We start from the raw sequence: 70,884 nt of genomic DNA on the forward strand, positions 1-70,884 counted from the left end.
AAACACTTGATGCCATTGTACGTTAAAGCTCTAGTTAACGGCATACCTGTGGCAAAAGTGCTTGTCGATAATAGAGCAGCTATAAACACCATTCCATCTAGGATGATGAGGAAATTCACAAAGACAGAAGGTGATATCATCCCAACAGAAGTCATCCTGACAAGTTTCAATGGAGGAGCAACTTCAGTTAAAGGAGTTATGCCATTGGACATAACTATAGGAACAACTACTAGGACCACGGTCTTCTTTGTAATAGATGGTCCCACTAGTTACAATGTGTTATTAGGAAGAGATTGGATACACGGAAGCCGCTGCATACCCTCATTGCTCCATCAATACCTGGTTTTTTGGAATGACAAAGGCGAAGCAGAAGTGGTGCAGGCCGATCATAGACCTTTTATCGCAAAAGCAAACTCAGTAGAAAGGTTCATATACGAAGGAAATTATGGACCTGTCAGAGTAGTCCAAGATGGAGAAGAAACTCAGATTGTCGCGCAGAGTGAAGAGCCATTTTCGGTGGATGCACTCACTGAAATGTTCGGTCAAATAAGACCAAACATAGTGGCCCTAGAGGAGCCAGTAATTGGCAAAAGAATAATCAAGGAGTTTTAAATGAGTTGTAAGTAACAAAGGCAAATGATCGATATTCAGGTCTTCAAAGCCAAATTAATGGCTTTCAATAAAGAATGCAGTGACAAAACGAAAGAAGAAGCAGCCTTGAAAGCATTGAGAGACAAATTGGCAGTGTTCGAGTTGGAATAAATTATTGGCCGAGAAGTCAACAAGGTGGATTGTTTAGAAGAAGAAGTGCATACAAGGGAACTGGACAACGAAGTGATAAGGATCGCCAAGCCTGGATACGCTCAAGCACAAGACCCCCTGATTAAAGAAAATATTGGCAATGAAGGAGAAGATCGTCCAACGTTCATCAGCCAAATGCTCGATCAAGAGGCTAGTGATAAATTAATCGCTTTATTAAAGGAGTACAAAGATTTTTTTTCTTGGGAATATGAACATATGCCTGGTTTAGATAGAGATTTGGTAGAACATAGATTACCAACCAATCCTAATTTTAAACTCCATAGGCAACCTCCTAGGCGTTTCGCTTCTGATGTACTCCCTGAAATTAAGGAAGAGATAGAGCGATTATTAAAAGCAGACTTTGTTAGAACGGCCAGATATGTTGAATGGTTCTCCAATATCGTGCCGGTATTAAAAAAGAATGGTAAACTAAGGGTGTGCATAGACTTTAGAAATCTAAACATAGCCATACCTAAAGATGAATATCCAATGCCCACGATAGATTCTTTAGTAGACTCAACAGCCAAACATGTAATGTATTCCTTCATGGATGGATATTCAGGATACAATCAAATTTATATAGCTGAGGAAGATATACACAAAACTACCTTTAGATGCCCTAGTTCTCTAGGATGTTTTGAATGGGTAGTTATGCCTTTCGGCCTGAAAAATGCAGGAGCAACTTATCAAACGGCAATGAATTTGATTTTTCATGATATGATAGGCAAGTTTGTTGAAGTGTATGTAGATGATATAGTAGTCAAATCCATTAAAGAAGAGGACCATTTTGAACAATTAAGATGTTCATTTGAGCGAATGAAGCAATATAAATTAAAGTTAAATCCCTTGAAATGTGCATTTGGTGTTAATGCAGCGAATTTCCTTGGTTTCTTAGTACACAAAAGGGGGATTGAACTTGATAAAAATAAAGCGAAAGACATTCTAGAGGCCAAACCACCTAGCAACAAAAAAGAATTGCAAAAGTTTCTAGGTCAAGTAAACTTTTTAAGACGCTTTATTTCTAACTGTGCAGGGGGAAGTAAAGCTTTTTCGCCACTTTTAAAGTTGAAAAATCAGGATGAATTCGTCTGGAAAGAAGAGCATCAAAAGGCTTTTGAAAGTTTAAAGACATATTTATCAAGTCCACCAGTGTTGGTGTCACCAATTCAAGGACGGCCAATGAAAGTGTATGTATCGGTTGAAAAAGAATCAATAGCTGGAATGGTCAAGCAGGAAGACCAATTTGGTGAAAAAAGAGCGATTTATTACTTGAGTAGACGGTTAACAAAATGTGAATGTAATTATTCTGCCATTGAAAAATTATGTCTTGCATTGTATTTCACATGTACAAAATTAAGGGCTTATTTACGGCCCGTAACAATTTATTTAATTTCTAAACTAAATTTGGTTAAGTATATGTTCTCTCGCCTTATTTTGTACCAAAGGGTAGGCCTTTGGACATTAGCTTTATTAGAATTCGAAGTACAATACATACCCCAAAAAGGCAGTCAAAAATCAGGCTTTGGCTAACTTTCTGGCTGATCATCCATGCCTTGATATGCCTGAAGAAATTGAGTTAGAGATCAATTCATTCGAATTAAAACCTTGGGTTTTATATTTCGATGGATCGAAAACCTCTAAAGGTGCAGGAGTAGGAGTAGCATTGATAAATCCTTTAGGGATTTGTTACAAGTTCGCATTCACTTTGAACAGGATGTGCACCAACAATCAGGCCGAATACAAAGCCTTAATCGTGGGCCTAGAATTAATGATAGATATGGGGGTAAAGAATGTGATCGTTAGAGGCGATTCTCAATTGGTAATTTACCAATTGATTGGTGATTTTAAATGCCAAAGTGATTCCATTATAAGTCAGTATGAATCGCCCAAGAGTTGTTGAAAGAATTCGACCAAATAGAGCTTCAATGTGTTAATAGGATATATAATGACGTAGCAAACGAATTGGCTCAGATGGCCTCAGGGTACTCAAAGGTTTTAAATTGGAAGTCTACTTATGAGTATGAGACAATATTGCCCATGGTCCAAAGAAGAGCGAAAACGATTAAAATTCATTGCATACAAGATGGAGATGCAATAGATTGGAGGGCAGAGATTAAAAGGTTCCTTAAAGAACCTAATATAGGAAATAGTAAAAAAATGAAGTTACGTTTGCTAAACTATACACTGATAGATGAAGAGTTGTTTAAGAAACACTCTGATGGTATATTGCTAAAATGTGTAAGTTTGTAAGAAGTCAGGACGATCATGGCTAAAGTGCACGAAGGGATATGTGGAGCTCATCAAGCTGGCCAAAGGATGAGATGGTTAATTATCAGGAATGAATATTTTTGGCCAAAGATGGGAGAATCATGCGTTCAGTATGCAAAGAATTGTCTAATATGCCAAAAGTATGGTCCAATACAAAGGGCGCCAGCACGAGAGATGACACCTATTATCAAACCTTGGCCGTTTAAGAGTTGGACGATAGACCTGATAGGGAAGATTCATCTCCCATCGTCCAAGCAACATACCTTTGTTATAGTTACAACTGACTATTTCACTAAGTGGGTAGAAGCAATACCTTTAAAGGAGATCACCCAAAGAATGTCATAGAATTTATCCGTGGTCACATTATTTATAGATTTGAAATTCCACAAACTTTAATGGTAGATCACAGAACATCTTTAAATGGGGATCAAGTGAATAAATTTTTGAGTGAGTTTGGAGTTAAATTAGTGAACTCCACACCATATTACGCTCAATCCAACGGACAAGCAGAATCTTCTAATAAGATTCTAAAAAATATCATAAAGAAAATGATAGATGAAATGCCAGAAATTGGTACGAATGTCTAAACAAGGCCTTATGGGCTTATAGGACGTCGCCTCGGTCAAGTACCAAAATTACTCCTTTCCAACTTACTTATGGACAGGAGGCCGTTTTGCCTATGAAAATTAACGTGCAATCGATCAGAGTGTGTCTGCAACATAAGTTAAGTGGTGATGAGTATACCGAATCACCAGTTCCAAACTTATTGGAGTTGGACGAGTTAAAGTTGAACGTCCTAGATAGATTGCAAGTTCAAAAACGAAGAATGGCTAAATTTTATAATAAAAAAGTTATAGCCAAGTCGTTCAGCCTGGGCGAATTGGTTTGGAAAACAATACTCCCTTTGGATAGCAAAGATCCAAAGTATGGCAAGTGGTCGCCCAATTGGGAAGGACCATATAAAGTAAATAATGTGTTGCCTAATGGAACCTATCATTTGGAAGATTTAGACGGTACCAAGCACATGAGATTCATTAATGGCAAATATTTAAAAAAATATGTTCCTTCCTTATGGGAAAGTGAACAAATAAAAACGTAATCAAATCGCGTTGAACGATCGTAGATAAAAAAAGGTCAGAGCGAAATACGTCCAAATAAATTCCTTTATTATCAAACGTTCATTACAAAGTTGCAAAATACAAAATACTAAATGCTCTATAGGCTACAATTAAGAGTAATCTAATCTCCTGGTCGATCGTCGAGTAAGAGGGTGAACTGGCTTGGATTGTCATCCTGATCGCACTGCTGCAAATGCAAGCAGAAAGGTCGAGAAGCACTCTCAGCAAGCAGAAAGGAAGAAGAAGCACCCTCACATCGCCTTTCCTAAATGCATCGCTGCAATAATGGGCAATGAGGCTGAAAAGCACTCTCAGCAAGCAAGGTGGCTTGCAGGCATCCTCAAAAATTGTCTTCCATCATCGAACTCCTTGTAAGGAACATGGAGACGATGGCAAGAACTTTGCTGGCCAAAGAATATTTCCTATATCTCCCACACCAAAGGTAACATCAAATAAGATAGCAAAATGAGCGGATCAAATGATCCATTTCCATGGAAGACGAAGGTTTTTGATCGATTGTCAAAATGCCAAACAATGACAGCAAATTGGTTTTGAAGAAGAGAATGGAAATGAAAATGACAAGTGTGGAATATAAGTGCATTTATAGAGGCATGAAGGTGAAGAGACAGAATATGAACAGCCACATTCGTGCCTAGTAACTAAAATCAAATGGCCTGAAGTCTTGGGAAAAGAGACAGAAATACCAAGAGAAAATGTGCGTGAACCTTAGCATAAAGCAGTTAAATGTTTTGGGGATTGACGATTAAAGACAACGTCAATAAATACACAAGAGGACAAATTAATCGTTCATTAATGATAATGGCTGCTGGTATGTTCAGAATTACCAATGGACATCAGTACGAGGTTACAAGGGCAAAGTTAATACGAAGTTACAAAAAGAAAAGTTAAGGCATTAGATGTCTTAATTATAATTCACCCCAGATTGAACAAATTCTTTCCCTAAGTCTCCCCCAATCCTCGCTCTGCTGAGAAGAAGAGATATTCAATTCAGCCACAAAATCATCATCAACCTCCAGCTTCTTGTATTGCTCGACCAAAGACTTGGTTCGCTCAATTCCTTGGGAGGCATTGCATTTTTTAGCAGCCATTCTCGCATTGCAGTCGTCCATCTTTGCTTGAAGCTCCTTCATCTGTGCAACCAAACTGGTCATCAAAGAGTCTTCAATTATAACTTTAGAAGAGATTTCTTTCAATTCGTCCTCAGCTTTGTTGATCTCCAGAAGCAAAGACTCTCTTTCAGATACAGCGTGAAGATATTGAGTACTTTTGGCCTTCAGTTCAACATTTTTGGCCAACAAGGAGAGAATCTTGGAATGGACAACTTTCAACATCGCTTTAAAATCAGCAGAAAGATTGAGCGACGGAAGTGTTAGTGCTCACGCCAACTTCGCACTCAAATGCTTAAACTTATCCTTATGTTGGGCAGCACTAGCCTGACCGATGTCCATATCCATAAAGGACACATACTCAAATATCGATTGCTTGAGGAACTTCATATCTTCCTCTGAAAAACCAGAAGTACGACTGGTTGAAGCAGGGCGAGACGTCTTGACTTGCCCCCAGGAAGTGAACAAGTCCGGGATGGAACGCACAATCTATCAGCATCCTGCAAAGAAAATTGCCGACATTGAAGGTTTTCATTACAATAAACAAAATGGAAGTAAAAGTGAAGCAAAGATTACCTCATTAGCAATCTTGGGAGGTGGCATATCCCCAGCCAAGTTTACACCTGTGGCTCCACCACTTGTGAGGACTTCCTCTTGTTTGGGCGAGAAGACTTTGCCACAACGGGCAAACCCATGGGAGTATCTGCAGAACTCAAAAAGCAACAAATCAAAAACCAATAGCACAAGCAAAAGTAAAACATCAAAAAATGTATTACCTTTCGGTTCGACGTTTGGGGGGTTGACGCCCTGGGAAGAAGGTGGCTCATCCATTGGTTGTGATGAGGATTCTGGGACTGAAGGTTTCTCTTTAAGCGTAGTCCTTCATCAGTTGGTTTGGATGAAACAGCCTCAGCAGAAGATGATGGAGTAGGAGCTGCCAATACCAAAGCCTTCAAAGGAGAGGCTGAACTTTTCTGAGAAATCTGAATAAGCCATCAACACATAGAAAAGTTTCAAGTATAGAAAGGTATGCTTGTGAGTAAACTAATTTAATTACCTTTCTCCTGACGATGAGAGAAGTGTCATCATCATCATCCTCCAAAATGGGAGATGTTGAGGCTGGTCGTTTACGGTTTGGGGCACTCTTAGCTACAATGGGCTTGGTAGGAAGAGAAGTAGATGGACGAACAGACTGTTTAGCACGAGCAGAAGAGGAAGGACTCCTAATGGACACAGGGGTGACCAAAACAGGAGAAGTAGAAGAAATGTCTGGCTGGTCCAGTGAATGGAAAGCACAATTGGCATCAGTTGCAAACAATCTGCGCTTCACTGATGGCCAGAATTGTTCAAAAAGGGGATGGATGGCATGGTAAGGATTGAAGGTGGTTAATGAAAAGTTACTCGTCAAAAGAATATTGCGAGCATCTATAGCTTCTGCCTCTACTTTATTAATGGTGTGGAAGGGATCTATCAAATTTCTTGAATAACAAGGGGGAACAGGCCAAGTTTGGCCAAAACCAAGTTGACGAGCAAAAAATTGGGGAGCATATATTTCAACCCCAACTTTGGCATTAGTTCCAGTCAAAATATCATGAAACAACTCCCTCCCGGTCAAAAACTGAACCCAAACGAGTAGAGAGGTGCTCGCACAGTCCAGGGTAGATGGGGGTTGTACATAATCAGGAGTTAAAAAGGGAGGAAAAGAAAAGAACGAAGGAATTGAATTCAAAGTATAAAAGAATAAAAAGATGTCCCTTTTGGACATATTTACAGGGCTCAGTGGGTCAATAGTTAGCCTATAGCAGCTAGCAGAATGAAGGGAAAAGGATAGAGCACCGATTGATGGAAAATAGGCTCTCAACCACATTTCAGTGAACCAAAGAGGCCCACTGCCAGTGGGAGATGCACCATTCTTCAATTGAAATTGGAGAGAAGCCATGCCTCTACGGAGAGCGGCCAAAAAGAAAGAACACAAATTCAGAGGCCTATCACGCGTCAATTCGTGCGCTATGGGTAAATAGCTTATAGAAGGCTTCATACTTGGCACTCACAAATTATATTTACAAAGTCAAATCTGAAGAAAGACCACACGCTCAGCATGAGAAGGCTCAGCGCTCGAGTGATTATAACAGCTTTGCAGGCTTGAATAGGACTCGGTGAGTTTTCTGTCAAATTTTGGGACGACGCCAGAAATCAAAATACCAAGGAAAATGGTATCGCCCAAAGGTGGCAGATTTACTAAGGCCCCAACATCCCTTAAAGTAATGGACATGGGACCAAGGGGGGAAAACAAAAGTATTATACTCAGAGGACCAAAAACTTAAAGCAATAGGGAAAAGCGCTGGATCAAAAGTAGGGGATTGAAGAGAGATTTCTAACAAATCAGAAATCCTAGCACTATCAAAAATTACCTTGGTAGGACCATGGTCTACAAGGCGAGCATGCCATCTACGAAAAACAACATCAAATTTAGGCAAAGTGTGAATACCTCTTTCGCGAAGCGGCCTCAGCGGCAAAGAGTTTAGAAACGGAGGGCCTTGAGTACAAGGGAACAGCTGGCCCACGGCCACTTGTTCAATGGCCTCGACGTTATTGAATGAAGGACCTAGATAGAATTCATTGAGTTCGACATTGGCTGGTGCAAGGAAGTTCGGAGTTATATATGGCCGAGTGAGGATTTTCTGGAAGTCTTCGAAATCGAAAGAGTCACCAAATTGGGATTGTGAAGCTTGGCAAAACAAAGTTTTGTTGAAATTTGTTTGAGAAACGTAGCAGAGAAGAAAGAAGATGAACAATAATATTGCTAGAGAGAGACGCGAAACAATGAGGCGTGATTTAGTAGTGTGATGAAATGGCGTGTATTTGGGGGTTATAAGAGTTTGCAACGTGGCCTCAGCGGCAAAGAGTTTAGAAACGGAGGGCCTTGAGTACAAGGGAACAGCTGGCCCACGGCCACTTGTTCGATGGCCTCGACGTTATTGAATGAAGGACCTAGATAGAATTCATTGAGTTCGACATTGGCTGGTGCAAGGAAGTTCGGAGTTATATATGGCCGAGTGAGGATTTTCTGGAAGTCTTCGAAATCAAAAGAGTCACCAAATTGGGATTGTGAAGCTTGGCAAAACAAAGTTTTGTTGAAATTTGTTTGAGAAACGTAGCAGAGAAGAAAGAAGATGAACAATAATATTACTAGAGAGAGACGCGAAACAATGAGGCGTGATTTAGTAGTGTGATGAAATGGCGTGTATTTGGGGGTTATAAGAGTTTGCAACGTCGCGCCTTTTCAGGCTATGGAAGAAAATAATGATTGAAATTCTTGAGAATTTCAAATGTTGCTGGGAAAAACAAAGTGAATATGGCAAAAATTAATAATTGGTATTAATTCTGCCATATTAGGGGGTAATTGTTGACACCCTAAAAGTGCAGCCCAAATCGAATAGCCTAAAGAATGAAATCTAACTGGACAATTCAGGATAAAGGCCCAAATAGGGTTATTAATGAATGCAATGGAAGCCCACGAATGCGGTAACACCATCGTCCAAACTTGCAAGACGCTCAAGATCTGAGCGAATGAAGTGCCTTGCAGTCGCCCAGGGTTATGACCCTGTTCTCGCCCAAACATTCGAATCGCCCAGAATCTTAGCAAACATAAGATGTTATGGTTATCCAAAAGTGCAGTTATCGAAGCAGTTATTAAGGAATCTTATCACGTTCCACGATTCAAGGATGTTCAGTTGAAGACGGTTGAACGACAAAGAGTAGTTACAGCAGTTAGAGACGGCAGTTCCACAATAAGTTGGCCACCATGAAGAAAGTGGGCAGTTATAAAGCAATTAAGAGGTTTCTAAGCGGTTGATCACGAAGAGATTATCAAGGGAATATAAAAGGAAGAAAAGACATAGAGCAAAAGACCCCAAATCAAACACTTTCAAACAGAGAATATGTAATTTCAATTTCTTAGTTTAGACTTAAAACACCCCTTGGAGGCATTCTGTTTAAGTTTCAATTGTAAAATTATCGCCAATAAAACACCCTTTTTGGAACTTTGTCTCAAGAGGTTTGTTCCTTACACAATCGTCTGATCCCTTTTTAATTGTTAGCGACTACCCGCGCGAAACACCTATATAGCCCCAATGTAAATAAACATACAAAAATTAGCTATCTTAAAAAGTAAAGTTATGACCTTAAAATTTACTGACTCTATACGGGACGATGAAGCTAAAGAAGTGTGAAAATAACTTCCACCTTTAAAAAACTCTTGCAGCTAGTTTATGTAAATTCAAAAAAATTAATTTAATCGTAACACACCTTATAAGAAAAAGAGGTTGCCTTTTTCTTCTAAATCTAACAAAAAAAATAGAATTAAATTTCACATTACTTTCAAAAATGACAAGTTTTAAGTATAATCACACGTGCTAAATATTATAATTAACAAAACGATTATAACATATACGATGAAATGACCATGTAACCTCTTCATTTACGAATCAATTACTTTATTATTAATTAATTTTTAATAAGAGGAGATCAAACAAACAACTTTGTTGTGACGCATGCTAGAATTTTTGTTAAAAATAATTGTAAAATTAACTCTAACTGTTGACCTCGAAAATTGGACCTTCCACATGGCCAATCGAGAGCTACTCGACATATTCTTCCCTGCGCACAATCAACGCACAGTCAGACACACACGGCCGGGACCAGCGGGAGTAGTGGCGGCCGTATACGCTCCGACGATCAAATCAGGTTCAGATGGTCGGAATAGTACCCAGGGGTTGTGCAAAATAATAGAGGGAAAAAGAAAATATATATGCCTATTATGGGATGCTATCTAGTAAGAGTTTCATTATCTTTGCCTCTTGCCAACCCTTGGGTATTTATAGGTGGGATGAACCGTTGGATGTGGGGCACGTGTATACATCTGACGGTATGAGGTGTCTGCTCATAGGCGTCAATCAGTCGCGTCTGTAGAGTGGACGGGTAATTGCTTCTCTCGAGTTGAGTTGACATAAAGTTGATAAGTCATATCAACTAGTCTCATGGAGACGTCAAATCAATTTAAACTTTAGGGGCAGAAAGGATCTTGACAAAGATCTCTTTTTGAAATTGGCGCCGAATCTTCTGACAGAGGTCCCCGGAGTGCACTTCGCCTCGGCCTCAGGGCGAGGGCGCTTCGGTCAGTTCAGCAAGATCGCCTATGTCTCACAGCGTGATAGCATGTCGTTGACATTGGGGAGATCACTTCGGAACGACTTCGGATGGGTGTCTATCAGATCGGATTGTGCGGTGGTGACCATTCCGAGGTGGTTCAGATAGGGGAGTAACAGTGGTCCCCCAAGTCCAGGTATGAATATTTATATCACGGGTGGGCTTGCCTTTCTGACCGGATGTATATGCCTTGGTACGTGGACTGCGACTTGTGGTAGATTGTGGGTCGATCTTGTGATTTCGCCGAAGCGACGATTTTAGGGAGATGCTCTAAAGTTTCGCTACTGCGTAAGGAAAACACTTACTTGTGTGGACCGAAGTGCTGCAGAACTGGATGATGTGATCAACGCATCGACCGAGGCGATGACCTGCAGTGGACTCGCGTCGGGTGTGTCTAAGCTTCGTAAAGGTGAGTGAAGAGCTCATTTGCCATCGATGCGCTGACCCATAGGGGACGACGCGTTGGGAGTTTACTAAAACTTTGTAAAGCTTAGGAGGGAACGCGACGACCGAGACGATGACCCATAGGGGACTCTGCGTCAGGTGCGTCTAAGCTTTGTAAAGTTGAGTGAGAAGTTCATCTGCCATCAATGCGCTGGCCCACAGGGGACGACGCATTGAGAGATGGCTAAAACTTTGTAAAGCTTAGGAGGGAACGCAGTGACCGAGGCGATAACCCACGGGGGACTTCATGTCAGGTACGTCTAAGCTTTGTAAAGTTGAGTGAAGAGCTCATCTGCCACTGATGCGCTGACCCACAGGGGACGACTCGTTGGGAGATGGCTAAAACTTTGTAAAGCTTAGGAAGGAACGCAGCGACCGAGGCGATGACCCACAGGGGACTCCGTGTGAGGTGCGTCTAAGCTTTGTAAAGTTGAGTGAGGAGCTCATCTGCCACTGATGCGCTGACCCACAGGGGACGACTCGTTGGGAGATGACTAAAACTTTGTAAAGCTTAGGAGGGAACGCAGTGACCGAGGCGATGACCCACAGGGGACTCCGTGTCAGGTGCGTCTAAGCTTTGTAAAGTTGAGTGAGGAGCTCATCTGCCACCGATGCGCTGACCCACAGGGGATGACGCGTTGGGAGATGGCTAAAACTTTGTAAAGCTTAGGAGGGAACGCAGCGACCGAGGCGATAATCCACAGGGGACTCCACTTCAGGTGCGTCTAAACTTTGTAAAGTTGAGTGAGGAGCTCATCTGCCACCGATGCGTTGACCCACAGGGGACGACACATTGGGAGATGGCTAAAACTTTGTAAAGTTTAGGAGGAAACGCAGCGACCGAGGTGATGACCCACAGGGGACTCCACGTCAAGTACGTCTAAACTTTGTAAAGTTGAGTGAGGAGCTCATCTGCGCTGACCCACAGGGGACGACGCGTTGGGAGATGGCTAAAACTTTGTAAAGCTTAGAAGGGAATGCAGTGACCGAGGCGATGATCCACAGGGGACTCCACGTCAGGTGCGTCTAAACTTTGTAAAGTTGAGTGAGGAGCTCATCTGCCACCAATGCGCTGACCCACAGGGGACAACGCTTTGGGAGATAGCAAAAACTTTGTAAAGCTTAGAAGGAACGCAGCGACCGAGACAATGATCCACAGGGGACTCCGCGTCAGGTGCATCTAAACTTTGTAAAGTTGAGTGAGGAGCTCAACCCCAGGTGGGCATCTGATGTTAAATGATTTGACAGCTGTTGCGTATTTTCAAGGTGACAGTTGGGTGCCATGCCCATTCCCCTAAAAGGTTGCTGCGGCTACTTATTGTCGAAGGTTGGTGGTGACCGAGGTGACGCATTTTATGCAAGTGTGAGGGTCACAGCAAGATCTTAAGCATAGATTAAATCTGGCGTTTCATTTCAACGGCCTAGATTGATGATGCGACGGACGGCCTAGATTGATTACATTTGAATTCAACGGTGGAGATAAGCTAAAACGTTCTATAAAAGGCGAACTTTGAGCGTCTTTGAAGCTTTTCACCTTTGTGCAAACAGAAAACTCATTTTACTCTTATACCTTTCGCGATTTTCGACGTTTTTCGATCGTTTCCGACAAGAAATATCAATTTTCGACGACCTTACATCACTTTCTGTCCATTTCCAGCTGGGAAACCCTCTGAATTCGTAAGTTTCAGTATCTTTTAGGATATTTATTTTCTGGAAAATGGCGTCTGAGGGAAGTTCTGGTTCGGGGAGGGGGTTAGAATTAGTGAGGATGGACGAGCCCACTGTGGCAACCTCCTCTGAGATAACCGAAGCGATTATTGGGGGGAGAACATATAGAGGAGGCCGGATAGCCCGGCTGATACTTCTGTGCACTGGGGGGCGTCGGATTACCCCTCCAAACTAAAGGAGGCCTACCTAGAGAGACTTAGGGTAGAATATAGGATCTCAGATAGCGTAGATCTGATCCTCCCCGAGCCTGAAGAGAGGGCTCTAGGCCGGGGTGCATGGCCATAAGTGAGGAGATTCTTAGAGCCGACCTTAGGCTTCCGATCCACCCTTTCTTTAGGATGGTACTTAGGTCCTATGGGTTAGCTTCGACCCAACTCAATCCAAACTCCTGGAGCCAAATGGTGGGCTCCTGGATGTTGTGAAAAGAGATGACACTTGGGGTTGAGATGTCTTTTTCCGTCTTTCAGACCCTTTATATCCCTAAAGTGAGAGCTGGGGGGTGGGGATAAGACCCGGGGTTGGCATTACCTTAATTCATGGGGTTCCCATACTCCATTCGTGCTCGATATGCCGAGCTCCATCAAAGAGTGGAAGGGCTCGTGATGCTGGGCCGCAGGACTATGAGACATGATAGAGGGGGACCCCCTGGCGCCTCTTACAATCCCCACAAAGTACTCGACACTTAGTGAGTATCACAGTTGTGTTTCTTTATATTTCTCTTCGGTTCGGAACGTAACTAACATTTTCATTTCTTTTGAAGGTACTCTTCCTCGGTGCGAACTGTCTTCTAAAGACTTTGACACAATTTGCATCATTTATCAACTGCCTCAGAAGAAGAGGTCATACCACTGGCTCATCAGAAAAAATCTACAGTTCATTGCACACGACCTGATGGCATCTCAAGATAATTATCCCGAAGCTTTTATCCTTCCAGATTTCTGAAGTCTTTACACTTATACTGATTCATTGTTTGTTCTTTGCAGATAACTTCAAGAAGAAGATGCCTGTGCGCCCTGACTTTAAGACCATCTAGAGGATGATGGCAGAAGCGCGGGCGCTGAAGACCTCCTCCTCTACCTACAAGAAGCAAATAGAGGACCTGGTGGACGCCAGTAAAAGGCTCTAGCCTCCAATGGAGGAGGAGGTGGTAGAGGACCCCGTGGCGGATCTACAGTGGAAGGGCAAGAAGAGTGCCGCCCCTTCCAAACGCCCAACTGTGGCAAGGCCACCCCCTATTCTGAAACAGACCACAATTCCAACCGGGATGGCCATTCTGGAGAAGAGGCCTGCATCCGAAGAGGTTGCAACTGCCCCGACCACTTCGTCACTTGCTGCGATTCCTATTGCCCAAGTGCCGAGGCAGTAGAGGAGGAAAAGGGCCCGTCCTCTAAGGAGGTCGACTTCTTGGGCATCAATCCGGAGGAGCCGATTAAGGAAGTGTTGGAGGCCCTTCCTCCGAAAACGGCTGCAGTAGCGGTGGTCCATAACAAATACTGGACTGAAGAGTGGAAGGACCACACCGCTTCCTACTCGGCTCGCCCATCGAACCGGCCCACTCGGCTTGTGCTCGGGCTCATTTTTTACGAGCCTAAGCCGCCCACGATCTCCGTTTTTGTGAGCCGATGAGCCGTTCGGCCCAATCAATCCGGAGGAGCCGATTAAGGAAGTGTTGGAGGCCCTTCCTCCGAAAACGGCTGCAGTAGCGGTGGTCCATAACAAATACTGGACTGAAGAGTGGAAGGACCACACCGCTTCCTACTCGGCTCGCCCATCGAACCGGCCCGCTCGGCTTGTGCTCGGGCTCATTTTTTACGAGCCTAAGCCGCCCACGATCTCCGTTTTTGTGAGCCGATGAGCCGTTCGGCCCATTTGCCACCCCTAATAATGCAACTGCCATTTTCTTCTTTAAAATATCCTAAAGAATATTATTCGAATGATGAAGATGAATTTGTAAATGTGCATTCCTAACCTTCTGTTGTTTCTCCTCTGCCGTCCAAGTTGTGGACATTATATCAAATCCCAATAACACATCATCTAAATCTATTTGAGCAAATACTGGTCACATATTCACTTACTGTAACGAGAATCTAGTGTTGTAATTCAAAAGCAAAATGTCATATTTTATGGTTGTCATCAAGAACAAGAAACCTCAAGCAAATCAAACCAGAGCTCTGATACGACTTGTTTGGGACGAAACGAGATTATACGGTATGATATGAAGTATTCATCATAATAACAAAATGAACACAAAGATAAGAATTTAATTTGACAAAAGAATTGGAGATTTTATGAAACTATAACAGAGAAAAAAAAACTATAACAATTGTGTTTCTCACGATTGTTATAACTTTTGTAATTAAACGGCTAGTAAAGAATAACCAACTATATATATAAGACATATCAAAATCCTAACAATATTCTTAAAGATAAAAATAGTATTAAAAACATGGAGAATAAAGGAAATAATATTTTTCTAATAAAAAATGCTTGGAATAAAAGAAACAATATTTCTCAAAAAAAAATTCAAAAAATCCAATCGAATTTGGATAACGAACCCAGCAAAGGGAACAATCTACGATTCTACACCTACATTTAGCTTTTACATTAAGGTTGAGATCGTGATTTCAAATCAGTGATAAGGTTTTATGGATCGAATCATTAGATATCATTAATTTATAGTCCCACTAATTATTAACAAAATTGTGATTAAAAAATAAAGTAAAAAATTTTGTTTTCATGTAATATTATTTTATTGAAAAATGTATGATTCAAAAGAAGAGGAAAAAAATATATTTTAGAAATAATGGGAATAAAACAAGGGTTATGAAATTGTTAATTTTGAAATTATATTTGTGTAATTCATATGAGTATCATTTGTCCTTTTCAAACTTCAATTACGCGAGATGCCAAAAGTGAAAATATTCTTGTGAAGTAAATGATTCAGTTTAATGCTCTTTATGTAATTTTGCGTTCTAGAACCATGTCAGGGGCCACCTTCTCATGTCTTGGCAGGCCGGCCCAGTTCATATCAATAACCAAAAAAAAAGGAAAAAATTCATATTTAAGGTGTATTCTTTGAAAAAAGCTCTAGGTACAGGATATTTTTACAGGAAACTCACAGATTTTTTAATTCGGCTTACGTGGCAGAGAGAGAGAGAGAGAAAGAAAAAAAAAAAAAAAGAAAAAAGAACATAAAAGTCTCCATTGTTTTACCGGGAAGTCTCATTTGTTTCCCTCCCAAAATAGAAGACAGCAACCCTTCCCTCCCAAAATAAAAGACAGTCGGAGTCCATCTGAAATTCAATGGCGCCAACGACCATATCCCAGCTAAGAGGGCACCGTACAAACTTGCATTTCGAGCGATTGGTACCCATTTTGTTTTCCTCGACAGTCAATCGGGTGGAGTCGACTTGGCTATGGAGATGAAGATTGTACCATAACCCGTCTTCATTTCCAGCTTTCTCCTGTGGTAATTATTTCTAGCATCTTCTGACCTATTGCGTATTTTGTGCATTTCCTTAGCTTTTCCAGTATGGATTTCATGGGAAAATAATGAAGGATTAACAAAGTGATTTCTCGTAACAAAACAATGAACCAAGCGACTGATTAAAGGCCGTTGAACCATTTGAGCGTTTCACTGCATCAACTTTTTGAAAACAAAATCACGTATTTTTTTAAAATTTCAATAAGTGCTTTTTCTGTAATCTTTTTCTAATGTTATATTTTTTGGATTTAAAAAAATAATAAATTTCTATGTAAAATTGCTTGAAAATGAATTAAAATGTTTCACTATGCCAATCACTATAGTGAGACAGCGATTGATCCCTACTTCTCTGTACGAGTTCATCGTGGCTGCAAGCAATGGTAATAGTGCTAGTTATGGTATACCTCTGAAATTTCCAAACCTTATACAATCACTCACCTGAAAAACATTAAGTTGCTCAAGGAATAGCTGAAAATATGTAGATGCATTGATTGCTTCTTATAATTTGTGTGGCAGGAAACAAAATTATGGAAGATGGGAATCCTAATTTGTTGCTACAATCTGATAACGAGAATGCTATGGAGAATTTGAATATGGTGGACAATGAAAATGTAGAAGAAGATGTGGCGTTAGTGCCTAAGGTGGGTATGACGTTTAGTGATGAGAAGGAAATGTTTGATTTCTACAAAAAATATGCTTACACCGTTGGCTTTTCGGTGCGAAAAAGGAATTCAAAAAAGGGGAAAGATAGAGTTACGAGATATGTGACGTTCACATGTAGTCGTGAAGGTCGAAGAACTTATGCTATAGGCGGTTCCTTGAAACCGCAACCAACATGTCAAACTGATTGTAAAGCAAGAATATCTGCATCTTTAGATAGTCTGGGAATATGGAGGATTAACAAAGTGTACCTTGACCACAATCACAAAACAAGCCCATCAAAGTCTAGGTTGTACCGATGCAACAGAAAATTGAGTGCAAGTGTGAAACGAAAGCTTGAGGTGAATGATATGGCAGGAATTCCCTTGCATAAGAGTTATAATTCTGCAGTTGTTGAGGCTGGTAGATATGAGAACACGACTTTTGTGGAGAAGGATTGTCGGAATTACATTGAACAGGTGAGACGACTACGTCTTGGGGAAGGAGATGCCCTCGCAATACAGGCGTACTTTTCAAAGATGCAGGCACGGTGCTCGGGGTTTTATTTTAGTATGGACTTAGATGATGACTGCAGACTAAAGAATGTTTTTTAGGCAGATAATAGATGTAGGCAATCTTACAGGGAGTTCGGTGATGTTGTCACTTTTGATACTACCTACCTCACTAATAAGTACAACATGCCGTTTGCCCCTTTCGTTGGCGTAAATCACCATGGCCAATCCACACTGCTTGGCTGTGGATTGTTGTCGAACGAGGACACAGGGACGTTTGTGTGGTTGTTTAGAACTTGGCTTGAGTGTATGCACGGTCAAGCTCCTAATGCCATCATTACTGATCAGAATCGGGCAATGCAAAATGACATCCAGATTACTCTTCCAAACACGAAGCATAGATGGTGCCTGTGGCACATTATGAAAAAGTTGCCTGAAAAGTTTGGATACCACGTTGAAAAGAGCTCAATATTTTTTGCTATACATGGACTAGTATATGATGCGGAGAATGTACAAGAATTCGAAAGAGGTTGGAGGTCGATGCTCGATATGTATGACTTGCATGACAATGCTTGGCTATCAGGATTATATGAGAACAAAGGTCGGTGGGTGCCTTATTTTTTGAAAACCACATTTAGTGCAGGCATGTCCACGAGACAACGAAATGAAAGCATGAATGCATTTTTCGATGGATATGTGCATTCGAAAACCTCGTTGAAGCAGTTTGTGGAGCAGTACGAAAGAGCATTAAGAAATAAGGTGGAGAAGGAGTTCCAGGCAGATTTTAGGTCTTATTCCCAGATGGTTCCGTGTGCGACAACATACGAAATGGAAAAGCAATTTCAAGCGGTTTATACCATCGAAAAGTTCAAAGAAATTTAGCAGGAATTCACCGGGAAAGTGTACTGCGACGTTGTATCTGAAAATGCCAATGACTATTATTGGTCGACTTACCAGGTTCGTGAGGATGTTGTTCTTCACGAGCACCGCAAGAAAAAATCTTTTTGCGTATCATTTCGAAGGGATACGTGTGAATTGATTTGTAGCTGCCACCTATTTGAATTTCGGGAAATTATTTGTAAGCATGCTATTGCAATCTTGATTCGTAATGACATAACATCGATGCCTGAGAGGTACATATTAAGGAGGTGGAGACGAGATGTTAGTAGAGCACACTCGAGGATCGCAGTACATTACGATGGATTGGTCAGTAGTCCTGGACAGTTGAGGTACGACGAGATGCGCCGAATTTTTTCAGAGGTGACAGACCTAGCAGCAGATGACGAAGTATGGACACGCACTATAACGGAGTGGATGACATCGCAAATAAAAGAGTTACGGAAGTCTAAGTCAAGTGTTGGAAGCGTTGTCTACTCCCAGCCTAACAGTAGCAGTGGAGACATATTGGATCCAGTAATTTCTAATAGAAAGGACGCACCGAAGAAACTTTGGAGGAAATGACCATTAGAGTGTAGTTCAAAGAGGACGAAGGTATGTTTTACTATTACTATCTTTGTTTATAATGAATTCGTAACAACCACCGCACCGTCGAACAAAGGGAAGAGGCCTAGAGCTACTCAAAGTAATGTGGAAGAGAGATCAATCGATGCCCAAGTGTCTCCACCACCCCAATGTCCTATGCTGACACCATTACAATACTTCGTCCATCCGGCAACCACAAATGTCGTGGTCAACGCAGAAGGTTTGTGTTAGGTATTTATGTACATTTTTTGACGTCACATTGTGTTTTAATGTTTACCATGTAAATCAGGTCATGTTATGCCATTCTTCTATCCAGATTTTCCCCAACAAGGTGCGACGCCCTTCTGATTTTCGGGGGAAAGGTGCGTCACATTGTCTTTTAATGTTTACCATGTAAATTAGGTATTTATGTATATTTTTTGGATCTACATACGTTGCAATCGATTTTTTGATATTGACTATTTTTGTATTAATTTTAGTTAATTTGAACTCATTCTGTGTTTTTTAAGTTGTTGTTGATCGTTGGAGATATTTTATACATAAGTTGAGAATTTGGGTGAATGCTACCATTTAGTAATTCATTTGAATGGCTTCATTTTTTCATTTTTTTTCTTGGTTGGCAAGTTCTTCAACCGGCCTAAAATTACACATTTTATTTGTGGTGTATTGATTAAGTTTAAATTGGAAAATATGCATTATGGTGAAATGCACCTAACCTTCAATCATGATTCTTTTACTTTGCAAGCAATATGGGATGTTTTAAGGTGTTGAAGAGTAAGAAGAAGAAATCTGAGCAGTCCATGCATAATAGACGTGACAAACTTCGGCAACATTCGCCAACTATGTTGTCTGAACTAGGGTCGAACCTGTTCCGTCAAGAAATGGGGTAAGCAGCCAGCAGCTTCATGAAACTCGTCGAGGACATTGAAGAATATAAATTTTACTGTAATGAAGAAACTTCTACTGTAGTATAACTTCTGCTGTAATGAATAAACAAACAGCCAGAAGTTTTTCTATGATTTTGGGATTTTATGTTTGACATTTCATGAATTTTTTGTGTCTACCATTTCATTTTGTGTCTCACATTTCATTTTGTGTACAAAAACTCTCCTTAGAATGGGGATCCTATTACATTATATGCCAAAGAATGGGAAAGAATATAAGTGTTTTGCTTTCTCAAAGAATTTGTTAACTTTTATTTGTAACATCGGCCTTACTAGGTACATTCCTCGCGTCTGCATTCATGCACGAGATCATTGTTACTATTTATGCCGCGTTATGCCTAGATGGGGTACAACATCGTTCTTCCTCGTTCAAGGGCTATGAATCATAGCCGAGAACACATTCATGAGACTAGTCTTGCCAGAACTGCTTGAATACAAAGTGGATGAAAGAGCAATTGCATAGTATGTAGCTGTGTTTGATTTTGTGAAGGATGCAAGCTTCAATTGGGTGAAGTTTGGTACAAATTTCTGGCACAAAACTTGGAAGGAAACAACATATGTTTATCAACACATTCAATGTCTTACAAATCACCATGAAATACAGATTAGACATATATACGACCAATACATTATTATGCAAACTGAAATTCACATCATACTAGTGCCTCGACCGAAGACATGACTCAAATCGACCCCTCAATCCGACCTCTTTCCTTTCCCATTACAGTTGGCAATTCCATTTTCCTTGCTAAAAGTCAAGTACAGTGATATGTCAACGCCTCGTTTCTCGCTAATTTTGGCTAGCCCATCAAAGAGTCTTGGCAGCTCTTCATCTTCCTTGTCGAGCGACTGATTAATAGCATGCTAAATGGAACTTGATTCACCGCCTACATTTTCATCTTTCACTCAATCAAAGTACCCACGGTCATTACTACAGGTAAAGAACAATCGCCCTTTGTTACTGGTTTCTCGTTCGACCTCAAAACATTTTCGATATCCGTGGTCACAACTAGGGCATCGAAGTTTTAACTGGCATTGTTTGAAGTAGTGCCTATTGCTTCTACAACCGTGACAAACTCCAAAATTTCTTCCTCTCATTCTAGCCAAGGTCTGAAAATGAAACAGACTCGTCAAAAATCGAAGATGTAGTTAAATGATTGAAAATATCTCGTAATAAAAGTTCATCTTCCATCCATCGTACATACGTGAAATTTAGATTTATCCCTACAGACATAATTAAATAAAAGTTCAGGGTTTCCAATCATACATACATGAAACAATCAGGCTGTGTTTTCAAGTGTCACTGGCATACTAATTTTCATTTTCCCATTATACAAACCCATGCAGGACATTCATCTTCATCAAACAACAACAACAATTCTCATAATACATGTATTCAGAACAACCGGTGTAGGAAATTCATTCTTGATTTCCCCATTAAACCAACGGGTGCCGAAATTCAACAATTAGTGAAGACATTTATGCAAACTGAGTTACGAACAAAGCTTAAATGGTGGCAGCCATCTTCATAAACCAAGAAGTCTCGTCATAAATGTAACTCAAACAAAGATTAATCAACATCCAAAATCCAAACTTGTATAATGGGAAAACTTTGGCCATTCAAACATGATATTTATAAATAACCATGGAAAAAGCTGAGAACCCATGTCAAACAACAACTCCACAAACACTTACGTTGATGCTAGGGGATGAATGTGTGGCTGCAGTGACTCCGGTGCCGGGGACGGAGGTGAGGGCGGTGGCTGATTCTAGCGCACACTCGAGCGTAGGGCACGCTGGCTGCGAATCGTTGCTATGGACAGTGTAAAAGTGATGGACACTATGGGGGCTCGTCGTCGGCGCCAGAGACGGCGACTGCGGCTGTCAACTTGGCTGTGGGAGAAGTCGCGACTCCAGGAAATTCGGGGAAAATGGGGGAACTCGTTTGGGTTTAGTTAGTCAATCGGGTTGCCCTTTCGTTTTTTTACCCAGTTTTTTGGTCATTTTATATTGTCATTTTATGCCAACTCAGCCATTTTAAATTTCTGTATATTTTCTGTCAAAACACCCATTTTGAATTCCTGCACCCATAGCCCGGTTGGTATTCTTTACATCATTTCAAAATTCAGGTAAAATGTTTGAGAATTCAAAATTCAGGTTTAGATTTAATTAATTAAAAATATTTATTAAATAAATATAATAAAGTCACGGTTAAACAATTAATGGTCACAGATTTTTTTAAAGGTCACATATTATTTCGAAGTCACAAATATAAAATCTTGTAGGTCACAGATTATTTCGAAATCACAAATTAAAAATTTTATGAGTCACAAATTATTTTTTAATCACACATCATCAAATTTTAAAGTCACAGACCATCAAATTTTAAGGTCACGGACCACCAACAACAGGAAAAAAAAAAACAATGACAATCAACCCAAACTACCAACTTGGATCACCACAGCCGTCACCGCCGCACACCACACCAACACCCTAGCAAACACCACCACTCACATTGCACCAACAGAATTGGCTTCTACACACATTGCACCTACAAAACCGCACACATACCACAGATCGGCCACTTTCACCACCTGCATCAACAACCATCATCACCACCCACAACGCACCAATACATTCAAAACCACCACCGCCGTCGTCCTACCTAGATCCATTGCACCGGCACCGCATGAACTTACCAAAGCCACCCATATCCACACTGGACAGAGAAACCGTTTGCAGACTACCCCCAATCGTCGAAATCACAGATCAAAAAATGACAATAGTTGCGTCAGATCCACCACGGCACCACCGTAAACACCACACCACACTACACAAAACACCATCCAAGCCTCGTAGTAGTGGTTCCTGTGCTGCGTCGAAGCGATGAAGCGCCTCAAAACGACGAGCGATTGTCACCGCTGCAGGACGACATGAAAGGCTCTCTCTGGCTGTGGACGGCGGCACCGTGGGTTAACGGGAGAAAGTGAGGAGCGAAGATGCTGAGCATCGCTGCAGGACGACGTGACAGGCTCTCTCCGGCTGTGGGCAGGCGCACCATGGGTTAACGGGAGAAAGTGAAGAGAGAAGATGCTGATTACTGTGTGAAATGAATTTTAGGGCCGAATTAGGGATAAAATGTTTTGTAATATCAATAATTAAATTCATACATGAAATCTGCATAAAAAACCATCTCACCTCATATTTGAACTGAGATCTTTAAAATTCGAGATTTTTGTAATTTCCACACAAAAAAAAAAAGAAAGAAAAAAAGCCGAATAGAACTGACCGGATCGCATCCGAAACTCCAAATTCTTCGGCCCCTTTCTGCTCGTCCTCAATTCTTTTTCATTTCTCGCACTCCTGATTATCTCCAGTTACAGCATCTCTATCGCTCGTGCCTTTTCAACTCTCACTCAATCAGGTAAATCTTTTTTACAGTCAAATCTTGATTTTTATTTTTTGTTTCTATCAATGTCAATGTCTTATATCTAGGGTTTGTTTTTGTCGATGGACTTTAAATGATATTTATCTGTATTTCCTGTGCTGTTTCTGTCCTTTAAGATCGGATCTGTGTTTTCATTTTTATTCCTCCTGATTATGTAATTATGTATTTTTTGTGCGTATGCGTATTATTTGCATTTCGAGGGTTGTTAAATCTCATATCCAGGATTTGGATAATTGCGACCAAATCTTAGCTTTCTTGGAGGATGGTTGGGACGTATACAACGGCTGTGTGTATCTGAGAATGTTTATATTTTTATATATTGCGTGTGTGTGCACTGAACTTCATGAGTAAATGTTGATTCAAGGCTGTTATGGACCCCGGATCTCAATCAGGATTGAACAATACCCCACAATAATTATAGTGGAAGGCCAAATCTGAGCTTTCGTGAAGGATGGTTTGGTTGTATATATATGATAATCGTGGTGTGTAGATGAGAATGTATATTTAAATACATTCACCCAACTTTGTAGTGAAATTTCGCTTTAAGGCTGTGTTGACACCCCAGATTTCAATTGTGATAGAACAATACCTGCAAGAATGTATGATGTAATAATTTATGGTTGAAGACAAAATCTGAGCTTTCTTGGAGGATGGTGATAGGAACCTAGATCTGTTTGCTGACCTTGCTTATGTTACCTGAGTCACTGTTACTAATATGGCTGCCTCCTGTTGGAAGTCAGAGTCTGTAACACGGTGATTGAAAGAGTTGGTGAACGAATATTAGGAATGAATGGATAGATAGTAGCAAATATTTGTAAGGCAAAGGTCAATGGAAAATTGAATGTTGTATTGACATTCAACTGAATGGAAATAACAAGTTTCAGGCAATTCGAGAGGCTTGATCTCTCCACTCTTTTCTAAACAATTTCTCTGGATGCCCACTCACTCCCCCTTGCTCTCATATTTATTAACAAACTTCCTCACTCATACAAATTCCCGACAGTACCCCTACTAACTAATTGCTAACTAACTGAATAATAAGGCGTCTATCAGATGGTTTGGTTGTATATATATGACAATGTTTGTGAATAGATGAGAATGTGCATAGATGAGAATGTGTTTGTTTTTTATTTATTTATTTATTTATTTATTTTTAATAGATTGTGTGTGTATATTTATAGACCAGACTTCGTAACGAAATGTTGATTTAAGGCTGTGTTTAGGCTCCGGATTTCAATTATGATAGAACAACACCAGCAAGAATATATGATGTAATAATATATTGAAAATATGAGTGAAATGAGCTAGGACAATTAAGCTAAAACTTTAAGAAGCTTTTACATTGTTCTCTTTTAATCTTTTATGGTGTTTAATCGTGTTCAAGACATTCTAAATTTTATTCTCTACTGGGTAGAAGAGAGATTCATTTTCGAAGTTCTTTTCCACTTTTCTTTCTCTTTTGTTGTTTATGTGTGAACTTTCATGAACTGTCCGGAAGAATAGATTTCGTTCGTATTTGTTTAAACATTTTAATTTTTTATTAGGCCATAGGGAATCTTTATTTTTTCCATTTCAATTTACTCTAAATGAGAATATTTTAGTGTTCACTGAGAAAGCTAACATGATAGTTGTGTTATTACTTAAAGCAAATACTCCAGCTAGAAGAACCCAGCTTGATATTAAAGATTAACTTTGCTTGCTAGATATTTGTGCTGCTGCAATACAACTGTTTGAGATGAGATTATGTTCTATCATTGAATTACAGGTTGTTGATATTGGATATTAGTTGGGTTTGTACACTGCGTTACGGAGGATTACAATAGGCGTTCCTTCATTGCTACCCCATTTTCTATCTACTGCACGGGTCATCTAATTAAAAAAAGATAAAGAAAAGGAAAAAAGAAAAAAGAAAAAAGAAAAGATCACCCTGTTTGTCAGTTTTTTATTTTCTTGGAGTTCAATTTGTCTAGATATTATTACAAGTTATGACATGTTTAGCGCGTTATGTGTGTTATCAAGAAGTTATGGTTATAGATTTTTTTTGCAAATTTATTGATGGAGAATTTTTGCAAAATCATTAAATAATGCAGGATGTCTGAAGCACCCTTTAGGCCAAGAGAAGTTCTCTTCGATAAGCAAAAGTTATTTCAGAGCATTCACAAACATACGTATCTGAAAGGACCTTTTGATAAGATCACGTCAGTTGCGATCCCTTTGGCTTTGGCTGGTAGTTCGCTATTTCTAATTGTGAGTTCCTTTTTACTCTTTCTAATCATTTTGGCCACTTTCATCTACAGTCAAGTTTGACACTCGATCGTTTCTGGTGATTGTTCTCCAGGGGAGAGGGATCTATAACATGTCTCACGGGATTGGAAAGAAGGAATAAGAAGATGGATTCCGTTGAATGTGTGTCCTCTTAGGAACTTCATTTTTTAAGCACGTGTTTTCAATAATGGTTTTTGCTCGACTTATCTTCCTTTTCTTTGCTAATAATTGATAAATTGCAAACATGTTGACGAATGAATGTACTTTCCGTCATCAATGACACGAGGCCATGCCATTCTCTGTTGTTTTGTTTTCTTGGGAGTACAGCTGAACTCCGTTATGATTAAGAACGAATTTGTGGGTGGAATGAATCTTATCAAGCTTCTGTTGGTAGTTTGTAAAAATATTGCAGAGAAGTAGCGTTCACTCTTGGTCAACTACTAGATTGCATCAACGAGATTTTTTCTTTATTTTGTGACGATTTATGGGATTATTATTTTTCTTGCGCAGAAATGAAAAAAAAAAAAAAAAGGTTCAACTATCAATTAATTGGAGTTGAAATGCAGAATGATACTATTAATTTTGAAGCTTTTCTAAGATGAATCTCTCTCTTTATATCGATGTTCGATTACATGTGATGCCAAAACCTTAACTGGGTGAGCGCATCGTGGTTAAGAACCGATATGCGTTTACCATATGGATCAAAAGACGACTCTTTACCATTGAACATAATTTATAAAATTGAGCCAAACGTACGAGGACTTTTGAAGTGTCCTCGTGAAATTATTCAATTTTATTGATTGGGGGTAAGATTAGAAATCGTCGTAGGGTTGTCCAAATAATTTGGTATCATTTTTATTTTGTTTCTTGATATTATAGCTAGTAGGAATGACGACTAACCTGTGGAGCTATAGTATTCCCATCGTCAGGAAGTTTTAGGAGACGGGATATGTTGAAATATAAACAATTAAGCTATATATATATTGTTAGTTGACATTGTCCCCTATATGGAAGAAATTAATGAGATGATAAATGCGTTCAAAATCAAGAGTATAAATCTTGCCACATGAAATAGTGTAAAAGTTAATGTAAATGTAGCAAGATTCAAATATAAATATATTCATCTCTTGCCGCTTTTTCATTCGATGAAATTTAGCCCCCGTTTGAGTCACATTATTGTAAAAATGAGAATAAAAAATATAGTCGTTATGGACCTTACATAAGAGATAAAAAGTCAAATATGATGGTTTGATGTGATGGATAACGATCATATAAAATGAGGAAATAATAAAGTTCAAACAGGGCTTGGAAACGTCAAAAAAATAAATAAATAAATAAATAAATTGGAACAGATATCATGCTTCCCAACGTACCATAGAGGCTAGGCACAAAACCAGCCACATCCTCCTAATACAGCTTGACGAGTGATCAGAACCAGAGTCCAAAATAAAAGTCTCTGAACCAAGAAACGATTTCGGTAGGCAAATTGTAGCTGCAAATGCAGTAGGCGATAAAACGGGGCACTAAGCACGAAAATTTTTCTTTTGATGTGATGGATAACAATCATATAAAATGAGGAAACAATAAAGTTCAAACAGGGCTTGGAAATGTCAAAAAAATAAATAAATAAATTGGAACAGATATCATGCTTCCCAACGTACCATAGAGGCTAGGCACAAAACCAGCCACATCCTCCTAATACAGCTTGACGAGTGATCAGAACCAGAGTCCAAAATAGAAGTCTCTGAACCAAGAAACGATTTCGGTAGGCAAATTGTAGCTGCAAATGCAGTAGGCGATAAAACGGGGCACTAAGCACGAAAATTTTTCTGAGCAGCAATTTTCTCTCTCCATCCCTCTTAAAATGCGGAGCAAGGACAAAATCGCCTACTTTTACGACGGTTCGCTGTCCTACTGCTCTTTCCATTTCTTCTTTAATTTTGTGTTGTGTGTTTCTAAATATATGTGTGGCCAGTGTCCTAATTGTAGAGAAATCATATTGCAGGGGATGTGGGGAACGTGTACTTCGGGCCGAGTCACCCGATGAAACCGCACCGGTTATGTATGACTCATCATTTGGTTCTCTCTTACGAGCTACACAACAAGATGGAAATTTATGTTGGTGATTTTACTCCTTTGATTTATTATTCGTATTTTTTTTATTTTTTTTTATCGTTTTTGGATTTTTTTTTTTTTTTAATAATTCTGTGGAATTTAGAGGCCCCATAAGGCATACCCAGTGGAGCTAGCACAGTTCCATTCTGCGGATTATGTGGAGTTTCTAAATCGAATAACGCCCGACACTCAGGTTTTGTTCTCGAATGAGATGGTGAAATGTAAGGAGTAATTAATTTTATGTTAATCTGTTGTGTTTTATGAGTGTGAAAAGGCATTCGTTGTTATAGGTTAGGAAGGTATTTAATTTTGTTATTCTCGGGTTAAATTTATAAAGTTTAAATTAGGGTTTTGAAGGACAAATGACTAATGAGATTTATATCTGTAGAAGTCTATCGCTGATGTAGCACCGGACCTTATTAGCTATGTTATTAGTGTTTTGATAACTGATGAAAGATTTTCAATGTCTGTAGTAATATAGATTAGTTGATGAAATGTATTTTCCCAACAAGGCTTGTATGAGAAACCATATGTAATTTATGAATTTTGAGGCATCTAATATTGGTTTCTTGACTGCGTTTGGTCAATTTGGGTTTATTTATAGATTGGATGACAAGATTCGAGGAAGGTTTTAGAAGTCATTAGAAGAAACTGGTTAAAGGTTATGAGAAGTCTTCAAATTTAGTTTTGGATTGTTGATTTAGTGAAGATGTTACTATCATGAAAACAATTCAAGCAACTTTAACATACAGATAATTTGTATGTAATTGATACTCAACATTTATCAAAGTTTTGTTTGCTATGAAGATATATGAATCTTCTACATGATTTTAGTTTTCCAATTACCTTTGTTTTACTATAATTGGAGCAGTGTAAGTTTCTACTAATCGTTCTTTTCTTTATTAGATAATCTTGGAGAAGATTGTCCTGTTTTCGAGAATCTGTTCGAGTTCTGCCAAATTTATGCTGGTGGAACAATAGGTAAAAATCCCATCTCAGTTGTGTCATGAAAGTTTGACTTACATTTACCAACCTTAACATAATATTTACTCACAGATGCTGCACGCAGATTGAACAACCGGCTTTGTGACATTGCAATAAATTGGGCGGGTGGATTGCACCATGCCAAGAAGTGTGAAGCATCGGGATTTTGCTACGTCAATGACTTAGTTTTGGGCATTCTGGAGCTTTTGAAGCATCATGCCCGTGTTCTGTACATTGACATTGATGTGCATCATGGTGATGGGGTGGAAGAAGCCTTCTATTTCACTGATAGGTATTTAAAAACATAAAATGCTGCCTGTTAACTTTTGATGCTGATCATTAATTTAACTTAGTATTTGATAACCAGATAAATAGCTTATATTATATGGCCCTCGTAAAGCTAATTTTCTGTTTAGCAGTTGGTCTACTTGTTAAATTTATAAAGTGTTTTTAGTTGGCTTTTACATCTTTTGTGTTGATAATATAAGTAACATTTCAGAGAGATTTATTGTCAGTTTGTTAAAGAACGTAGTTTCTGTGGGGGTGGGGGAGGGATGGGTTGGATGCGGGGATAACCCTTTAAAGAAAAAGGGTCTTGAATCGAAATATTGATTTTGGTGCTCTTTTGAGATGCTCAGGAAATTTAAATTTGTGAACTGCAAGTTCCAACCATGTCCAAGCTATTCTTTTCTGGTTTCATAGACCTTTCTTTAACTGGAAATAGATCTGATATTTTCTTTAAATAGTTCTTCTCCTCATCTTTTTTTCCTTTCAAACCTTATTTCTTCTTTAGTTGCATTTGATTTGATGTTTTTGCCATCCGAATGGTTTGATAGATTTAAAATTCTGTCTCGAGACTGGATTTTTTGAGCCAACAATCAAAGAGCAAGTTAAGGACACTGGCCATGTAAATTGTTCAGGCAATGGTAAAGTCACTTGGCCTATTATTGATTCTGGATTGTACAAAACTCAATCTGGTGATAGAACTTTCATAGACAGACTGTTCATTTGGAAATTTGCTTAATCTATCTAGTCCTATTCTTATGTTTTCAATTATTGCCAATACAATTTTTTATCTGTTTTGGAATGGAATTTTATACTTGAGCAGATATCCCATTCCTTATATGCTCAAAGATAGCTCATTCCTGAAATTGGGTTAGTGTCATACAGGTTCTAGAGTGATATTGTTGAACACAAACCACTAATTTTTACCAGTACTTTCAACTTGGCCTCAACAGGTTACCTTTGTCAGGCTAAAATTTTTTATTTACTTTTATAGTTAACTAGTGATAATTGAATTGTACCAAGTATTGGATCATTTTAGTCTCTCTATGGTGCTTGTACTCCTTGGAAATAGGTGTACCAATGGAGACAGGACTTGCTCCTGAAAGATATTTTAGGCAATTTATGAGAAATCTATGCCGTATTGAGTAGAACTTACTCCAATATTAATTAAATTGGCAGCTTTGATCTGGCAGGGTGATGACTGTTAGTTTCCACAAGTATGGTGATATGTTCTTTCCAGGCACAGGTGATCTCAAGGTACTTCTGCTACCATCTCTCTGTTTCATAACTGTCATTTTCACTTCTCTTGATTGGAAATGTGTTGTGGCATTATTTTTATAGATTAGTTTCTTAGGGTTCATTACATTCAATGATTGAATGGTTCATAATACGGAACACTGACGGAGTTTGAATAACTTGACAGTCTTATATTTATATGGTAATTATGCTCTTAGTTCATCAGTGTTTCAGTATCAAATTCTTTTGAGGTCACGTTTACCCTTGCAAAAAAATTGTTCCTGCACTTACTCCTGAATCAAATTCCAGCTTCCATCACTTTTAAAAAGAAACTGCTTCGACTCTCTGTGAAGTGCTTGTGGAAAGAGTGGTTTGATGAATAACGGGAGGAGAATCTGTTGTGAAAAGTATTTGTAGATATATGCAGTTGTGCGATGTATCTTTTACTGTATTTTCAATCTGGTGACTAACCCTAAGACCTATATAAACTGAATGCACATATCTCTACAGTGTGTTTTATGTTTTTTTTTTGTTTCCATTACTGTAAAGAGCTTTAGTGTGCTTGTCCAAGCTTGTTGACAGAATAGTGAAATGGCTTTTTCTGAGGTCTAACAGTCTGCTGTTAAGAAAACTAGCTTTGAGAATTCCTTGTGAGTTCGTTTTGGTCCCAGAATATTGTTCAGGGTAGACAGCCAGAGTCCAGTGTTGGGTGCTATATCTAAAAATTCTCTGAACTCATAAAAGATGCTTTTGCCTCTACCACGAGCCAATTTACTTTTGGCATCTTTGGATTTTATTTTCCCCCATAATAATTTATTTCATGTTTACCTTAGATTCCAGAAAATCACTAGCCTATTGTAAGTCATAGAATATAATATTCATCCCGCGTTTCAACTCACTTGATTAGTGTTACGCCAATATGACTTAGGCGATTACATGTTATTTCAAATTTAAATATTTTCTTGATTGAAACTGGGTGGTGATTCCTGATAGGCCTTGAAATATGTAAAAAAAATCTTGAGTAAGCTTTCAAACTATTCCAAGACTCCACCTTAATCTGGTTATAAAGGAGTTTTATCCTTGGTTTGATTTAATTTTGAAGGATATAGGAGAAAGAGAAGGCAAATTTTATGCCATAAATGTCCCACTCAAGGATGGAATAGATGACACCAGTTTCTACCGTCTCTTTAAGTTAGTAAGTTTTCCTGAATAGACACTTAGCGCTTCTTCTGACACGTTTCTTGTTCAGATTTGATGGTTTAAGGTTGTGATGTGATTATACAGGTTATTACGAAGGTTTTTGAAACATATCAACCAGGGGCAATTGTTCTCCAATGTGGAGCAGATTCACTTGCGGGCGACCGTTTGGGCTGCTTCAACCTTTCCATTGATGGTGTTATTTTGCTTGTAGTTGCAACATTTGTTGTTCCTTTCCCATTTTGTTGGCTGTCACTCTTCATTCTACCTTATGCTATTTCTCATACGTCAACTTCACCACCAAATTGGCTGCTTTTCATAATTTTGCTTACGTTATCATTGGATTTTTCCTGCAGGGCATGCAGCTTGCGTTAGGTTGGTGAAGAATTTGAATTTGCCCCTGCTGGTAAGCTTATATTCAAAACAAATTAAGAAATGCCCAGTTGTGTTGTACCGAATTATGAGCTGTTGAAAGGTGTTTTCTTCTTGCAGGTAACTGGAGGTGGGGGATACACTAAAGAGGACGTGGCTAGATGTTGGACTGTAGAGACCGGAATTCTTTTAGATGCAGAGCTTCCTGATGGTACGCTGATGCACCTGTGTCTCATGGGAATGCTCTGTTTCCCGTTACAGTTTTCTGATATATATGATTTGTTAGCTTCAATCTCCAACACTAATATCTTCTTCTGTTCATTTTTACCCCTTCTCAGATTGTCGATCTTTTCTTCTTTTTCATGACCTCGTGTACAATGTTTTTGGTATATTTTGCTTAGTGCATGTTTGGCTAAGCTCAAAATAGAAAAGCAACTCTTTAGTAGTAAAAAAAGTTATGTGAAAAGTAACTTGTTAAAATAAGTAACCTTCTTTAACTTTATTCAATAAAAAATTATTTGGTTTAAACCTTATTAAATTACTTATAAGTAGACTTTATAAGCATAGTCAGATGTGCTCTGTATAATTCTGCTATTAAGCATTCCTTTTCGCAATGTATCCAGGAGCAGAAGTTAGCAAAAGCAGTCTATATCTTTTCCATTACTGCAAAATGAAACTAGCTTAGTCCTACATCCTAAGTATTATATATCTTTGTCTTGCAGAGATACCAGAAAATGAGTACATCAAATATTTTGCTCCTGATTATTCATTGAAAATTCTGAGTGGGCCCATGGTATGTGAAACATTTTATATATCCCTCTACTCATTCCCCATTTGCTGCTACTTGCTATAATATCAATACACATCAGCTAATATCTGTGCTTATATAATTTTACTGGTAATGTTGTGTTATCTGTTGACTAAACAATGTCAAACTTTGTTGAATTTGTTGGTTCTGTTAACGTGTCTAACTAGTTGCTGTTAAGCATCGGGCCCATGGTATGTGAAACATTTTATATATCCCTCTACTCATTCCCCATTTGCTGCTACTTGCTATAATATCAATACACATCAGCTAATATCTGTGCTTATATAATTTTACTGGTAATGTGTTATCTGTTGACTAAACAATGTCAAACTTTGTTGAATTTGTTGGTTCTGTTAACGTGTCTAACTAGTTGCTGTTAAGCATTAAACAAAGCTTAATTTTCACATCTAATAATTTTGTTGATCGAGCAGGAGAATTTCAATAGCAGATCGTATCTTAACTCAATCAGGCAGCAAGTGCATGAAAATCTTCGCTCCATACAACATTCCCCTAGTGTACAGTTGCAAGAGGTAAGCAGAACACAGGAAATATTCAAGTCCAAACTAGTGCTGTTTCCGTGTATGCAGGAAGTTATGTTCTACATAGCATGCAAAAAAAGCTACTGCAAAGAATTTGATTTATGATTGTGCTAAAAATAGTTCTTCTGTTGATATCCTATTTATTAGTACGAGGGAAAAAATTGCAGAAATTCAAACCAATAACCTCTGTAGCAAGTTGGTCCCTAACCTTTGATTTGGAGCACTTAAATCCTTGATTTTTTACTTTTGTTGCTCTGATAGTCCCAGTTTCTATTCAACTTGCCATTAGAATTGCATGTGCAAGTATTGTGAGGGAAAAATGGATAAAACACAATAATTTTAATAAGAAATGAATAAAATAAGAAATAGGGAATAGAAGGAAAAGTAATGTCCTCCTCAATTTTATTTTTTATGTCAGTAAAATTTAAGTCTACGGTCGTCTTTTCAACAATAAATACAGTTTTTCATCCATGGAGATACTTCTGCAACAATAATACAGAGAAGGTTTGAGGACCAAAATGTTTTTAAGGTTAGGGACAAACTTGATACAAGGGCCAGAGGTTGGAGCCAAATCATGCAATTTTTCCTCAATTTAGTTATATTCAAAAACATGTTGTGTACTAACAATAATATTCATGATTAATGCTATAGAACAATCATAAGGGGCTTAAAATAGTTGATCTGATTGGTGGTTTGTACCATATATTATTTTGACTTGTCTAAGACTAATGATTGGTCCATCGGTTGATGGCAGATATGTGCCACTGCATGTATTTTTCTATTATACACTTCATGTGTTAAATTGGACTCGCTGATTTTTTTAATTATTTATTATTATTATTATTATTATTATTATTATTATATTCTTATTATTATTATTATTTTCAATTTCTAGGTACCCCCTGATTTTTACATTCCCGATTTTGATGAAAATGAGCAGAATCCTGATGTACGAATGAATCGTAAGTAAAAGCTGTATGGCTACAGGTCACACTTGGTTGAGGCCTCTTTTATCTCCTCGTGGTTTTATTGTACTCTTCCCGCATGTGCTAAGTATGTTACATTTCTCCTTAATTTATATGTCATCTCAGGACGCAAGAAAGACAAGCAAATCCACAACGATGCTGAATATTACGCAGGCGATAACGATAACGATCGTATTACGGATGATGCATGAAGTGTAAAGTTGGTGTTGACAAAATTCTAATTTTCTGGATGGCTAGGTCTCAGACTTTAGTGTGAATATGCAGAAAATAGACGTGATTATCTTTCATATATGTTTTTGCCTTCTATAAGAAATAGAAAAAAAATACGTTTATTCTTTTTCCTTGTTTCAATTCAATGTTTCGCAGGATCATTATGGTTTAGCTGCAAGGTGATTACATACTTCTTGAGTTTGTAATGTACGATTTGTACCTTATAGAATGTCTTTGGAAGTAGTTTTAAATTCTCACTAATTTGCAATCTACTCTTAACTGTTATATCTTTTTTGAGCCTGTTGCATCTAATCTTTGAGTAAACACGACTTGTTTGTAAATTGAATTGGATTGATGAAGAGAATTGCAAAATTAGTTAGTCTCCTCAACCTTAGCTTCACTTGCACTAGTGATGGCAATTTACCCCGCTCCGGTGCCGCCCCGTCCCGAATGGGGCAAAAAAACCCGCCCCGTGATTTTTTTTATTATTATTATTTTTATTTTTTATTTTTTTTATATAGAGAGTTCATTTATGCAACATATTTCAAAGTCGCTTTTTATTTAAATTTATTTTCTATCACAATTTTTTTAATAACATAATTTACATGTAGAGTCGTAGACCTATCATTTTTTTCATACTTTTTATTCACACATTCTCTAAAAATCATTTTACACTATAAGTAATTTTATCTCAAAACAAAAACTTAAATTTACATAAAGTAAGGGCATTTTTTATTAAAAGTTCAACTTGAATGTTATCCGTATTTTATTAAACTCGGAATTAAAAAAAAAAAAAATTAAACGGGGCAAGAAAATTGCCCCGCCCCGCCACGCCCCGTCGAAGGCGGCGTGGGGCGGGAGAGTTGCCCTGCCCTGAACCCGCCCTATTACCATCACTAACTTGCACCCGATAGTTATGTTCTATGCCCAACGTTAAACTTGGCAAGTTCTTTTTGTAATCTCGTCCAATTCAATAAGCCCAAAATGCTAACTATAATTGGAATCTTTTCTGTAACATTTTGTTTCTACACTCCCTGTAGCAATGAATCTTGAGTCCTTATTTTTTAAGAACGGGAGTGGCTCTCTTTGCCCTTTCGATCTCCTAAAGGAGCATCTAACAGTGAATGATGTCCCAGCTGGACAGTTTTTTATATTTAAAAATAACAAAAATGCAACTCGTACTATTATACATTAGTTATATAATGATTTACATACAGATGATGTATTAAAAAGAAAGTTAATAAGTTTATATATATATATTTCGTTGAAGAAATTTTGATCCAATCATATCTCATCACATCATGTTTATATAAATCATTATGTACATATAGAACAACCGTTCTATTAATGACTACCCCATTGGAATCCCAACTATCAAAATTATGTCTCTTTTTATTCAATAGGTGTGTGACCTTAGGAATTAGGTTCGAAAGTTGCTTTAGCAATTTAAGCTGGTACCAAGTGTGTAACATTCGGGCATGGTTTCCACTTGGATTTCTTAAGAGCGAATGCTTTTGAACTCAAGTATCCAGAAAAAAAAAAGTATATTTGACGGAGGGTCAGGGGTCCTAGCAAATATAAAAAAGAAATGCTCAATTAATCATGGTCATTATTGGAAATTCTGTATGAATTTCAACAAGAAAGATTACATTCTTTGTACATATAGAATGTATATTCATTACAGACTACCACAAAATCAGTGTGAGGTAGGATATAGTAAACTACGATCTTATTAATTGAAAATGCACGCATTTTTGGAATACTTAAATGGATTTATGTTCAGTAGAATAATTGGTTTACCCACGGGATATTAAATCGGATTAATGAGCTTGCAGCAAAAGAATCTCGGGGACTCAGCTTGCAACTAAGAATCTGAAACACGCCTATTCTCAGTTTCAGCTATAATACTTTCAAGTAGCGACTCACAAGCATCTTCGAGCAAATCCAAAACCTGGCAGAGACACAGAGAAGTTTAGTTTTACAGTACATCAAACGACAACTTACTAAGAGCATTTTTGGCTAAGCTATGAGCCTATGACTATGTTTTTGTTGCCCAAACACATTTGGATAAGTTACTTTTTTTCATAAATGGTGTTTAGATTAAATGATATAGTAGGCTGGGATAAATTTTCAATAGAAAATATTATGAAGTAGTTTAAATTGAACAAGATAGCTGAAGAAGGAAATTGTATTTATTAAAATAGGATTTTAGAAGATGGTAGAAGACTTTTACAATGACAATGCTTTGGACTTGTACACAATTGAAGTGGCAATCCCTATTTATAGCATTCTAAAGTTGGTCGAGTGCCACTAGAAAATTCTTATTTCTATATTATTTTATCTTACTTGGTCCAAAGTCAGCCCTAAACCAAAGCCAACTAGGCAATGGCCTAGGGCCTCTACATTTGGGGGCCTCACAAAAAATTAAAAGAATTTATTTGTTTGTGCAAAAAGTATTGCTGAAAGAGACAAATAATCTGTGATGCTTTGTGAATTGTTCTGCAAAAATAAGGCTAAAAGAGGCAAAGAATATCTGATGCCTTGTGAACTACCCTCTCAGTAAATCTTACCGTTTGTAGCCAACTAAATTAATCAGAATTTAGATTACAAAGTAATGAAAAACTAAAATGAACAAAGAAAACAAAAGCATGGAGTGTGCATTTATGAAGATTGAAAGTCTGTAGTCATTTTAGTGAGTTATACAAATTTTAAATTAACTGCATACAATTGGAGCAATTTAAATCTCAGCTTTCAACAATTACTTTCACCAAAATAACAAATGCACAGAAGAGTGATCAGATTAATACAAAAGAAAAGTTTGAATATGATTCAAAATCTGAGAACTAAGCATGCACTTATTTGGCTGTGGGGCCATTCTGATATAGTAATATGCACAGATTCATAGTATATTTAATAGATTCTTGAAGGGGCATTGGTTTGTATGTTATACATGGATAACTATGGAAAGTTAAGTTACTAGAGAATTTTATTTATTTAAATGATGTTACTTTAATTACGAATTAGATTAGATTATTTTTTCTAGTACAGGCCTAATACATTTACAAGTTTTTTTTTTTTCAAGTGGTGAACATAGAATTGTCTACAAACGACAAGATTTACATAGAGGGCAATTCACAATGCATCAGCTATTCTTTGTCTCTTTTAACCTTTTTTTTGCAGAAAAATTCACAAAGCATCACAGATTATTTCTCTTTCAGCAATACTTTTTGCACAAAGAAATAAAGTCTTTTAATTTTTTGTAGAGGCCCTGGGCCATTGCCTAGTTGGCTTTGGTTTAGGGCCAGCCTTGGACCAAGCAAGATAAAATAATACAGAAATAAGGAGTTTCTAGAGGCAATCCACCAGCTTTTGAATGCTATAAATAGGGGTTGCCACTTCAATTGTGTACAATTCCAAAGCATTGCCATTGTAAAAGTCTCCTACCATCTTCTAAAATCCTATTTTAATATATACAAATTCCTCCTCCAACTCTCTTGATCAATTTAAATTACTTCATAGCCACTGTTTGAGCCACATTATTTTCAAAAAAATATATTCTTCAACAGTGATTTAACATCATTTCAACCACACATTTTTTCAATAAAATAATATTACACACAAATCTAAAACTTTTTCTTATTTTTAACCACACATTTCCCATTGATTTGACATCAATAATGCATTTTTTCCCTATAATGTGGCTCAAACAAGCCCATAATATTTCTATCCCAAAAACATAAAATTTATCCCATACAAAGCCTACTATATCATTTAAACTAAATCCATTTATTTCTTCTACTCAAAATAAAAATCAAATTATCTATTTCAATTTACATGAAAATGAACAATATAAGAGATTAGCCAAACATGCTACAAGCATTTTCTCAGAAAGTTTGGGGACAATAAATCTTTTTTGACCACTTCATTGTCAACTAGGACAGCAAGGACAACATATATTTGGCATGATTGTATAGTATTGATGTAAATATCTAATACAGTTATAAGCTTCCTTATTTGTTAGCATAGATTGATATTAATTTCCGAAAATCAGCACTCTGAAGAACTCTCACAATAAGAGACATTCGATCCAATTGATACTCGTGTGGTGCATTGCTAGACCTACGAGAAAATCTAAAGCAACTATGTTTAGAATGGAAATTGAGCCTTCCGTGCTCCAACTAAATAAATGCAAATGTTTAATGTTGCTAGTGTCGTGAGTATGGTATAGATTAACACTGAAATTGTCAAGATAATCAAATGTTGGACTTCCTCAACAAAAATGAAAATAATAATTGGACACTCGACAGGGTCTGTGTGTACAGCTTAGGAGGTAAAAGGATCCCTATCTAAAAGCATGAAGGGGTCATGCGTTGCAAGTTCTAGCCCATAGAGCAATTCTTTCTTATTTACAGTAAATCACAAGATGCTAGAGCAAACCATTTCTAGTGGAAATGTTTATCTGCATTCATATCTAGCAGATCAATGGACCACCACATGTTTCTTTGCTATAGATTTTCTATGAAGAGGTAATCAAATCCAATGATATCTCATAGCAAAAAAAAAAAAAAGAGGAAAGAATATGATCCCTTTCCATTCCCGTGAGGACCTCATCTTGGAAAGAGAATGCACAGCTCTTCTTCTACTCACATGTCGGAAGATAAGTCTGCATCAACGGGACGTTCATACATTCCTAATTTAAAATAAAAAATCATTCTGACTCCCCAGAAAAGGCTATTCCTTTTCTTATATTTAAAGTATTTTCAGCTAGAGTGTATCCCTGTATCCAATCAAGAATAAACAAAGTGCTGACCACTACATTTTAAATCAAAAAATGATTCTCGTACACTTCGAAATAGTCAGAATACCCGTATTAGACACGATACGACATGAATATGGGTATGTGATATGTGTTAGATTCTCCAAATTTCGACCGGACACTATGTAATTTTTGCTTATTCTTTTTTCTTCTTTCTTTTTTCTCTTTTCCTTTCCCTTTTCTTCTTTCCCATTTTCGCTCTCTATAAACCTAGCATCGCCGCCAAAAAGATAGAGAAGGACAGCGGCGCTTAATTTTCCCTTCTTTTTTTGCTCTTTTTCTTTCCATTTTCTTCTCTTTTTTTCTTTCTTTTTCTCTCTGTAATGGTGGTTTAGGGTTTCATTTGTATAAAATGAAAATGGGTTCCATATAGTGCTATTCAGTGTTCCACTAAGTCCAAATCGTAATCAAATCCCTCATTTTCTATTTTACATAACATTTAATAATTCTCATTATTGAAAACTAAACCCCAAAATTCTAAGTTATTCGTCTTATCTCCTTATTCAATACTCATTTCCTTTGTTAATAATTTATTTTGGCCTATTCAAAGTGACATTTTGGATTAATAAAAAAAATTGAAGTTTGAAAGACGTATTCATATCCAAAATTTGAATTCTTTTTAGCCATGGCTCCGCATCCTACATTTTAGAGAATAAAAGATCCGACACTTAGATGCGTATCCGACACTAGTACCCGAGTCCAAGCATCATAACAAGTAACACGACCTCTACTATGTGCCTTATACTTGAAGCTTAATTAGTTCTCACTCATGTAGACACATGTAAGTCTTTGGACATGCAAAGAAGGTTTCTACATTGCAGCAGAAGTTCTTAAAAGTTTGATTATGATGGTAATATGATCACAAAGTAGGTTTTACAAGAAAATAATATGAAACGATTATAAACACTAGAAGACTATAACAAAACCTACCAGGCAGCTAAATTTATTAAGTACTGCAGCTTGTTTTGATCACGTCTCATTACAATGGAGAGAAACATTACCTTTTCAAAACCTTGCGGCCCACCATAGTAGGGGTCAGGTACTTCAGTTTCGTCATGCTTCTTGCAATAAGAACACATTAACCGGACCTGCAACATCATTATACCTTATAATATCACATTCATAAATATGGTACAATAAAATAAGAAATATACGGTATAGTGGACATATATGATATGGAACACGGTTTTATATCATAGAGTGAAAATTATAGCACAACTCCCTTTGCATTATACCAACGTGCTACCCACATACTAACCTTCTTATCTGCATCAGCCGGCAATGTCTCTCTGTGCCTCCACCTTTCAAATGACTCAAGTATATCCTCTGTACAAAATGAAATCATAAAGAAAGTCCAGCTTAATAATTGTCACTGTTCAACAAGGAAGAAATGGACATTTTGTGCGAGTCTAAGCAGGAATTGCATTATAAGGCCTCATGTATTCTGAAAATATTAAAGCAGACAAAAAATGAGCGTCGTAGCTAATGCACTATCCCACCTTTGTTTTGCTTGTCCATTGCAAGAATAAGATCAAAATCCCTGAAATCAGATGGCCTTAACGGCCTTGATATAGAAGTTATCTCAACCCCACGCCTTTTTGAGGCTGCCCTCATTCTTGGATCCGCTGGACCACCCTTACAAATATAAGACAACAACAATTACACCAATATTTATTTACAGATTATCCAGCAACTAAGGAGAAAAACATATTCCAAATAACCACACAATGTGCTAAACAATTCCCAGAAATATTAGGCTATTTCAAGTAATACGGCTATAGCACACATATCAAGTGGCTTTTAACTCATCCTGTGATTCGCAAGCCCAGAAAGCGTTTACCGCATAACTCATACATTTAAAACGAGAAGTTGTAAACTTGGCATCTAATTATACCAGTCACCTATCCCTCGATTGCGGATCCACTTCATACTCCTACAAGTGTGAAAGATTTTTGGGGGTCGTTTTCCACAAAACATAGACTAAGAGACCTGAGATCACCGTAGTACTTGTGATTTTGTTTGTGCAAAAACTTGCAACACTCAAAATAAGCTAAACTTCTGGGAATTCGTTTTGAGCTTCCATAAATTATTACAAGAAAAACTGGGGACTGGGATTTAATCAGCATGTATACCTCGTGATAATTGATGGTACCAGCCGAGTCAATGTAGAACTTGGAATCAAGGCCTCTTTCCTTAACAAGGTGCCTGAAAACACCTTCGGCAGCTGGACTTCTACAAATGTTGCCAAGGCAAACAAACAGCACTGAAAAGGGTTCAGTGGTCTGTGAGTTATCTGCGGTTGTTGATGCCATTGATGAAGTTGTCATTTTTGTGGGTTTTACTGCAATTTGTCTGAGTTTGTAAAAAGGGTTCGTTGAATTATGAAGAAAAAGTGGGGATTTGGGGCAGAAGAGAGGAAAGAAGAAATCGCCAGAAATTGGGGATTTGGCGATGAAAGGACTTGGAGCCTGTATTGGAGTAAATAAGGCTCTCATTGGTTCTTGACTTGTTATGGGTGTGTCCAATTAGAGGGTTGGAATTGGAGAATGGGGAAAGAGTGAGAAGTGGAAAATTTATGGACATGATACAGCTTGAAAAGGATTGAGTTTTTGAACTACAAGAATTTGTTCAAAATGGATTATTGATAGCACATAAGCTCATGTTTGTGCCTCGTTATCTTAAAATACATCTTTCTTTTAAATTCATTTTCAACGCACATTCTTTCAAGAATTAAACTACTACAATAGAAAATGGGTGACAGAAATGTTGACACCCTCTCATGTGTGTGTGTGTGGGTTCCTCTCGAATAAAAAATTTCCAAAAAAAGTGGGCCACACCCTAAGTGTGAGTGATCTGTCAAAGTGTATGTCATCCATTTTTCTATTAGTGTAGCAAAATTCTTCTTTCAATAAATAATTTACATTTAAATTTGGAAAAAAAATACTTTATAATCAAGTAATCTTCAGAAAATTCACTATAACAAAACTCGTTTTTTTTTTTGTTAAGAGTGGGGTTCAAACGGGGAAAGTGTTAAAAATATATTGGGTAATTTAGATTTAAAATGTGATTCTAATTTACAGCCAGTTAGTGAGTGATTTTTCTCCCCAAAAAATTGATTTTTTGACCGTTATTTCACTATTTCAGCCGTCATATTTGACTTCTTCTCTCACAAGTGGACCCCACTTTTCTCTTAACGATCAAAAAATCAATTCTCAAAATTATTTCCAAACAGACTCTTAAATAAGTTTGACTTCAAACAAATTTTACCATGGATTCTTTCAATTCAATCTTGTAGAGAGCTAATTAAATAGTCAATTGCTAACATTTGACTTCCATTACTACTTACCCATCTATAAATAAAAATAAATAAATAATTAGCAATAGCTTTTAGACAAAGTTACTCATTCATCACCAATTTAAAATCTATCCGTCCACGTGAACAAGAAAATCTATGTGACAGACCGAAATAATACGTGGATGTGATGTTGTTAAATTTTTGACAGCTTGAACCAAAATTCAATTAATGAAAATAAATTTTTTCTTCCAAATTTCCAATGGTGATGGCCCCAAACCAAGACTCAATTTTTCCAAAATCAGACCCAAATCGATTTCCTCTCCATGATAAAATTCAACTTTCCTCACATTAGACCAAAGGCATTTCCAACCCAGTCTGAACGCCAGATCAAGAAATGGTGGCATATTGAACTTTAATTTGAGATATCTCCAAATCCATATGAACCCTAGATTCCACTCTACAATACTCACATATGTAATAGTATCAGGCTAACTGAATAGATTATTTACAAAGCATCTAAAGACTGCTAATTAACAGGCAAATAATTACTCTTGCAATATAGTTATCATTTTGTTCTGTAGAAATTGTTGCACTCATACCTGAACAGTATTTAATCAAAATTATGAACCTATAATTTTAAGATCTAGTGGTATTGGTTGTGGGTTCGTAGAGGTTGCAGTCGTAGGGGGATTTTATTTGGGAGAGTTAAATCTCAAGTTGGGGAAATCATTGCTGGAAATTTGAAAGAAAAAAGTTTTTTTGATTAATTGAATTTTGGTACAAGGTGTGAAAAATTTAACATCATTACGTTCACTTATGATTTTCATCTGGCATATGAATTTTTTGTCCATGTCGACGGATAGATTTTAAATGGGTGATGCATAAGTAACTTCGCCTAAAAATGGGCGAGTAATCGATAACTTTTTTTTTTTAGTTAAGTAATAACTGATGTCAAATTTTATTGATTAACTATTTTATTAACTCTCTTCTATGTCTTATTGGTGAGATAATATATAATGTATGAGAAGACCAAGTCAAGCCTATAATTTTTTTTTAAAAAAAATGTCCATTTTATAAGGATCCTGTTTAGCCAATGGGTGGTCATGCATGAATAGCTTCAAAATATCTTCAACGGACTCTTTATTTTTAAAAATCATATTTTACAGTTTAGAGAGTGCCTATAAGTTTATAGTGTAAAAATTTCTAACTACTCCAACGGGCTCTTTATATTAAAAATTTAATTTTACTACTCCTAAAAAATATTTATTGTTTTTTCTATCTTTTATGTTCACTAGCTTCCCTTCAAATTATTGTATTTTTTTTTCTTTTGTTGAAATTTGAAATATTTTGAGTGCATCTCATTATAGAAAGTGAAATTTGACTCTCAAAATTAAAATGTTAATTTAAAGCATAATTTTAAGGGTTGAAAATTCTATCCGAACCAAGTCGCCAATTGATATGGTTTGATTAAAGTCTCTTAACTCATTTTGAAATAACACGTTTGAATAACCTTAAATTTGTGATTTTATTTCTCATATTTGTATTTAACGAGATTATAATCGATTACAAACTTAGTTAAAATGTCAATCAATGAATTAACTGAAAATATCATTATAGCAAGAGTAATGCTATGTAACCCCACTGGGATTGTAATTCCAATTTAAGTGATATTAGATGATAAACTAAATGAAATGTAAAATTAAATAATTTATTTAATTCCACATATCATTTAATGACACATCAACACTACCTAGAATGGGGTTAAAACCTCAGTGGAGCTATATAACATTACTATCATAGCAATGGAGGAGCCAAAAAGGGTCCTGGGAGGGGTCGACCACCCAAATTTAATGTAGATTTTATTTTATTTGTTATCATTTTCATAAATTAAATAAAATAGCTCATAGAATACGAATTGATTGAGCCTAATGATATAGTTTCTACTTTTTATCTAGAGTCAAATTTTTTTGTATCATCACGATCATAATTTTATTTTTCTTTTTTCTTTTTTTTGAAAATTTTATGCAATTATTCCCCAACCTTTAGGACCTCTAGATAAATTCATCCCAACATTTAAAATAAAATTTTCAATTCACATCCTTAAGTTCCATTTGAAAATTTTATCATTTTCACATGATTTCATTAACATTAGCATTAATTATTTCTTACGTGCAGGGGCAGACACAGATTATAATTTAATGGGAGCGAGACAGAAAATGAGCTGCAATAAATTGTGAAAGAAACCAAAAAATTTTGAAAATTTAAATTTAGAAAGGTCCAATCAAAGGTTTTTGAAAATTTAGTGGGGGTGGCCGACCCCACTTGTCCCTCAGTGGGTCCGTCCGTGCTTGCATGAGATGCGCGAGCTGAATTTTGGAGTTGGCAAGGTATGCCATAACATAATCTTTCATATTTAACATTTTATTTATTTTCAGTTCAAAAAACTTTATTGTTTACTTTAAATGTCACTTTTTCTATTAACTATCACTACATTGTCGATCATTGACTATTGTAACACTGTCACCCATTATTGGGCCCTAAACCAAAATCCAAGCATTGCCAATTAATAGTATCTTTTATTCTCTAAAAAAATTATTATTATTTCACACGTAAGAGACTCAAAGTGACAAATACTAATTTTAGTATAATTTTTTGCGAGTATTTCAATATTCTCTAATTTTACACACGTAATACTTTTTTACTATTATTTTTCACGTTATTGCTCTTGGACTACAAAACAAACATATTCTAATGACTTCGAATTTTTCATGATCCTTTGAGCATTTTCAATACACATCATGGGTTGCAATCTAGATAACGTTTAAAAAAGGAGACTTTCAATCCATATGGTAATAATGTCTAATAAATAGATGACTAAGTTCGATTTTCATTTCCAATAAATTCCATCTATAATTCAAATTTCACTGAAAATGTATATTCAACATGAGAAAGAAATAATAATAAACGAGGAAGAGGATAAAAGGAAACAAAAGAGAGAAGGAGATTGAAAATAAATCATGGTGACTCACTCACTCAGAAGGTCCTCTATATCTAGTCCTTGTTGACAATGCCTATGTATTCTTCTTGTCATGTCAGCTGGACATGATGCACATACTACCTAATTCAATTTATGTGACGTTAGCAATAAAGATGTCCATGTCATTTCAAGCATTTGCACCTGATTTAGCCTCATTATTTAAATGTATTTTTTTTTAAATTAATTTTCAATCATACATTCTTCTAATAAATAATTTTGTACGTAAGACACATATTTTCAATAAATGATTTTCAACAACACATACTCCTAATAAGTAAATTTATCAAAAACACATTATCGATAGAAATTATGCATTGTTTGGATTTCATATTATTTAAATTCTACTTTTCAAAGTCAAACATTGATTATGAACACATATTAGTAGGATCCATGAGCAGGCTGATCCTCTGATTGTCGAGACTCGAGGCGAAGTTCAAAATTAGGTCCCTAAAATCACTATAAACGCAAAATTCAACAATTTATTGTGCAATCTATTGTTAACTTAAAACTTAACATTAAAATAACAAACAAATATATTTTACAAAATATTTATATTATGAAATAACAAAATCAACAATGTTTCAAACAATTAGTTAAATACTAATCGCCTTGTTGTTTTAAAGGAAAAAATATTAATCAAATCTAAATAATTTAGTTGCCCAACCATTTCTTTCTCCATTGACAACATTGCAATCCATTCAATCATTCTTGTGAGATAATTGATCGGAAGTAAGTCTTGATCAATCTCAATTTCAAGAAACTTCTTTCTACAGATGCAACTGTAACGGGTATGATTAATAAAATTTTGTTAGCAATATAAGCATTTGGAAAACAAATTCAATGTCTTCGACCATTGTAGCACTTCAATTGTTCTTGTTGCTTTACTTGATATATAACACTTCAAAACTTGTAACCCCAAACATAAATTATCTTCACTAATGTTTGAACGCCCATTATGTTCCAAATATTTCTCAAGATTCATATAAGAGTTCAACAAACTTAAATAAGTTGCATCCCTTGACATCTTCAAATTAAACAAAAATTCAAATGTGTCATCATATTGTCTGAATTGATCAAATCGAGCCCTTAGATAAGATATATCTTGATCAATTATAAAAAAAAAGTATTTAATTTAAAATATTCTTCTGCCGATTGCTTTACCTCATCAATTCCACTTTCATCAAATTGTTTTTCTTTGAATTATGTACTTTTCTGTAAATACAGCTTCAATTCCTATTTCGATTGCTTTTTTGTTGCTTCATCCATGACAATAACAAATTCACTCTATAATCTCCAATAAATGAAACAAGTCATTGCAAGAGGTTGATAGCATGATCAATATCTATGATTTTAGTTTGAGAAATTTTACTCACAATATTGACTGCACACAACAACATATACTAGTACCATGCCAAGCAATAACTCAAAATTCTAAAACTTGTATGTTGCTAACGACTCGGCTTCACTCTTTACTTTAAGATCTTCGTTACTTTAGACCAAATCAAGCAAACCATCTCTTATTTGTGCAGTTTGCTCCATTATAAGCTTCACACTCTTAATATGATTTTCCCAACGTGTTTGTAACAATGACATCACTGTCAAACCTTATACATTATTTTTGAAAAATTTTCGTCTCTTAGTAGAAGATGAGAACAATGTGTAGATGCGCTGTATCATTCCAAAGAAAGATACAACTTTAGAACTACAATTCACCATATCACATAATGCTAGATTTAGACTATAAGAGCCACATGGAGTATAGAAAGCTCAATGATTCATTTCAAGTACTATTTTTTACACACATTTGTGCTTCTTGCTTATGTTATATCTATTATAATATCCTTACCATCTAACATCATCAATATCAAGATCAAGTTTGATCAAAATCTTTTGAAGCTCGGCTGTAAGTCCAAGTCCTGTTGTGTCATCTACCTTAAAAAATTCAAACCAATATTCTTTAACTGTAGGTAAGTTTGCTGAATCATCTACATATCGTACTAATAAAGACATTTGCTCATTGTGACTTGCATCTGGAGTAAAATCAAGTATAAATGTGAAATATTTTGCGTGTTTAACTGCCTTAACAATTGAACTTCTCACCTCATTAGCCAATAACTGCATCAAGTCATTTTAAATTTTTTTTTCAAGATACATATATTGATAGCTCAAGAATGATTAACAAAGAGGGGGTGAATTGGTTTTTAATTTTATTTTTTTTGAAAATTAATTTTAGATTTAAATCAATATGATAAAAAAATGAGATAATTAAGCAAGTAGACACAAATAAGAAAGCAAGCAAAGACTAAATAGATAAATTCAAATAATAAACGCAAGTATAAAAGCGATAAATAAAAGGGAGAGATGATGCAAACGATATAATTGTGGAGGTTCGATCCAAAGCAATGATCTATGTCCTTTGTTACCAAGTTTTCTGGCACGAGCAAGACATTTTTCACTGTGTTGATTGACTTATGGTGCAATCCAAACCGTTACAACGCTTCCGGTGACTTACAACCAAGGAGCATCGATCCTTATATAATGTTGAGCTTTACGGAATCTCAACACGATCCACACTATTAAGGTTTACGAGACCTCAATATGATCCACACGATGACTTTCAACAAGGAGCATCAATCATTTTGCCACGTTGAAATTTTTGGGACTTGAACACAACCCACAATCAAACAAGAAAAATGATATTACAAGTAAAAGCCTCTCTCTTAATAAACGGTATGATCACAATTAAGTATCTAGAGAGAAGTAGGCTAACACTTCAATAAATAGTAACAAATGATAGCTCACGAGTTAGATGAAAAACTTCGATGAATATGATAATTAAAAATTAGATTCAACCAATCAAAGTGTTACAATGAGAAGATGAAAAAGAATTAAATGTAACGTGAATTCAAATAATCTTCTCAAGAGATAACTCTTTTTTAATAAATGATTGTAATAAATCAAGTGCTAAGAGAGAAATGAGGAACTTTGAAGAATATGATGATTTTACAAGTTTGATTCATATAGTATTTATGTCCCTAACAATTTTTCATGACATCATTTTTCTTACACTCTTCATTAGTTAATACTTTTGTGCTTTATAACAATTTCTGCTCTAAAACTCCATTGAAATAACGTATAGCAACTTATATTCTTATCACATATTTAGAAATATAAATTAACGAAAAAGTACAGAATAATATTTTTCCGTCCTTTCAAAGATGATAATAAAATGAGTTATTTTGCTGCTTGTATAGTACATATATCGTACAAGCTTACACCCCCTTACACGAGGGGGTCCCACAAATAAAATATTCAACGTGGGCCCCTTGCACGTGAGGGGCTGTCAACCTTGACGCGCACCAAGCATGACCCAAATAAATTTTTTAACATAAATTATTATCAAGGATGTGATGTACTAATGAATAGAATGTTGAAAATAAGAATTCGACAAAAAACAGTAAGGAAATAATTGTTACAATGAACAAAGATCAAATAGCTTAATTGTAATTAAAATATGGTGTAAAAAAAAATTGAGGTGATAATATAATTATTCAATGACGAAATACAGGACTTTGATGAAGTGAATGGCCCAATCTTTTTTTTTTTTTTTTTTAGCCTTATTTTGATGCGTCTATCTTGGAATTGGAACAATATATATAAAGAAAAATCACTCGGTGCTTGAAACATCTAACCCAACCATCAAGAAATTTCTTTATTATTCTAATTTGGATTATCATCACTAATTTTTTGTTTTTTTAACTTGAATGGTTACTGAATTTTATCAAGTGTTACTACTTAATAAATAATAACTGAACTTAAAAATGTATTTCAATGGTTACTGAGTTTTATCAAGTATTACTACTTCATAGTTGAGATTAAAAATGTATCTCAATGGTTGCTGAACTATGCACTGTGTCATTCATCCATTATTCAAATAGAAAAAATTGTTAGTCAACAAACGATATCTACTCGAGTGATAGATGGGTAATACAATGTATAGTTCAGTGACCATTAAGATACATTTTTTTAGTTCCGTTATGAAATAGTAACACTTGACAAAATTCAGTGACCATTAACTTTTAAGTTCAATTATTAAGTAGTAACACTTAGCACGGTTCAATGATAATAAAGATATCTTTTAAAATTCAATTATTAAGTCTCTCAAATCGATATCTATGAAAGGAAAAAACAGAAAATGAAAAACCAGAGACCTATAAATAGAAGAAAAATAGAACTTTTGTGGATGTTTAATCTAAAATAAATGAACGATAGTCTTCGACATAATGTTTTGCTGTCCAAATGGGAAGATATACGATGCTAAATTCGCTCAATGATTTGCGGAGTTATCAAATTCCCGACTAGCATATTTCCTACATTGGCAACTTTCGCTTCATTCACTTGAATTACTGGATTGTTAAATTCATTGGTCATATATATATTGTTTTGGTCTTTTTGTTGTTGTACTTATCTTATTTCTCATTGTATATGGTAAAAAAAGTACGTTTGATTTTTGGATCAACTGGTATTAATTTATTATATCTTGAATTTCGCATAAAAAGATTGAAAGCGAGACCGTAGTACACTGAAAGAAGTTAAGATAGAAAAATAAAATGAAAGTACAAAAATGTTTGAATTAGTGCTAAGGCAATTGATGTCGGTTTGATTTGTCATTTTTTTCTCTCTGCATTTTCTTTAATTTCTTATTTCATGAAGGTTGATTTGAGGGAAAATGAAAATTTACTACTTAATAACCAAACTTAAAAAATATATCTCAATGGTCACTGAACTTTATCAAGTGTGACTACTTCATAATTGAATTTAAAAATACATCTCAATAGTCACTAAACTTTACCAAGTGTAACTACTTCACTGAACTATGCACTGTATTATCCATCAATCACTCAAGTTAACGCCTTTTATTGAACCTAACAAATTTTTCCATTTGAGTGATGGATAATTAACATAGTGTATAGCTTAGTGACGATTGAAATATATTTTTAAATTCAATTATAAAGTAATAACACGTTACAATTGATATACAATTTTAAGTTTAATTATTAAGCGGTGACAACTGACAATTAACAAAGTTCAGTAACCATACAATTAATTAACGCTCTCATCGTCTCTTCTAAAATATGAAAATAGATATTACCGAGCAAAGAGTCGATTCCGCCCAACGTTCAATTCGACAAACATATAAGTCGAAGCACATCATCATCCTTCTAGTAGATTTGCTTCAGGATTTGCACTCGCAATTTCCGGAATTTGTTTGCTAATTTTTCCGCTCTATCACATAGCAGCAATTCTTTAGAATTGATTTATTAATAACCCAGTATAATCGAAGGTATAGTTGCGAAATTTGCGAAGATTAACGATGGAGGAAGCGGCAGCTGAAACGGCTAATGGAAATTTATCGGCTCAGGCCGCCGTAGACGCCGAGGAGGAGCCCATGGTTGGGCCCGGTCCGGCCCCTCGCTCTCGGCTCAAACGCCCACTCCAGTTCGAACAGGCTTATCTCAACTCCCTTCCCTCTGCCAACATGTATGTATTATGTAATAGTTTGTTTTATCAAGATCAAACTCAAAGAAGTATATTCTTTTGGGTTTAGGGTTTTTGACATAAAACACTCTCAAACTTTATTGGAGTCTAGAAAATTATGGGCTACTTCATTGCAGAACTTCTCTTTGTTGTTCAAGTTAGAAAATAATCAGTTTTAAAGAAAAGTAGGTTGATTTCATTAATTGAATATATGTTGTGTAGGTATGAGAAAAGTTATATGCACCGCGATGTGGTAACACATGTTGCAGTTTCGGCAGCTGATTTTTTCATAACTGGGAGTGCAGATGGTATGGGAAATTCGGCATTCATCTAATTAAGTTACTGCATTAGCTAGTTCTTTTCTTATTCAAATAAATTTGCTTGTTGATAACCCGTATTAAAGTCAACTAGTAGAAACAAGTTTACTAGTCATATACTTCTTAGTAGAGGAGACTGCTACAAGATTCTCGTTGGTGTAAAATATTTTAATTTCCCTGTAATGAATATAGCTTTGGTGAAGTTTGTTTGTTGCATAACTGATGGAGATCTATTTTGACTCATGAAAAGGAGGAAAAAATGGGGAGTTAATTGATTAGTGAGATCATATTATTTCATTAAAGAAGAGGGAGGGGGTTTTTTCTTTCCCACCTGGAATTATCCTTGAAAACAAAGACAGACAGCCTTTTGAGTTACTCTTTTGTTACCATTGCATTTCTGTTTTTAATGTACTGATATTACGAAATTGCAGGTCTGAATCAGTGAAATATTTAATTTGTTGGTATAGATGCAATGCTGCTTCAGTTGTATGTTATTGGAGTTTGATGCCTTGTGTTCTGATCTTATTATGTTGCAATACTGATTTTCTTATAGTAACGAAGTAGATAATGACAATAATGGTATCTTGTTGCTCTTCTGGTTTTTTATTTTATTGATACCTTTTGCAGGACACTTGAAGTTCTGGAAGAAAAAGGCTATTGGCATAGAGTTTGCAAAACATTTTAGATCCCATCTTGGTCCAATTGAAGCTCTGGCTGTGAGTTGATTTGCTTTTACTTTGATGTGTTATTAACGAGTTGTGAATGCTACTAATAAATGGTGATCTCTGTCAAGCTTATGAACTTTCTACTAATGCTTATCATATGTGATTGCAACTTCAGTGGTTACTGTTCATGAGCAATCATTCGGCATTAAGGAGTAATAATCCTCTCTAAATCCCTTTTATTCACCAAATTCTTGGTTTTTCCAAATTGGCCTTGTTATTTCTTATTCTACCATCCCAACTTAAATTATTATTATTCTTCTTTAAAGAGCATTTTATCCGTTAACACAACTTCACTACTTGATAATTACATTAATATATGACTTACTTGTTAAAAACTCCAGCTTATTTGTTGTGTCGAGTGCCTCCAGCAAAATATCATGGTCGCTAATATTGTTGTGATAGGAGAATAATTTGTTGTCTCGAGTGCCTCCATCTAATTCTGACTGGTTTAGCGTTGTTTGTATCTGGGCATCAAGAGAAATATAATAAAGGCAATTTTAGATTAAGAGCTACAAGCTTAAACAGCCACAGGCTTCTAATATTTCTTTTAAATCATGCGGTATGGTGCCATCCAAAGAGGACGAAAAGGAGAATCATGAACGCAAAACCAATAACCAAAATTATCACTGAGGAACAAATGGATAACCCATGGAGATGGATAACAAGGTGTAATGATTTTTTTTTCTAATTAATTTCTTTGAAATTTTCGGGCTTGACTATTGAAATTTTCGACAAACAGGTTCACAAAGTCCCGTTTTTGGAACAATTGGTTTTCCCTTGTTCCAACTGAATGCATTGTTGTACTTTTCCTTAGTTTTGCAAATTGCCCTCCACATCTTTTTGCATGGAAAATGTTTATTAAAAGATGGCTTCCTGTACTACTCACCAATTTATATGTTATTGCCTTTGTTGCATAGTTGTTATGCTGCTGCAACGATTTATTGTTGCACGAGATATTTTCTTTAATTGCAATTTCTTAGTGTAGATATCACCTTATCCATTACATTTTTGCAGGTTAGTGTTGATGGGACGCTCTGTTGTACAATCTCAAATGATCGATCAGTGAAAATATATGACGTTTTCAACTATGATATGATGGCCATGATCCGTCTTCCATTTTTACCTGGTTGTATTGAATGGGTTTACAAACAAGGGAATGTGAAGGCCATGCTAGCTGTTAGTGATCGCAACTCATCATTCGTGCACATATATGATGCACGAGCAGGTTCAAATGAACCCATAGTTTCTAGAGAGGTGGGGAGATTTCATTCATGAAGTTTAATGCTCCTTTTTACCTTTTCTTTGCATTCACGAGGATACCTTAATTCTTTCTCAAATCTTTGGCCAGATTCATTTGAGCCCGATAAAAGTAATGAAGTACAACCATGAATATGATGCTGTTATTTCTGCTGATGACAGAGGAATCATTGAGTATTGGAATCCTGCTACTTTGCAGTTTCCAGAAAATGGGTAGGTTTTGAGTGGAGATTTATTTAACGTTTTCTTACTAACTGTAAAGAATGAAGAACATGAACACATGTATATTGAAAATCGAATTGTCCCTAAACTTTTTGGACTCATTTATTGTTAATAGGACTTCACACAGTTTAATAGATTGTGCCAGTATAATGATGTTCTCTGCTGATGTGATCTACACTATGATGCCACTGAAAAATGAAGTGCTCTAGGATTAGCCTTTGGGTTTGATGTTGTAATATAATTTTTCTAAGATATGTTCGTGATGTTAAAAAAATGCCCGATGCCTAATCTCTGAAATGTGAGCATATTGAATTTTCTAGTTGCAGTTTTCATTTGTAATGTGCTAAGGCGTCTTTAACAAATTGGTGTGCAGGGTGACTTTTAGACTAAAGAGTGACACGAATCTTTTTGAAATCGCGAAATGCAAGACTACCGTTTCCACTATTGAGGTAATGGGCCTAATTCTTTCTTGGAAAAATTTTATGTTTTGCTGTTTAATACTTGTGTCTGAATAGCTTCGTAAGTGGGATTTGATTATATGTGTGAAACAAGAAGAAGAAGGTAAGTTCCACTCCTTATAAACTTGGTGTTGGCTTCATGAATTCTTATTCCCCACTTCTACCCATCTATTAAGGGATAAAAATCCTACATCGAATAAAAATAAAAACATAGACCAATTTATAAAGTTTTGAACGACTTGCTCTTAATAAGGTTGATATTTTAAGATGGAACCCTAAGTCTTAACATGGTATCAGAGCACATTAAGCTCTAACGAACGATTTGATTCGACTACGACTCAATAAATGAGCATACGAATTTCAAGATTGGTCTGCTCAAACGAGCTACCATCTTGTGGAGACATGTCAAGAGATAAAAATCTCACATCGAATAAAGATGGAAATATAGACTAATTTATAAAGTTTTGGACTACTCCTCTTAATAAGGTTGACCTTTTAAGATGGAACCCCAAGTTTTAACACCATCCAAAGATATTTCTACTGTCAGGTTCTTGTGGAATCAAGTTCATTTTTAGCAATTTCAAGCTTTGTTCTTTTTGAGCTATAATTATCTCTAATTTTCTCGTTTAAGCGACAATTATAGCAGATGGTACTATATTATTTTTCAGGTCAGTCCAGACGGCAAGCAGTTTTCTGTCACCTCACCTGATCGTAGAATACGTGTATTTTGGTTTAGAACTGGTAAATTGAGACGTGTTTATGATGAATCTCTCGAGGTAATAGTCATTATCTAAGCCATCCCTCTTATATGTCTGTCAGTTAAAAAATTGGTAAGATACTTATACATCTTGCAATCTTAGGTTGCCCAAGATCTTCAGAGGAGTGATGTTCCTGTATACAGGCTTGAAGCTATAGACTTTGGGCGAAGAATGGCTGTAGAAAAAGAATTTGAGAAAACAGAAAATGCACCACAGCCAAATGCAGTATTTGATGAAAGTTCTAACTTCCTCATATATGCAACCCTTCTTGGGATTAAAGTAAGACGTCATATGTCTTTCCACTACACTAGAGAGATGCACATTTTGTCACTTCGAATTTTATTTGAACTGACAGCTGTTTAATTTGCATTTGTTTTTCTCGGTGATAAATATGCAAATCCTCCATCCCTTTCTTGTGTTTTCAGGTAGTAAACCTACATACCAATAAAGTTGCGAGGATCCTGGGTAAGGTGGAGAATAATGATAGATTCTTAAAAATTGCCTTATATCAAGGTGATCAAAGCAGTAAAAAAGTGAGGAAAATTCCTGCAGCTGCAGTAAATGTCAATGAAAGCAAAGATCCTTTGGTAGATCCTACTCTTCTTTGTTGTGCTTTCAAGAAACACCGAATTTATTTATTCAGGTATTAAATTCTCGGGATGCATCTAGAAACAAGTATTGCTCATCTTCACATTTCAATCATGAACTATATTTATTATTAGAATTTTTTTTTTTGATCATCGGGTTAATGAAAACCTTGTGTACATCTATGCTTTTTTGTAAACATATGCTAGGAATAAAACTTTACTAGAAAAGTCTAATACAATTAAAACAAACTGAGCCTTAATTCCAAAAGCCCAGCATTATTAGTGCTTATAAAATCTAACAATTATTATTGTTATTTATTTATTTTGGAATTGATCCCATCCTTCAACATTCAGTCAAAAAGAAAGTCTTATGTTTTCAGTTGTTTTGGTGTGCTACGTATAGGTTGATGATTTTCTATCGTGAAATTGGTTTTCGTTTTTCATTTTTCAATAATTGGAGAAAAATGCTTATTTTGAACTTCTTTTAAGTCGGAGAGAACCTGAGGAACCAGAAGATGCAACAAAAGGCAGAGACGTGTTTAATGAAAAGCCACCTGCTGATGAACTCTTGTCTGTCTCAGATATAGGAAAAACTGTGACAACATCTCTTCCAGATAATATCGTAAGTGGTTTTCCTTTTTGTTTCCCCCTTCTATTGGTTATCCTGTAGCACAAGAAAGGCAGTCAGTGTTACTACATTTTCACCTAGAACAAAGTTTCTTAGCGACTTGGTAGGGATTTATTGTCTTTATGGTTTTTCATGATACACATATACACCGAGTCCGACAATTATTCTCTTGTTTTAGATTTTGCACACGACTATGGGTGATATTCATATGAGGCTATACCCTGAAGAGTGTCCAAAAACGGTTGAGAATTTCACAACGCACTGCCGGAATGGCTATTATGACAATTTGATCTTTCATCGGGTTATCAAGGGCTTCATGATACAGACAGGAGATCCACTGGGAGATGGCACTGGTGGACAATCTATATGGGGAAGGGAATTTGAAGATGAGTTCCACAAAAGGTGAGATTGTTTTCTGCCTGTACTGTAAGTTTATGCTTGATTTACTGCATTTTCTTGTAATAGTGCAATAAGGTTACCTATTGCTCAGTGTTCTGTGTGCATGTGAATGTTGGCTTTTAATTGGTTTATAATTGCAATAATTGGATGGCAAAATGAGGATGCTGCTAGGTGAAGATTGATGTTTTATTTATTTATTTATTTATTATTATTATTATTATTATTTTTTTTTATGGCTCTGAATTAATATTAGCTGCCATTGGATCTAGAATGGAGATGGATCTGATATGGATTTTTTATACCACAGATAATCCATCTCCAGAAATGTAGTTCATAGGAGATGCATGCAGTTAAAGTTCAAATTTCGGCACTTTTTATTTAATCAAATATGGTAGATATGTTTATGCAAAATATAAGTTGCATATAACTAATGCAACGTTTTATCATCTGATTATGTATCTTCTGTCTGCGGTAATTAATTGTTAACTGAATTGCATATCTTTGTTCTGCTGTAGAAGTGGCTGTCCACCTTCCCCTGCAATATGCAAACGTTATTAGGAAAATAATTCTTGCTTATCAGGTTGAATGTGTTTCGTAAAAAGTGATTGTCATTTTGTATGTTCTAACCGTAGCCATGCTCATTGATTGTTGGGACCAGCTTTTTAAAGTGACCTGCTAGAATGCCTCTATTTATTATTAATTCAACAGTTGTTGCTCTTTTGCAGTATCTTTAATGAAGTTTAACAAGATCACGACTAGTTATATAATTATCAGATTCAGTCTGGACATGGTCATGGAAATAGAAATGCAACTAAACATTTTTTGAATCCTAACCACTCCTTTGCTTGGTTAATTTCTTCCTTATGATGCACCGACACGGACACGTGTGTTCGACATGATACTTGTCGGATACGTCGACTCGTGATTTTTCAAAAAAGTATTGACACGACATGTCATCGACACGTTCATTAAATTCTTTAAAATTCTTCATTTATATAGTTTAAATTTAGTTTTATACTTAATATTGATTTTTTTGTTGAAATCTTTTAAATATGAGTACTTATTTATTATTTACTAATAACTTTGAGTTAAAAGTATATAAAAGCTATAGTAAGCAAGAAAAATGATTATTGTAGAGTGTTCAAAAAGTGTCGGTATTGGACACGCGTCGGATACGGACATGCTACGCTAGTTAGATTGTCTGTGCTACATATTTTCTTCCTGCTTTACTGACCTCACATAGATTGGTGTTATGTTATTAGTGGTGTTAGCTAACATTATTCATTTAAATATGATCCGCAGTTTATAATTACTCAAATTTTGATTTAAGCATTTTTTTTAATTTACTAAATAGTAAATGCCTTCTCATGTCCTTTCTGTTCACATAAACAATTTTGCTCTTTCTGCAGTTTGCGGCATGACAGACCGTTCACTGTATCCATGGCTAATGCCGGGCCAAACACCAATGGCTCTCAATTTTTCATCACAACTGTTGCCACTCCGTGGTTAGACAACAAGCACACAGTTTTTGGCAGAGTTGTAAAAGGAATGGATGTTGTGCAGGTAATATTCTGCCATGTTATCAGTTACTTACTACACTTAAGCCATTTTTTCTCTTGTTCTTTGGGTTGACTGACAGATAAAAGGATACTTATCAGATTGATAACCCTACCTGTTTCATAACAGTACAATAATGAAATTTTAGCTTCTTTTTCTTCCTTATCCCCCATTTTGCCCCCATTATTCAAATTTTACTAGTTGGATTTGTTTTATTTTTTTTTTTGAAAAATGGTTGGTTGAAAAAGAAGGAATTTTTTTTTCGATTTACGTGTAATATTGTTTTATGAAAGATTGTGTGATTGAAAATAAGAGAGAAAACTAAATTTAAATTTCATGGAGGCCAAACGGGAGCTTAACACTCTTCTATTTTATCCAATCCTATATTGGTATGAACAGAAATATTCCATTTATTAATTTGAAGTAATTGATTACTTTCTATTTTATTGAGCAAGCTGCTATCCTTTGTTTACAGGCTATAGAGAAAGTGAAGACAGATAAGGCAGATAAGCCATATCAAGATGTGAAAATCCTAAATGTAACAATTCCAAAGTAGGTGATCGTTTAAATTATTCATCCTTCCGGTGATTGCCCAAGGTTCTCACTCAGTTGTTGGGCAGATGCTTTTCTCAATTTTTTGTACCATCAGAGATTTTCAATTTTACAACTGAACTGACAAAACTTTCTTTAGCTTGTTGCTTTCCATTATCATGATCTTTATTGTCACTTTGCTGAGTGAATGGAGAAAAATACGGTGTTGGGTTTTGTTGATGAAAAAATTACGGGAAATAAGTTAGGATTATTCAATGCGTACACCATAAGGTGTACACAATAGATTACGCCCCCTCACATGGAAGGGGGCTCACGAATATTTTATTGTATGTGGACCTCTTCACATATTTTGTTGTATGTGAACCCCATCCCTGTGCACAATCCAATATGTTGTTATTATTATTTTTTTCCATCAGTGGGCTTGGTCTTAGAAGTACATTTTTCTTGGTTGCCTAGGTAGAATGTTATATTAGTTTATGATTACCGTTTTAGTTACTGTTGTATGTCATATAGCCTCTCCTGGAAGGGTGATTGCAATATCTAATGTCTTCGCTTAATGACGAAAATAATAAGAACCATTTTATATGGTTTTGAAGTTTTAACATTGTTGGGTTGTATGATTTTCGGTTCATTTCAGATTTCTTGATGTTAGATTCTGCACATCTTTACTTAATCTGTGACTTGAAACACCTAGAATCTGGAAACCATAATAAGGGTTGGCCTCCTTGTCCGTGAGAAAAGGTGAGGGTATAGCAAATAATTTTAATTTAATGCTCAAGCTAGTGTCTGCTGTTAGTTCAAGTTTTACTCGTGGTGGTGAATAATCATTTTCTATACATAGGACAATCTTTTTGACGACTGTGTGAGGTTGCACTCGTCAATTTTAATTGAATATTCATTATCTTGCTAGTTCTATTGGTCGGTGATTCAATTCATAGATATTCAGCCTTTAGAGTGGTAATTTTTCTATTGGATTGGTATGGATTTTAGTAGATTATGAGGAATAGGTCCTATAGAATATGTGGTTAGTAAGTTGATAGTAGTTATTTTATTCGCTTAAGTTATGATTTAAATTTTGCTAACCATGCACTAGATTGTGTCCGTGTAGTTCTAGGATTCCTAGTGGGCTGCATTTTTGAACGCTGTACACGCCTTCAATAGCTCGGCCATTTGGAGAACATGTCTGTTGTATGGTTACGATTATCTCGTATATTATTTATTTATTTATTTATTTTGTTTTTCGGTCCATCGAAAATCGATTCTACGATGTAGATGCTTATGACCTTCACCTTTGTGCCTTGCGATAATGATTCCTCGTCAATTGTCTTTGTAGTATGTTCAGGTTGGTCATCGAGTTGATTGGAGTCGACTCTGGGCCACCTTAGAACAATACATTCGGGGCTGATTTTTATTTTTTTATGATAATTTCCTTTTCTAGAATTTTTTTGTTCAGCCAGTAACGACCTCGTCGACCAAAAAATGTCTAACATAAATCAGCACCCTACCTTGTGAATTGCTATAATTATCTCTTAAAGAGTCATAGAATGACGGCAATTAAATAACAGGTATACGGTGTTGCATAATTCAGAAATTGAGAAACTGGGAATAACTGAACAAGTGATCATTGAAAAAAAAAATATTAATTAAAGAAACTAGGACGAGACGAAAAAATAATTTAAGAGCAACCAGAGGCACATCCGCGCATGCTAAGTTACAATGTTATCGTTAAACAGAAACTAAGGAGGATGTTCTCAATTGGGATTGCAATGGATTTTAAAAGTCGTTTTAAATTTAGATATCTTCAATTGAGATTTTAATTAAATTCATTAAAATTTATGTGTCCCCAATTGAAATTTTAATGAAATTCTTTAAAATTTAGGTATCTTCAATAATTAATTAATTTATAAATATTTCATTAGTAGAAGGATTTTAAAAGATTTTGATGAATTTCAAGCTTAAAAATACATATAAGTAAATCTCTTGAAATTTCACCGTATTTGACGAGATTTTTATGAATTTTGTAAGAATTTATTTAAATTCACCAAATTCATTTGAATTTATAATTATTTAAAATTCATTATAATTTTAGTTGAGAACACCTCTGTAAAAGAAACAATTAATTACATAAAAGAAATTAAAAAAAAAATTAATATCAAGAATTGAGCGTAGAGATTTAATGTTGGAAAAAACTGCATAAATACCCTTAAATTAGGGAACAAACTGAAACTTATAACATTAGGAAAGTTACTGTCACAATTTGAAAAAACATAAATTTGCATTCTAATCGAAGATAACAAATTTAGCTAAATCTTCTGATTCTTCAGTGACTTGAGATGTAAAAGTCTCAAAAATAGAGAATCAATTCTGATTGAATATGGCTACTCATTCTTGGTTTTTGGTAAAGTCATTCTCAATTTCAACTAGGGATGACAACAGGGCAAATGAAGGATAAAGACAACAATTACCATTCAAGGCGGACACGGAATTTTGCCATCCTAATTCAGTCCATCCCCCCACCCTCCAAAAATCACCCGTGCCCTAATTGATTAATTTGCCATGTCATAACTTGGGCCTAGATTTAATTGTGTGGACCAAACCAACAAAATTGTCAAAGGCTTAGGACCAATTGCGCTACTTTCCCTAAATTAAGGCAAGTATTCATTCCATCCAACTAAATGATATGTGAGGTAGAAAAAAATCATGAACAAAACACAATGTAAACTCAAACTTGAGAATATTATATCCCAATATCTGCAACTTGTTCACTTAAAAACAAAATCCTGGTTTCCTAGGCAAGTCTAGTACCCAAACAAAGAACAATGTGAATTTTCTAAAATTAACTTGACAATAACTTCAAAAGAATTGGTTGACTGTTTGCAGTTTTTATTCGAAGAGACTGAAGCCCATATCCTGAAACAATGAAAACAGAAGTCACAGTATTAAATTTCCCTTCAGCACATAAATTGATCCAAGAAAACAAAAAGGATGTCACGAAAAAGAATGAAGTGCAGTATTTTACATCATCTGACTCTTCTTTCTCTTCAACTTTCTCTTCCTTCTTTGTTTCAGTAGCAGCAGGGGCAGCAGCACCTCCTGCTGCAGCAGGTGCAGCTACAGCAACTGCACCACCGCTGGCAGGAACTGAAGCCAACTTCTCTCTTCCGGCTGCAATCACCTCAGTGATATCTTTGTCCTTCAATTGAGACAAGAGCAACTCAATCCTGTCATCATCGGTCTCAGCTCCAACTGAACAAAAGAACTTAAACAATTAGGGCTACTGCTAGATATTTTCGGGGACCACTGATCCCAACAAACTTGTATGCAATGAAAATTGAAAAATTAACCGATTCTGATTACACAGACCAAGAATTGACACAACAAAGCCCAAAACAACATAAATATCTAGCTTGACACTGTTAAAATTGAGTTTATTTTAACTAGCATTTTCAGATTACGTACACCAAGTAAAAGAAAAAGTCCAGAAAAAAGTAATTATTTATCCTTGAAATTGTTTCAATTGAGTAATTTATGAAACACATTTGAGCTTAGTATGTTGCAGTCAGTAGAACTTAAATACTGGAAGAATTTAGCTATTTCTAAATCTAAAACCAATAACTTGAGTGCATTGAAAATGACAACTTAACAGTTTCTTATTACACAGGACAACGATTGACAGAACAAAGTACAAAATAAAATAAATATCTAGTTTGGAGTTAATTTGAGATCCTTTCAAACACAATCATTGCTAACATTTTCAGATTACATAAATACGTCCCCAAAAAACATAATTATTTATGCATGACATTGTTGAAGTTGAGTAATTTGTGAAAAACACTTGATGAGCCTAGTAAGAAACTATAAGTAAAACATTACCAGAACGTAGATATTTATTGCCTAGAACCCCAAAAGGGCATATAAAAAAACTCCTTTTTAGGCTTTATGAGATTTAACCCCAGCAAATCATATCAATTTGATTATGATCTCCCACCCCAGATTCAAGAGAAACAAAAAAAATCTCCCATCCAAATTAGCAAAAATATTCAAACATCCACCAGAGTTAATCTATCCTCAAAAGTCTACCAATATCTTCAAAGAAATGCATCAAGTGAACTCAAATCCTTTAGGTAATGTTTATTGGAAGGAATTTTTTCTAATGCCAGCTTTAGTACTGCAAAACACAATGAGCAAATTTGATTCAGGAACCACTTAATTTAGATTCGGGTGTCATATGATGAAAATTCTTGAATCTATAAACAGATACCGGATTCGCAAGGACACTGCATGTCACAAATTGTACATAATATAAAACAAATGCAAACAGATAAGTCTATATCCTCATGCAGTCACAGATGCGTATGAGTATGTAGATATATAAACCAAATGTGTGCGTGTATATAAATTTGAACCTGAACCGAGGATGTTTTTCAGGTCATCGGCAGGAGGACAGGTGTTGCCACCCAACACGGCCAACAAGTAAGCTGCAACAACCTTCATTTCTGACCAATTCAAGAGTGTAAGAAAAACAAACAGATCAGTCCACAACAACCAAAACACAAATACTTACACGTCAAAAATACATATACACACGAATATATAGAGAGAAACCAGGCAGAGAGACGGGAGTTACTTGGAAACAGCTGCTGCTCTTAGGGTATTGTGAAGGAGACAGAGTGGCTGATCAAGCCCGAGGTGTTATTTATATCTAGGGTTTTGGTTGGGATGTATGATTTTTATTTTCGAAATTGCCATTCAGTCATGGTTGATGAAAGCGATTCATATCCTTGGGCCTAGGAAATGTTGCCCTCGATCTGATTTGGACTGGGATTTGGTTTGGGCTTTGGATATAGGTTTGACTCTAATTTCATCTTCTTTATAAGAAATTTTCATATTTAAGAGGTTCATTATAACTCATTTCAAAATTAAGAAATAAGTTTTAAAATTTTAAAAATTAGATATTATCAATTTTTATTTACGGAATAATTAATCAAAAAATATATTTTATTAATTAAACATATTAAAGTCACAATTTTATATATTCGGTCACAAATATCCAATTAATTGATTACAAGTTATTTTTCGATTATAAATAAAAAAATTTATAGATCAAAAATTATTTTACGGTCACAAATAAATTTTTTTTATAAATCACAATTCATTTATTGATCACAATTCATAAATTAGTGACTAATTATTTTAAGGTCACAAATTATCGAATTAATTGGGCACAATTTCAAATTTAGTTACAATTACATATTTTTAGGTCACAAATCAACCAATTTATTGAACAATACTCAAATAATTGATTACAAATTTTTAGTCCTACTCCACCGCCACCATCCTTGTCGCTGTCGCTGCCGCCGCCACCATCCTCATCGTCGCCAACAATCTCACTGCAAACATCATTACCACACCACACCACCACTACAACACCAACACAAAATTGCATTGCCGACGTTGCTGCAAACCATTAACACCGTTAGCGCTATCACGTACCACCAATCGCCTGTGTGCCACCAACACCATTAGTAGCACCGCTCGAGCACGACGGTGTCTATGAAAGGCGAACAACAATGCGACGACAGGGCTTGAACAAATCGCACCAACAAAGATACAGATACGGAAGTCCAAAAAAGAGAAAGAGATTGCGTCACAGGGAAAAACAGATCTCACCGCTTACAAACTTGTCACTCGTGATACGCCCATCATTGCGTGCAATGGTTGCTGATGCTAGTATAGGGTGGAGACGACTGTGGGAGAAATGAAATGGCACAAACATGAACTGGTTTTGTGGGTAGGGAGTATAGTTATTGGTGTTAAATTAGATTAATTAAATTTAATTTTAATATTAAGAAGTTTAAATTATCTGATTTTTGAATTGAGAATATAAAAAGAATGGATAGGTGTGTTGGAATATAGTAGTGTTAATGAAATCGGATTATCATATACCGTATATGTAGTTTAAATACCGATTTTGAGCATACCGTATATGCATCTTATTATATTTGCAGGTAACTTATTGTATATGCAGCTTACCGTATTTGCAGACAACTTACTGTATATGCTGCCTACCGTATTTGCACATATTTTCTTTACCATTTTCATCTATATCGTATTTACACATACCTTATTTTCACTTACACATAGAAATATTGTATATGTAATATACATATACCGAATTACATTTACCAACTGTTAGCAAATTTAGATTCTTTTTCTATTTTTATTTCTAACATAAATATAAAACAAGTAAACTGCAAAATCTATAAATAAATAAATAATCGTAAGAATAAATTACAAATATGTAAATTGTAGAAGATAAATAAAATTTCAACCCGAGGCATGTGCGAGCGTAGTCTCCTTAAAACAGATTCGTTCCCTCACCGTAAGTGCTTGAGATTTAATCCGAGTGTCTGTTTCCCAGGATACAACGGTGACAGTAGAATTCGAGCACTGCAGAAACTATTCTGGCAAACTGAGTTTGTATCGATCAATATCACCACCAAGACGACGCTGAAAATGCAACAAATTATGTATGCAGACAACATTAATTTGACTGATTTCGTGTGTATACAGTATTCTCGTGGTTAGAATTGCTGGAAAATGAGACATATATATAAGATTAAATCTGCATATTAACTCCATAGCAATAAACACTAGTGTTGTTTCAATTTCTGGGAGTTTTGGCAATTTTTCGAAAACTCAAATGTCAGTTGAAGAAAGCAAAAAAATTGCAAAACGTGGACACTCCAAACGGGCCAATTTTTGCTTCATTCGGTCCGACATTCGTATACGCAGGTCACGCCCGCAAGTTTAAGGTCCGAAGGCAATTTTGGTCCGTGATTTACACCCCCCTGTACGCGCACGTGGAGAGAGCCTTTATACTACACATGATTACACCATTCCAATGTGCACTCCTATATAAAGTTGTTAATACTTTCTTCATTTTTCTATGTGGGACTAGATTTATTTTTCACATAAACCACCTTCCAATGGTCATCTTTGAGCTCCAATTTCTCATTTATCCATTCATCAATTTTGGTAAATAAATATATGATTTCGATGCTTTCACAGAGGAGAATAAAGATCAACTTCGATCTTCCAAATTTGACTAAAGGGTCCCACACAAACTTTATGCCAAAATTATCCACTAGCCAATTTTTTCCAACAATCCCCCACATGAATGAAAATTGGGAGAGACATGAGATCGTGAGATCGAGACTAGGTGATAAAGTTCAACGGTTGAAGCCTGCATAGGATAGGTAGGTATTACCCTTTGAACATTCCCTTGTGAATTTATATTTACTTTATTCACTGACCAGTAGACATGTTGTCCTTGAACTGTTCTGTCATTTATGTAAACGATGATATACTCCACACAGGATTCTTCCTAACACAATTCAGTTCTAGCCATGATCATATGCCTGGTTTTGTGAGAATTCTTAAGAATTGAGCCCCACACAATTCTCTGCCCCATTTTTCTCTCACATAGGTGATTTCTTATTACAAGTAACCCATATTACTTTGCACGATTTTCGACGCATAAGAATCATTAAAAGCCTATTACTTATCCTTCATCGTTATAGGCATCACTGTTATATAATAGGAATGAATGGAAGGAAACACCCCCACAGTGATTTTATTAAGTTTTTACAATTAAGTTGCCCTTTGAACCTAGATCTTGGGATCTACAGTCAGCTAGGTTGGGTTTCCTTGGTAATGACTTATTCGTTCAAGGCTTAAGTCTCATTCCTTTCGATAATTTCCCAACTAACTCTCTATTTAACCCTTTGGTTAGCGGATCCACAATGTTATCTTTTGACCTTACGTAGTCAATAGTGATAACTCTAGTTAAGAGTATTTGTCTTATGGTATTATGTCTATGACATATATATCTAGACCTACTATTGTACATGTTACTCTGTGCCCTTCCTATTGTTGATTGACTGTCACAATATATGCAAATTGCTGGCACATGTTTTGACCATCTTGGAATATCCTTTAAGAAGTTGTGCAACCATTTGGCCCCTTCACCACATTTATCTAGAGTTATAAACTCATATTTCATTGTAGATCTGGCTATAACTATTTGTTTAGAAGATTTCCACGATATGGCAGCACCTCCCAATGTGAACACAAATCCACTGGTGGACTTTGAGTCTTTTATATTAGATGTCCAATTAGCATCACTGTATCCTTCAATGACCGCTGGATATCTGGTATAATGTAGTCCATAGTCACGAGTACATCTTAAATACCTTAGTAATCTTACTATTCCTTTCCAATGATCAGCTCTTGGATTACTCGTATATTTACTCAGTTTACTGACTGTGTAGGTTATGTCTGATCTTGTACAACTTATCAAGTACATTAGACTTCCAATAATTCTAGAGTATTCTACTTGGGAGATACTTTCACCTTTGTTTTTAAATAGATGTTGAGTTGTTTCTATCGGTGTTCTAGCCAAGCTAGTATCATCCTTATTGAACTATTCCAAAATTTTGTCTATATAATGTGACTGGCTTAGAACCAGCCCATTTGATGTTCTTGATATTTTGACTCCAAGTATAACATCAGCTAAGTTCATATATTTCATGTTAAATCTCGAATTCAACCCATTTTTAGTGGATTCTATCATCTTATTGTCACTGTCAACAATAAGCATGTCGTTAACATAAAAACATAAAATGATATAATCATCTTTAGTGTCTTTGAAGTAAACACATTTGTCACACTCATTGATTTTAAATCCGCTCTCTATCTTGACATTATCAATTTTTTCATGCCATTGTTTGGGTGCTTGTTTCAAGTCATATAGGGACTTCACCAACTTACGAACTTTCTTTTCCTGCCATGGCGACGAAAGACCATCAGGTTGTTCCATAAAGATTTCTTCTTCTAAATCTCCATTTAAAAATACAGTTTTAACATCCATTTGATGTACTTCAAGATTTCGCAAAGCGGCAATCACAAGTATCAACCTAATAGATGGTATTCTCGTCACTGGAGAATACATATCAAAGTAATCAATGCCTTCCCTTTGTTTTTAACATTTTATTACTAATCCGGCCTTATACTTTTCGATAATTTCACCTGCTCTCATTTTCCTTTTGAAAATCCATTTATTGCCCAGTGGTTTGCTTTCTGGAGGAAGATCCACTAACTCCTATGTATGATTTTGCAATATGGAATCTATCTTACTTTTAATGGCCTCCTTCCATTGAGGTCCTTCCGAGGAATTCATAGCCTTTTGATAACTTTGAGGTTCACTTTCTAGCATATAGGTCAGAAAATCAAGACTATACGATTTTTCTGTCCTTTCCTGTTTGCTATGTCTAACCTCGGTCTCCTCTTCTAATTCTTTGTCATGACTATTTTTAGTCATAATCTCATATGTTCATTTGGAGGAACTTACTTCCTCTTTGGACTTGTACGGAATACATGTTCAAAGAATGAAGCATTTCTTGGTTCCAATATCATTTTTTTGTGTATGTCTGGGATTTTAGAATCATACACAAAAAATCGATAAGCATTACTATTGTGTGCATAGCCAATGAAAATGCAATCTACTGTTTTTGGCCCTATCCTTACTTTCTTTAGTGTTGGAACGACCACTTTAGCAAGACACCCCCACACTCATAAGTATTTATAGGAAGACTTTCTTTCTTTCCATAACTCATAAGGGGTCTTTTCTATTTTCTGTCAGAGTACCTTATTGAAAAAGTAATTTGCTGATAACACAGCTTTCCCCCCACATGTTTTGAGATAACCTAGCACTTACTAGCATTGCATTCATCATTTATTTTAAAGTACGATTTTTCCGTTCAGCAACACCGTTTTATTGCGGTGAATAAGGTGCGGTGGTTTCATGTATGATTCCGTGTTGTGCATAGAATTCAGCAAACAGTGCTTCATACTCGCTACTTCGATCGCTTCTTAATACTTTAATTTTATTATTAAGTTGAGTTTCAATTTCATTCTTATAGAGAACAAATTTCTCTATAACTTCATCTTTACTTTTTACACATAACAATATTTGGTGCTATCGTCGACAAAGGTAATGAAATACTTGTTGCCACCTCTTGTTTGTACGAGTTTTAAATTACATACGTCGTTGTGAATTAAATCAAGTGGTTCTGTATTCCGTTCAATTGATTTAAACAACGACCTTGTCAGTTTTGTCTCAACACAAGTTTCACAATAATGTTTGAAATCAATATGGAACTCGGGTATGTAATTCAAGTTAACTAGTCTACGTAAAGTATTATAATTAACATGTCCTAGTCTACCATACCACAAATTGGAAGACTCATGTAAATAAGCAGAAGAGTTTGCTTTATTCATTTTTGGTTTAACAACCATTACATTCAATTTACACATACCGTCGAAAACATATCCCTTTCCGACACATATTTCAATTTTTGACAAAATAACTTTGTCTGACTCAAATACAATGCGAAAGCCATGCTTATTCAAAAGCGACCCAGACACTAGGTTCTTGCGAATTTTCGACACATATAGTACATTGTTGAGAGTTAGTTCTTTTCCTGAGGTCATTTTCAGAACCACCTTTCCTTGTCCCTTAATTTCAGAAGTTGTTGAATTTTCCATGACAACTTCTTCCCATTCTCAATTGCCTCAAACGCAGCAAACAACTCCTTACCAGAGCACACATGCCTCGTGGCACCGGTGTCAATCTACTACTCCTTAGGGTTTGAACCCACCATGTTCACTTTAGAAATGACAGCTAAGAGATTCAGCTCTGACACATCTTGTGCCATGTAGTCAACCACATTTGCTTATTTGTTCTTTTTTGGCAATCTGCACTCCGAAAACTTGTGGCCCACTTCATCACAATTGAAGCATTTTCCTGGAAATTTGTTTTTAGAAACTTCACCTTTCGGTCATCGTTTGGTCTTTTTGCCACCGAATGGCCCAGACTTGTTTTTGAAGTTCCTACTACTTTGACCAAACTCGACAACATTGGCTTTAGCCATATCGGGATTGAACCATTTCTTTTCAGAACTCTTGTTGTCTTCTTCAATTCGAAGTCTAACAATTAGTTCTTCGACGTTTATTTCCTTTTGTTTGTGCTTCAAATAATTCTTGAAATCTTTCCATGCGGGGGGTAATTTTTCAATAATTGTGGCCACTTGAAAAGTCTCACTCAAAATCACCCCTTCAGCATGAATTTCGTGAAGAATCACTTGAAATTCTTGCACTTGTGGAGTCCACCATTTTATAGTCTAGGAATCTGCCGACAATGAACTTTTTAGCTCCGGCATCCTCAGTTTTATATTTTCGGTCCAAAGACTCCCACAACTCTTTAACAGTTTTCATAGTACTATACACATTGTATAGCGTGTCTGCTAAGTTGTTCATAATATAGTTTCGAAACAAAAAATTCGAATGGTTCCAAGCATCAAATACACTGATTGCTTGAACATCTCCATCACCTTCACTGAGTTTTGGACCAGTCTCAGTCAAAAATCTCGTAAGATTCAAAGTGGTCAGATAAAATAACATTTTTTGCTGCCACCTTTTGAAATTCAAGCCATTGAATTTCTCCAATTTTTCTTCATGATTAACCGGAACATTAACGGCATTGCCAGTTGTTGGAGCTAGAGTTTAACTCATAACATGACTTGACAATTTAGCCACAACAGAGCTTGGCCTTTGAGCCACAGCTGAGCTCGTAGCCTGATTTTCAGTAGGCACAGTTTGGGTCACATCCATATAGGTCGATTCGGTTGTCATTTTTGAAAGTAAAAAAAATTAGTTTCTAAAATTAATAGTATAAGAAACCAATTTTTTCTTTTAGGAATCTGTTTTAAGTTTGTTGGAATATAGTGGTGTTAATGAAACCGGGTAATCACATACTGTATATGTAGTTTAGATATCGATTTTGAGCATACCGTATATGCAATATACCGTATATGCAGGTAGCTTACCGTATTTGCATACAGCTTACCGTATATGCTGCCTACTATATATGCTTCCTACCGTATTTGTATATATTTTCTTTACCATTTTTTATATATACCGTATTTTCACGTACCATATTTTCACTTACACATAAAAATACCTATTGCATATATCGAATTGCATTTACCAACTGTTAGCAAGAAAATTCAGATATATTTTTTTTTGCTTTTTCTATTTTTATTTCTAACATAAATATAAAACAAGTAAACTATAAAATATATAAATAAATAAATAACCGCTAGAATAAATTGCAAATATGTAAATTGCAAAAAAATAAATAAAATTTTAATCCGAGGCCTGTGCGAGCATAGTTTTCTTAAAACAGATTCGCTCCCTCACTGTAAGTGCTTGAGATTTAATCCGAACGTCTGTTTTCAAGGATACAACGGTGACACTAGAATCCGAGCACTGCAAAAACTACTCCGACGAACTGAGTTTGTATCGAACAATATCACCACCAAGACGACAATGAAAATGCAACAGATTATGTATGCAGACAACACTAATTTGACAGATTTAGTGTGTATCCAGTATTCTCGTGATTATAATTGCTGGA

At 36.0% G+C, this 70,884-nt stretch overlaps 7 protein-coding genes across 12 annotated transcripts; 4 read left to right on the forward strand and 3 right to left on the reverse strand.

Annotated features, from left to right (window-relative positions):
• Positions 1-16,485: 16,485 nt before the first annotated feature.
• On the forward strand, positions 16,486-18,790 carry LOC111404497 (protein FAR1-RELATED SEQUENCE 5-like). Its single transcript, XM_023033293.1, has 4 exons — positions 16,486-16,576; positions 16,695-17,362; positions 17,432-18,133; positions 18,287-18,790. Exons 1-4 carry the CDS (start codon positions 16,486-16,488, stop codon positions 18,788-18,790), a joined length of 1,965 nt encoding a protein of 654 aa, XP_022889061.1.
• Positions 18,791-22,964: 4,174 nt separating this feature from the next.
• On the forward strand, positions 22,965-25,938 carry LOC111403504 (the record flags this gene model as incomplete). The annotated part of the gene is made up of 3 exons (XM_023032037.1): positions 22,965-23,179; positions 25,294-25,450; positions 25,542-25,938. Coding segments are annotated over 3 exons (420 nt in total), but the record flags the coding sequence as incomplete, so codon positions are not given.
• A 1,244-nt stretch (positions 25,939-27,182) lies between these two features.
• Positions 27,183-34,472, forward strand: LOC111403505 (histone deacetylase 9). 5 transcript variants are annotated; one of them, XM_023032038.1, is made up of 14 exons: positions 27,183-27,369; positions 27,474-27,586; positions 27,687-27,804; positions 28,490-28,564; positions 28,640-28,859; positions 30,046-30,109; positions 31,191-31,283; positions 31,373-31,481; positions 31,642-31,691; positions 31,778-31,868; positions 32,380-32,450; positions 32,897-33,055; positions 33,900-33,966; positions 34,096-34,472. In XM_023032038.1, exons 1-14 carry the CDS (start codon positions 27,333-27,335, stop codon positions 34,179-34,181), a joined length of 1,353 nt encoding a protein of 450 aa, XP_022887806.1. In that variant the 5' UTR covers positions 27,183-27,332; the 3' UTR covers positions 34,182-34,472. The 5 variants fall into 5 exon arrangements, with proteins under 5 accessions (XP_022887806.1, XP_022887808.1, XP_022887810.1 ...); XM_023032039.1 differs by having other exon boundaries at positions 27,188-27,369; positions 32,897-32,995; XM_023032040.1 differs by lacking the exon at positions 27,687-27,804 and having other exon boundaries at positions 27,185-27,369; positions 27,474-27,590.
• Positions 34,473-35,796: 1,324 nt separating this feature from the next.
• On the reverse strand, positions 35,797-41,597 carry LOC111403507 (putative low molecular weight protein-tyrosine-phosphatase slr0328). Its single transcript, XM_023032044.1, has 5 exons — positions 41,149-41,597; positions 40,516-40,651; positions 40,275-40,342; positions 40,018-40,104; positions 35,797-36,151 (listed from the first exon to the last, which is right to left on the reverse strand). The coding sequence occupies exons 1-5, from the start codon at positions 41,509-41,511 to the stop codon at positions 36,065-36,067; spliced, it is 741 nt and encodes a 246-aa protein (XP_022887812.1). The 5' UTR covers positions 41,512-41,597; the 3' UTR covers positions 35,797-36,064.
• Positions 41,598-45,336: 3,739 nt separating this feature from the next.
• Positions 45,337-47,469, reverse strand: LOC111404498. The gene is made up of 5 exons (XM_023033295.1): positions 47,195-47,469; positions 46,960-47,086; positions 46,722-46,729; positions 46,013-46,127; positions 45,337-45,429 (listed from the first exon to the last, which is right to left on the reverse strand). Exons 1-5 carry the CDS (start codon positions 47,467-47,469, stop codon positions 45,337-45,339), a joined length of 618 nt encoding a protein of 205 aa, XP_022889063.1.
• A 2,976-nt stretch (positions 47,470-50,445) lies between these two features.
• On the forward strand, positions 50,446-58,559 carry LOC111403508 (peptidyl-prolyl cis-trans isomerase CYP71). Its single transcript, XM_023032045.1, has 13 exons — positions 50,446-50,889; positions 51,109-51,194; positions 51,831-51,919; positions 52,943-53,182; positions 53,277-53,398; positions 53,781-53,856; positions 54,534-54,641; positions 54,726-54,902; positions 55,049-55,266; positions 55,700-55,832; positions 56,017-56,240; positions 57,647-57,800; positions 58,270-58,559. The coding sequence occupies exons 1-13, from the start codon at positions 50,723-50,725 to the stop codon at positions 58,348-58,350; spliced, it is 1,875 nt and encodes a 624-aa protein (XP_022887813.1). The 5' UTR covers positions 50,446-50,722; the 3' UTR covers positions 58,351-58,559.
• A 2,504-nt stretch (positions 58,560-61,063) lies between these two features.
• LOC111403509 (60S acidic ribosomal protein P2B-like) lies at positions 61,064-63,109 on the reverse strand. 2 transcript variants are annotated; one of them, XM_023032047.1, is made up of 4 exons: positions 62,974-63,109; positions 62,753-62,859; positions 61,366-61,592; positions 61,064-61,256 (listed from the first exon to the last, which is right to left on the reverse strand). In XM_023032047.1, exons 2-4 carry the CDS (start codon positions 62,838-62,840, stop codon positions 61,230-61,232), a joined length of 342 nt encoding a protein of 113 aa, XP_022887815.1. In that variant the 5' UTR covers positions 62,841-62,859; positions 62,974-63,109; the 3' UTR covers positions 61,064-61,229. The 2 variants fall into 2 exon arrangements, with proteins under 2 accessions (XP_022887815.1, XP_022887814.1); XM_023032046.1 differs by having other exon boundaries at positions 62,753-62,842; positions 62,974-63,084.
• Between the last annotated feature and the right edge of the window lie 7,775 nt (positions 63,110-70,884).

The sequence above is a fragment of the Olea europaea genome, chromosome 11, assembly GCF_002742605.1.
Source record: "Olea europaea var. sylvestris chromosome 11, O_europaea_v1, whole genome shotgun sequence".
NCBI classification, from domain to species: domain Eukaryota; kingdom Viridiplantae; phylum Streptophyta; class Magnoliopsida; order Lamiales; family Oleaceae; genus Olea; species Olea europaea.

Excerpts from the sequence above, each read along its gene's own strand:
- LOC111404497 (XM_023033293.1), top strand. The coding sequence starts at position 16,486 with ATGCCAATCACTATAGTGAGACAGCGATTGATCCCTACTTCTCTGTAC. Across the intron at positions 16,577-16,694 it reads TGGTAATAGTGCTAGTTATG|GAAACAAAATTATGGAAGAT; the intron begins GTATACCTCTGA and ends TTTGTGTGGCAG. Across the intron at positions 17,363-17,431 it reads CGTACTTTTCAAAGATGCAG|GCAGATAATAGATGTAGGCA; the intron begins GCACGGTGCTCG and ends AATGTTTTTTAG.
- LOC111403505 (XM_023032038.1), top strand. The coding sequence starts at position 27,333 with ATGCGGAGCAAGGACAAAATCGCCTACTTTTACGACG. Across the intron at positions 27,587-27,686 it reads ACAACAAGATGGAAATTTAT|AGGCCCCATAAGGCATACCC; the intron begins GTTGGTGATTTT and ends TGTGGAATTTAG. Across the intron at positions 33,967-34,095 it reads TCCTGATGTACGAATGAATC|GACGCAAGAAAGACAAGCAA; the intron begins GTAAGTAAAAGC and ends ATGTCATCTCAG.
- LOC111403507 (XM_023032044.1), bottom strand. The coding sequence starts at position 41,511 with ATGAGAGCCTTATTTACTCCAATACAGGCTCCAAGTCCTTTCATCGCC. Across the intron at positions 40,343-40,515 it reads AATGGACAAGCAAAACAAAG|AGGATATACTTGAGTCATTT; the intron begins GTGGGATAGTGC and ends CATTTTGTACAG. Across the intron at positions 40,105-40,274 it reads CGGCTGATGCAGATAAGAAG|GTCCGGTTAATGTGTTCTTA; the intron begins GTTAGTATGTGG and ends ATGATGTTGCAG.
- LOC111404498 (XM_023033295.1), bottom strand. The coding sequence starts at position 47,469 with ATGCAGTTATTGGCTAATGAGGTGAGAAGTTCAATTGTTAAGGCAGTT. Across the intron at positions 47,087-47,194 it reads GATATTGATGATGTTAGATG|TCTAAATCTAGCATTATGTG; the intron begins GTAAGGATATTA and ends TGGCTCTTATAG. Across the intron at positions 45,430-46,012 it reads TGTCAATGGAGAAAGAAATG|GTAGTATGTGCATCATGTCC; the intron begins GTTGGGCAACTA and ends AAATTGAATTAG.
- LOC111403508 (XM_023032045.1), top strand. The coding sequence starts at position 50,723 with ATGGAGGAAGCGGCAGCTGAAACGGCTAATGGAAATTTATCGGCTCAG. Across the intron at positions 51,195-51,830 it reads CATAACTGGGAGTGCAGATG|GACACTTGAAGTTCTGGAAG; the intron begins GTATGGGAAATT and ends TACCTTTTGCAG. Across the intron at positions 57,801-58,269 it reads AAGGAATGGATGTTGTGCAG|GCTATAGAGAAAGTGAAGAC; the intron begins GTAATATTCTGC and ends CTTTGTTTACAG.
- LOC111403509 (XM_023032047.1), bottom strand. The coding sequence starts at position 62,840 with ATGAAGGTTGTTGCAGCTTACTTGTTGGCCGTGTTGGGTGGCAACACC. Across the intron at positions 61,593-62,752 it reads GAAAAACATCCTCGGTTCAG|TTGGAGCTGAGACCGATGAT; the intron begins GTTCAAATTTAT and ends TCTTTTGTTCAG. Across the intron at positions 61,257-61,365 it reads AGAAAGAAGAGTCAGATGAT|GATATGGGCTTCAGTCTCTT; the intron begins GTAAAATACTGC and ends TCATTGTTTCAG.